The sequence below is a fragment of the Miscanthus floridulus genome, chromosome 8 (assembly GCF_019320115.1).
Source record: "Miscanthus floridulus cultivar M001 chromosome 8, ASM1932011v1, whole genome shotgun sequence".
Classification (NCBI taxonomy): domain Eukaryota; kingdom Viridiplantae; phylum Streptophyta; class Magnoliopsida; order Poales; family Poaceae; genus Miscanthus; species Miscanthus floridulus.
In genome coordinates this window covers 152712078-152784166 of record NC_089587.1, presented here as the reverse complement: position 1 = coordinate 152784166, position 72089 = coordinate 152712078, and the positions used below count along the sequence as shown (strand labels likewise).

The following is a 72089-nucleotide window of genomic DNA, read 5'->3' as shown; positions in this document are numbered from 1 at the left end:
TCTACTTACTGTATTTATGAGACTCGGGTCTTGTTTAGATCACCTCCAAATTCCAAGTTTTTTCACTCTCTCTCCATCACATCAATTTTTGGACGCATGCATGAAGCATTAAATGTAGGTAAAAAATAACTAATTGCACAGTTTGATTGTAAATCACGAGACGAATCTTTTGAGCCTAGTTAGTCCATGATCGGACAAAGTTTGTCAAATACAAACGAAACGTGCTACAGTATCCAGATTGCAAAAATTTGCAATCTAAACAAGGCCTCGATCTGATATTCTGATCCGTGCTTGTCGGCACGACCGCACGAAGGCACGAACCGTCCATTATGAAGCAGGACCGAGTTGCAATCGCTTTCGTAGCCCACAGTAAATTGGTTGCAAAAGAGCAAACACCATATTCGTTTGGCTTATAAGTCATACATTTTTAGTCAACGAACAATATTTTTCTTTCACAATAAATCAGTCAACAGTACTTTTAGTCATGGCTTATCAGCTAATCGAACAGACCAAAAACTTTTCGCGCTACCGCTACGCCAGGGGAACCCAGTGACCAGTGTCCTAATTTCTGAATATGCCATACCAGAGTTGCCTATCAGCTAATCCGAAGGACCTCTAGTATCATCTACGTATGCTGCACTAGTACGTACCATTTGTGTACTAATGGGGTGTTAATTAAGATATTTGAAGTGCAAGGTAATGCTTCAACTCTCACCACGGTTTGGCTTGCCTGTCGTTTCTGAAGCAGGATAGGGGCCCGTTCGCTTGCTCCGGAATGGTCCGCCGGAAGAATTCCCGGCAGAAATTATTAGTTAATTTACATTAGTTTTCATTAGCCAGAATGTTTCCTGGTATGATACTGCGTTAAACGAACGGGTCCTAGGTGTAGTGTTGCTTTCTACGAGTAGTACTAGTACATCATTTTGATGGTTCTGGGACGATGCCAGCCACCAGCCAAGGTTTCTGTTTTGATCTCAACTGATGCTCGCGTTGCAGGCTTGCAGGGCGTTCTGGCTTGGTCGGTAAAGCTAAAGCCCAATCAGTACTTGTTCGTGGATCTTCGATAATTTTTGCCTTCTTGGGAAACGCAGTACTACTATGAAAAAAAAAACTTTGGCTGCAGGGATAGACACCACCGAGCTATTTTAGTTTAAGGCAGAGGATTTTTCACTTAGCCCGAGAAAATTCCTGAACCTCATGTCCCGCCCGCACACGAGGACAGAGGACCCCTTACCCAGTGAGAGGGCTTATCCAGTAAGAGAACCGATCCATTTTACCTATACATTAGAAACGCGGGATAGACGAGAGATTTTTTCCACACCGTTGACCACCCGAAGGCTTTGACCAAGGCAGTACTACTATGAAGCACGAGTTCTACTGACATCATTTCTTTAGAACCGAATGTAATTGCTGAAACACAACTAAAAATTGTGGATCTCCAACAATAACAACAACAACAAAGCATTTAAGTTCCAAATAAGTTGTGGTAGGCTAGAGTTGAAACCCAGCAGAAGCAATCAAGGTTCAGGCACGTGAATAGCTGTCTTCCAAGCCCTCCTATTTAAGGCTAAGTCTTTAGGTATATTTCATCCTTTCAAGTCTCCTTTTATTATCTCTACCCAAGTTAACTTCGGTCTTCCTTTGTCTCTCTTCACGTTACTATCCTGGCTTAGGATTCCACTACGCACTGGTGCCTCTGAAGGTCTCCATTGGACATGTCCAAACTATCTCAATCGATGTTGGACAAGCTTTTCTTCAATTGATGCTACCTCTAATCTATCACGTATATCATCATTCCGAACTCGATCCCTTCTTATATGACCGCAAATTCAACGCAACATACGCATTTTCGCGACACTTATCTGTTGAACATGTCGTCTTTTCATAGGCCAACATTCTGCACCATACAACATAGCAGGTCTAATCGCCGTCCTATAAAACTTGCCTTTTAGCTTCTGTAATACCCTTTTGTCACATAGGACACCAGATGTTTGGCGTCACTTTATCCACCCTGCTTTGATTTTATGGCTAACATCTTTATCAATATCCCCGTCTCTCTGTAGCACTGATCCTAAATATCGAAAGGTATCCTTTCTAGGCACTACTTGACCTTTCAAACTAATATCTTTCTCCTCCCGAGTAGTAGTGCCGAAGTTACATCTCATATACTCAGTTTTAGTTCTATTGAGTTTAAAACCTTTGGACTCCAAAGTCTCCCGCCATAACTCCAGTTTCTGATTCACTCCTGTCCGGCTTTCATCAACTAGCACTACATCGTTCGCGAAAAACATACACCAAGGGATGTCCCCTTGTATGCCCCTTATAACCTCATCCATCACTAAGGCAAATAAATAAGGGCTTAAAGCTAATTCTTGATGTAGTCCTATCCTAATTGTGAAGTCATCTGTGTCTCTATCACTTGTTCGAACTCTAGTCACAACATTGTTGTACATGTCCTTAATGAGCCTGACGTACTTTGTTGGGACTTTATGTTTGTCCAAAGCCCACCACATAACATTCCTTGGTATTCTATCATAAGCCTTCTCCAAGTCAATAAAAACCATGTGTAGGTCCTTCTTCTTCTCCCTATATCGCTCCATCACTTATCTTATTAAGAAAATGGCTTCCATGGTTGACCTTCCGGGTATGAAACCAAATTGGTTCATAGAGACCCGCGTTATTGGTCTCAAGCGATGCTCGATAACTCTCTCCCATAGCTTTATAGTATGACTCATCAACTTAATTTTCCGGTAATTAGTACAACTTTGAATATCCCCTTTATTCTTGTAGATCGGTACCAATATACTTCTCCACTCATCAGGCATCTTGTTCGATCGAAAAATATGGTTGAACAGTTTGGTTAGCCATACTATAGCTATGTTCCTGAGGCATCTCCACACCTCGATTGGGATACCATCCGGTCCCATCACTTTACCTTCTTTCATCCTTTTCAACGCCTCTCTGACCTCAGATTCTTGGATTCTCCGCACAAAGCGTCTATTGGTATTATCAAAAGAGTCATCCAACTGAAAGGTTGTGTCCGTATTCTCATCATTGAATAATTTGTCAAAATACTCTTGCCATCGATGTCGGATCTCATCATTCTTCACCAAGAGATGCTCTCTTTCATCCTTAATGCACTTAACTTGGTTGAAGTCCCTTGTCTTTCTCTCACGAACCCTAGCCATCCTATAAATATCCTTCTCTCCTTCTTTCGTACTCAAATATTGGTAAAGATCCTCGTACGCTCTACCATTTGCCACACTTACAGCTCGCTTTGTAGTTTTCTTTGCCACCTTGTACTTCTCTATGTTGTCCACACTCCTGTCATGGTATAAGCATCTATATCATTCTTTCTTCTCCTTAATAGCCCTTTATACTTCCTCGTTCCACCACCAAGTATTTTTAGCCTCGCCTCTATTTCCTTTGGTTACTCCACACACCTCTGAGACCACCTTCCGAATGTTGGTTGTCATCTTCTCCCACATGTTATTTATGCCCTCTTCTTCCTTCTAAGAGCCCTCTTTGATAACCTTTTTCCTGAATACCTCTGATGTCTCTCCTTTCAGTTTTCACCACTTTGTTCTTTCAATCTTAGCTTGTTTATCCCTACGAGCACGCACCTGAAAACGAAAGTCTACCACTAAAAGCTTATGTTGGAAAACAACACACTCCCCTGGTATCACCTTATAACCCAAGCATGCTCGTTTGTCCTTTCTTCTTGTGAGGACAAAGTCAATCTGGCTAGAGTGTTGTCCGCTATTGAAGGTCACTAGATGAGATTCTCTCTTTCTAAAGAAAGTGTTGACTATCATCAGGTCAAAAGCTACTGCAAAGTCCAGAACTTCTTCTCCCTCCTAATTCCTACTACCATACCCAAAATCTTCATGAACTGTCTCGAAACCTGCACTTGTAGTACCTACATGCCCATTAAGATCTCCTCCTATAAAAAGCTTCTTACTACTAGGTATAGCTCTAATCAGGCAATCTAAGTCTTTTCAGAACTGTCTCTTAGCACTCTCGTCGAAGCCAACTTGGGGGGGCATACGCACTAATTACGTTCAAGACCATATCACAAATGACAAGCTTGACTAAGATAATTCTATCTCCTTGCCTTCTCACTCCCACCACACTATTCTTGAGGCTATATTCAATCAAAACTCTTACTCTATTTCTATTTGCAACTGTCCCTGTGTACCAAAGCTTGAAACCTGTATTGTCCACCTCCTTCGCCTTCTGACCCTTACATTTAGTCTCTTGAACGCATAATATATTTACACGCCTCCTAGTCGCGGTATCAACTAATTCTCTTAACTTACCTGTAAGCGACCCTACATTTCAACTACCTAAATAGATCCTAGTTGGTTCGACTAGCTTCCTTACCCTTCGCACCCGTCGACTTAGATGTGAAGACCTTTGCTTATTTTTTAGTACACCCGGACGTCGATGTAGCGCGCTACTAAGGATGCGACGACCCGATCCTTGCTCACTTGACACCGTGCCCAGATCGCAACACGGCGCGTCACGGGAGTGACGACCCGACCCTTGCTCATTTAACACCATATCCGAGTTCCGATATGACGCGTCCCTAAGAGGGTTACGCCCCAAAGATTTTCTTTTGGGTTTCATCTCTATTAGATTAGCTAGATTTAACGTTGACTCGCCACGCCTATCACAACCCTCCTCCTTTATCAGAGCTTGGGACCTGCTATGTTGACAACATAGGCGGAGTTAAAAATTGTGGATCTCCAATTAAAAAAAAAAGCGGATCTCAATTTATGAAACTAACCGTAGGTTTACATTAGGATGTTTCATTTCATTCATTCTTCGGATAACATCACCTGATCAGCAAGGGCTGCAGGACTCGAGTACAGTCAAGAATTGCAAGAGTACATACGGGCCTAAAAAAGTACGAAGAGACATCGCAAGAACATGGCAGAAACACAGTGCATGCCGACATGCCGTGTAAGTTAACGTGGCCGACTACCCACGAACGGCCATTTCTTTTCTTTTTGTATAACCACTTCTTTTTTCTTCTTATAATAATAGCCAAAGATCCGATCACTCTTGTGATGGGGCGCACATGACAGCGATACGGTCTAACGTCTCACTGGCTTGCGGGGCCAGTGGATCAACCGGACCCAACGGCCAGACAGAGCAGGCGTCGCTGAGGTCCAGGCTCATGGGCCGTCTCCGGGCACGAGATCACGTGGTCACGCTTGGTTCTCCCGTTCCACAGATAAACGCAGATCTCGGAAAGTAAACTAGCGGACAAACCCTCCGAATTTTTTATTTTTTAGCTACTTTTTAAAAAAAAATCACATATATCTGTAGAGGTATGATTTCAAAATCTAGACCCTTAGTTTGGCGACATCATTGCTGGTCAGCTTACACGTTTCGACGCCATCATTGCTGGCGCCGAGCTCTTGGGCTCGACGCTGACGTAGCGGTGACTTGACAGTCAGCTCGGCGCCATAGATCTTGGGGTAGAGCTCGGCGCCATGGTTACTGACGCCCAGCCTGTCTTACGTATAGGCTCCAATCATTTCTCTCTTCCTCTCCCTCTCTCGCACCGTCAGCGCCCGCCCGAGCAGCGCACCGCCGCCGCCGCCGCCGTCGCCGCCCGCGTCTTCTCTCGCACTCGGTCGCCCGTGCGCGCATGCCCACGGCAGCCACCGCGCCCACGCCGGACCCCATGCACGCGCCCTCGTCCGCGCCGGTCCCCACGCCCATGCCGCGCCCTCGCCGCACCCACGCCCGCCCATCGTGCATGCATGGTGAGGACTGCCTAGTGCAGATGTTCATGGAGAGAATAGATGGAGGTCGTCGTTTCTTCAAATACCCACGAGCATGAGTAATTGCTATTACTATTTGTTTCTTCAATACGTTCCTCTTCTATACAACTTACATGATATACTTATTGCAGTCTTCCTTGGTCGAAAAAAACAATGGGTTTACTAGGTGGGTCGATCATCGACCTATTTATCCGCATGCAGAGTACATTTACTACCTACAGGACCGTATCTTCAATCTAGAAATAAAAGTTAGCAGCGGTTACAAGAACGAAGGATAGGACGACAACAACAATGGTATCGATTCACAAGAGACACTCTGTAATGATCCATATTGCACCTGCCCTAATCACAAGAACAAGGGGCCTCCGCCGTCACCTTCGTCACCACCATCAACAACAATAGAAGGATATTGTGGAGAAGGTGCAACATAATTTGCTATGTGGTCATACTACTAGGACAACCCTATCCTTATTCACATGGCATATCCATGTGTTTGTTGTTTGGTTTAATTACCTAAGACATGTTAGGTTTAGTCGAATGAACTCTATACCCTAGTTCGGTACATGTTCTCACATGCCATTTCATGTGTTTTGTGTGTTGAATTATATAATGCCCTACTTCATTAGGTTGTGTTTGTAGCACGTGATCATATTTCACTACGTCCGCAACATTATACTGAATATTATGACCACAAATAATGAAAACAATGACATAATTAAAAGTCCAAATACTATGCGACATTAAACAACACAATAATACTAGAAATACGTGCCGACAGTAGAGAACAATGTTCGTGAATAAACTATAGAACTAGCAAGTCATAGAGACTACTGAGTGCAACGAGATCACTTTTCCTTCTTCAGGGCATCGGGATTCTCCTTCATCGTAGCTTTCGCTCAGCATGCACGCTCAAGCTTCTTCTCCCCCTCCTCCCTGTACGCAGCAACACGCCTCCTCTTCCTTGTGCTTCTTTTTTGCAGCCTCCTCTCCTCGTCTCTTCTCCATCATCTCCTTGTCCTCTGCCTCCTACCGCAATAGTTCTGCATCAATTCCTTATCCTCGGGCTTGATCTCAGTGTCGATCCACTGTTCAAAATCACAGAGCGGTCGAGGGGTCTGCAAAAAATATAATTGTTACAAAACAAAAAAATCATACAAGATGTCATATGACACAAACATCAATTCATCACCATCTTATTAATGTGGTGTTGACGAAGTGTAGCCTCAAACGTAAAATTGAAACACATCCAATATATCTGCCTATATGTGTTCTCTTCATCGGATTTAGCTACCTTGCAAGGATCGCCGTAAAAACACATGGGCACTGGAACACCACTAGACAGAGGCAATGGGTCGAAGATATTTTCAATCATCCGGCCATAACTACAATACAACCAATTTCGTTCTAAAAACCGAAAGCAATTAACATTAAACCCTAAACCTAGGATTTTTCATTTGATGCACAACAATGAACCCATAACATAATAACATACGCTGCGGTTACTTTGGTTTGCTAGCTTTTTCACGTTTTGGCATCCTTTGGTTGTATAATACAAATATTAAAAATTGCATGAAACCTTAAATAATGACGATTCTTAGGTTAAAAAATCCAACTAATATATATCGAATCCATGCGAAAAAAAACTAGGAGGGGAGCGAGGATGCCTTGCTCTCGAAGATCTACGGATCAAATCAAAGTTTTCAAGGTCCAATATGTCGATTTGTGAGGTAGGGCGAAGTGGGGAGAGAGAAAACCCGATAGGGAGGAGAAAGAAGAGGAAGAAGGCTCGGGCAGAAAGATTAGGGGCGGAGTTAAAATACCACATCGGCGCCATAGATCCTGGCGCCAAGCTCGACGCCAAGATCTACGACACCAAGCTTGATGCTAGGATCTATGGCGCCGAGCTGTCTGCCAAGTCACCGCCACGTTTGTGTCGAGCTCAAGACCTCGGTGCCAGCAATGATGGCGCCGAGCTATGAATTCAGATTTTAAAATCTTATCCAGGGACATATTTGTGATTTTTTTTAAAAAAAAGCTAAAAATAAAAAATTCGGACAAACCCCACCGCGTCCTCACCAATTCCGCTCGATAATCAAAGTACTATTACTCCTAGTATCGCAATCGCAAGCTGTCTGTAGTAATTAGTGTAATGATAATTGAGCAATCGATGTCTCCTTATAAATGAAAATTTTAACCACTTGGCTAATGCAAAGTTCGTAAAAGTGGTTTTTGTTCTCTGTCTCTCACTACTACAGAAGTTAACTGTAGGGGCGGCTCTAGAGCCTCTGTAGGGGCGGCTGCGCCAGCCGCCCTTCCTAGGGTGTTCCTACAGAGGATGCCTCTATAGGGACGGTTTCCTGACCGCCCCTGCAATGCCCTCTGTAGGGGCGGCTAGTGTTTTCAGCCGCCCCTATAGTGCCCTCTATAGGGGTGGTTGGTAATATCAGCCGCCCCTGTAGTGGACTTCTGTAAGGGCAGCTGTATCACCAGCCGCCCCTGCTGTGTGTATTTGTAAGGGCGGTTCAATCAAGAACCGCCCCTACAGTGGATTTTCCAGCAAAAAAAATAATTCAAATTCAAATCTGACCACATATATATATATATATAATTCAAATTTGAATCTAACCGCCATAAATATACATATATACATCCACAAACACAAGATCATTATTTAGAACATCATCACAAATTGATAGTCAACTATCTTTAGGGAATGAGAAACAAGGTTCATATTCTTAAACAGAGATGACAATATGTAGGATAAGATAGCATGCTCCATAACACATCCTAACCAAGTACAAAATTTAGTCTCGGAAAATTGCAACCCAAACGATAATAGCAACATGGCAGGCAGATGTAGCACTTCTGGATCATCTCCAGGCATTTTCGCTACTTTGTCACTCACTACTGCTCCTCGATCACACCCTTGTCGCTAACATAGATACCATCCAAGAACTTTCTGATATCCTTCTTCTTGACATGGCATTTCTGTAGAGAAATGGAGAAAACTTGTTCAGCAACATAGATCATAGCACATCAATCCAAATCCACCAGTAGTAATGAGAATTATATAACAGCAATCAACAAAACTAGTAAATTCATGATGCGCTTCAAAGAGGAAAACAAAGATCAAAATAGAAGTAGGAACAATAGTTGACATAAGCATTGCACTAGAAAGTGACATACCATGTGTAAAATATCACAATGTCAGCAATAGGTACAAAAATGAAACAAGACAACAATAGTTTCTCACTGAATTCATCACATAGTTAATCTACTACATGCGCATTTCCACAGTTAGGACTAAGATCAATCATAACATTTTCCATGCATTAGGTGCTCGCTGTTACTAAATATAGAGCCTTAAAATACTAAATACATGAATGATGGATATTTATACATCTCGAGATGCAGGACTATAGTTCTAGTTTGTATTTGATAGCACTAGTGTCATATGAACTGAAAATGTGATCTACCTGGACATTTCAAGCAGAAACCACCTGGTTCCTACCATCTAGGCACAGCCAATGTGATAAAACCCTATCATTTGATATTGGATTACTAAAATTTATCTACACCAGCAATAATTGCTTCATAACAGAGCAATAATGAGGAATAAATGCAAGGATCATGATCTACCACACCAAAGCACATCTGACACTGAATACAGTAGCCACCTCATATATGTACCAGTAAGAGATGATAAGTGATGATAGATGGGATGTAATCAATAGGTAGGTATTCACCTGGTTGATGAGGGTGGCAGAGCGAGAGACGAGCTCGATGTCATTGCCGTCGAGGGTGAGCTCATCCTTGACCTTCTCGGACCGAAGGATGGTCACGCCCTCAAGCATGTCCACCTTCTTGACCTGGCCATCCTAGGATCATCATGAACACCAACCAGTCAGTCAAAAGTCATAACGCATCACCACAATCCTAGATCTGATCTGCTGCGCCGCACGCGCGAAAGAAAGATGGGTACCTTCTTCTCGCCAAGGAAGTTCCTAATCTCGATGGCGGTGTTGTTGTTGGTGATGGAGGCATTGATGGGGAAGTGAGCATAGACGAACCTCATCTTGTAGCGGTACCCCTTGGTGACGCCCTTGATGAGGTTCTAGACATGGGAGATGGCGGTGCGGATGGCGGCCATGGTGCGGCGGGTGCCAAACCAGGCGTCCACCTTGAGCTTGCGCCCGCCCTCCTACAGCTGGAAGTTGTGGTTGAGGTGCTTGAAGTTGCAGGTGAGCTTCCCATGGGGGCCCTCCACCATCACCAGCTTGGTGGCCACCATCACCATCATGCCCTTCGGGATGTCCATCATCTCCGACGCCAGGATCGTCTTCATCTTGCCCGGTGCTGCTACTCCTTCGCTTTCTCTTCCTCCTCCTCGAGCGGGCGGGTGGCGGGCTATGGAGGGGAGGAGGGTTTGCTTGTGTGCGCTAAGGAACGGCGGCACGCTGAGGGTGAGCCTTTTATATAAGGGGACAGTGATGGGTAGGGTTTTGTGGTTTGATCAGAAGATCCCCACCGTTGGATCGATGGCTTAGGGTTTGTATGCGAGCCAAGAGGTCAGGTGGGCCACTACTACTACTGGGCCATTCGTCTGGGCTTTCAGGCCGCATGGGCTGCAGAGTGGATGCCTCAGAGAAGAAGCCTACAAATGGGCACTGCAGGGGCGGCTGGTGATTGAGCCGCCCCTACAGATCAGCCCTAACTATAGGGGCGGCTTAGGTTACCAACCGCCCCTACAGTGCTATCTGTAGGGACGGCTGGGCTGCTGGGGCCTAAGGACGCCCACTGTTGGGGTGCCCCCAACCCCAACCGCCCCTATAGTAAAAATGCCCCCGTTCCTAGTGTGAGAATCTGGCGTAGTGTCTCTCTTTTTTTGAAAATTTTGCTCTCTGTCAAACTTCTGGCTCAGCTATCGCGCAACAACAATTTAATCTGCACCCTATCGGTGGATGCAGCCATTACACTCCAGGTCATGGTGTGTGCGAAACATGGGCCCCGTTCGTTTGGGCTTGTTTGGCTGATAAGCCATGGCTGAAAGTACTGTTGGCTGATTTGGTGTGAGAGAAAAATATTGTTCATTGGCTGATAAGCCATGGCTTATAAGCTAAACACGACCAAGCGAACATGCTGATGATCGGCCAGAGTGAGCCATGATTTTTTTAGCATTTTTTGTAAACTAATTTTAAATCTAACACTATTTTATTTTTTTTCCAGAACTAACACTTTTGCCCGCATCTATTTCTCTGGCACGGTGAAACGTCTGTGTCACGCCATGCATGGTGGTGCGGTGAGAGGGATGATGTGGCGATGACCGGTACGCTGACCGATGAAGTGGCAGGGTATGCCGCGCCACCGATCTTGGCACAACATTGACGCTCCCTGATCGGTGGCGCGGTAGAGCCAGGTAAATATTGCCCGCAAGCCGCCCTCCCTCTATCAGCCTTAACACGGTGGACGACTTCCGCGCTGCGCCCTCCCACCACTCTCAAGTGCTGTCAGCGTCTGGCCCTTCATTGTTGCCTCCCTCCCTCCCTTCCCTTCCATTCCCTGGTCGTCTCCCTCCCTCCTCGGCCTCGTTCAAGATAATGACACACGTTTTATTTTTGTTTGAATGGTGGATTAAAATATTATGAATGTGAGTTAAGGTTAGGAGGAAAATTATGTTTGGGAACTATGGTCTATGGTTTGGAAGAAGATATTAGTTTGATTTTATCAATGTAAAGGTTAATTATTTAGTTAAAAGTATGTTTACCATGTATATTTTTGTTGCTATAAGTCTTGGTTATATTATTTGAGTTGCAATGCAAATGATTATATTTTACATTAATTTGTGTTGTTTTGATTGATGTTTAATTTGAACCATTTTATTAGATGGAAGACATGTTTCGGGAGCAGTTGTGGCAAAAACGGGGTCGTCCTAGAGAACTGTACCCCGACGAGTCTAGCAAAGATGCCCTCGTCCCTCCTGACCTCTCTGTCCCTAACTATGATTGTGGTCGTCCGGCCGACGTGTTTTAATCGAGACATCCAGACACAGCGGCTTGTTTCTTCTACACATGCAGTCGTTTTAATATAAGTACTTGTTTTTGTATGTTTTAACTTCTATACAAGGTAAACTATAACAACTAATTATACTAAATACAATGTATAACTAGACTCACTAACTGTACTAACTAAACTAACTAACTTTACTATCTATACTAACTTACTATATTGCCTATACTAATTAAACTAACTATACTAGTTATACTTTACTAATTATACTAACTTTATTTATTTTACTAACTTACTATACTAACAATGTCAATTCAATCAACAAACACGCTAGGGAAGTATCTCGCGGTGGCGGCGCTCGTCCTCGCGGCGGCGGCTCGCTAGACCAGGCTAGGAGGCATGGGCGCTGGCCTCAGCGACGGCAGTGGGTGCACACAGGATAGAGAGAAGGGCGTACCGCAGTTGAGAGCGTTGTAGTAAGGGCAGCGGCGCGGCAGTGAGGGCAGTGGCGGGCGTGGCGGGCGTCCGTGGCGCAGCCGCCATGCGTGGCCAGAGGGCGTGGTAAGCGGTCGGAGGGGGTGGCGCGCCGACGTGCAGGCGGCGGCCGTGGTGTGCCGACATTCGTGGCACGGCTGGCTGAAAGTGCATTTGCCCCTATGTGGGTTTTGGTGTATTGATGACATCCAAATTAGGGACTAATGTGATCTTAATAAGATATGTCGCAGCTATTAGTCCCATAAAAGAATCAAAGAGTTGATAAAGATGAAATAGTATCCCTCAATTTTTGAAGTTGTAAAGGTGAACAAACTCAAAGCACTCTCCAAAGATTTTATTTTTGCTTTTGAGTTTAGGATCCGCCAGACTGTAAAGAGAGATGCAAACTTAGTTGGTCTAAGAAAGATAGAGAGCTCAAGCATAAAAATAAAATCAATACAGAGACACTCTAGCACTCCACGAGCACATAGATTATTTTTCTGTGACTGTCAGTGTCGGAAGTCCCAACCCAAGTCGGGAGTCCCGACACCAGTGGTTCTTCTGGATGGCTGTCTGCACCCGTCGGAAGTCCCAGACCATGTCGGGAGTCCCGACACCTAGAGCTTTACTGGTTGACTGATTGCGCACGTTAGAAGTCCTGACGTACGTCGGGAGTCCCGACATTTGTCGGGAGTTCCGACACTGACCTGCTCGCGTAGACTTCTGACCCTTCATGAACAATGTTTTCTGTTAACGTCGGAAGTCCCGAGATCTACGTCGGAACTTCCAACGTAGATCTAAACGGTTAGATTTCTACTAAGAGTATAAATACTCCTCTCTTCACTTCTAAATGTTACGAACTCATTGACAGCTGACCCACTTTGTGTTCAATAGCTCCTAAGCAACTAAAGCACCCCTCTCCTCCCCCTTTGCTCCAATCTTTGATTCCCTTAGGGTTTTGAGTGAAAGGAGAGTGGATTAAGTGAGAGCATCACTTTAGAAAGCTTGAGCACTTGATTTCTTCATCAAGCTGATTGGTTTTGTGTCTATTACTCTTAGGGCTTTGCCCCTAGCCGGCTAGGCATTGCCCAAGAGCTTTCATCTTGTGTAAGAGCCTTGGGAAGTTTGTATTACCCTTGATTTCTTAGTGGAAAGCTCAAGTGACCTTTCTGGTCACTTTAAGAGAGGCAAAGAGGTGGAAGAGACTCCAACCTTGGTGGTCACCTCAACAACGAGGACATAGGAGCTCCTTTGTGGGGTTGCCGAACCTTGAGATAAATCCTTGTGTCCCGTGTGCTTGTTGTTGTGATTGCTAAAGATTACTTGTATTTGTTTGTCTCTTTCTCTCCCAAACTTTTATTTTAGGGTTTGGACTCGATCTACGGTTTGGAGGCTTTATGGCATCAAGGGAGTGACCCAACATCTTCACCAAACCACTAGGAAGTGGGGTTGTAAGATTATTTATCCGTAAAGTTAAATTTGGCACTACTTTTGTAGTTCACGTAGGCGTCAGGACTGTTGACGTTTGCGCCAGAACTTCTGACAATGTCAGGAGTTTCAACCCAAATGTCGGGACTTCCGACATTAACTGATAAATTTGAACTTAGCATTTGCAGTTAATTTTTAGATACACCTATTCACCCCCCTCTAGGCATTGTTAGATCTTTTCAATTGGTATCAGAGCGATGTCTTCTCTTTGCGCTTCACCACGTGAGAAGAAATAATGTTAGAGTCCAACAAGATGCAAGCCATTGTCACCGAGATGGCCAAGAAAATAGCTGAAGAGTTGATGGCTACTCAAGTCAAGCTCTTTCAAGATGAAATGAAAAAGATGCAAGATGAGATGAGCAAGATAAAGGAAGAATTGAGCAAGAAGGTTGATGATGCAATAAGTGGCAAGAATGATACAAGTGAGAAGAATGAAGCAAACAAAGATGTCGCTAGTGATATTGGAGCCGGTGAGCATGCTCACGGAAAGGGAATATATTCAAACATGAGCTTTGACTATGGACAACTCATAAAAGGTTCAACACTATATACTCTGTCCGTCAATATTGGCAAGCCACCTCACTTTGATGGAACAAGATACACCGATTAGTCTTACAAAATGAAGATGCATCTCATTACCGCAAGACTTTGGAAAGTTGTGAATGTTGGTGTGATGATTCCTACCGATGAAGATAGAGATTACTCCAGAAGAAGTGCACAACCTCCATCAAAATGCACAAGCCATAGCATTGCTTATGTCAAGCCTAGCTCCGGATGAGTTTAGAAAAGTGAATGGAATGGAAAGTGCAAAACAAATTTGGGATATTTTGAAAGTGTCATTTGGAGATAAAAGTGTGAGAAAAGATAATATTGAGTTACTTCATGGTGAATTAAAAAGATTTGTATTCTTGCAAAATGAAACAACACAATCCATGTTTGATAGGCTCATGGCATTGGTCAACCGCATAAGAGCTCTTGGAAGCACCGAATGGGATGACAACAAGGTTGCTAGAAAGATGTTGAGAACCTATAGAGCCAAGAACAACATGCTAGCATCCATGATCATGGAAAGGCTCAGTTATGATGAGATGACACCTCAAAAAGTTCTTTCAAAACTCAAGCATCATGAGTGTCTAGATGAAGATGCAATCAATGCTCATAATCAAAGTCCTAATGCAATGGGATTCAACAAGAGTGCAGCCCTTAAAGCAACTCAACAACATGAAGGTCAAGGTTTAAGTCAAGAAAAGAAGAAGAAAGTGAAGGATGATTCCTCAAGTAGAGAAGAAGATTCCGATGCGGAGATTGCATTTGTGATTAGAAATCTTAGAAAGTTTATGAAGAAGAAAAGCAACTGCAAGGCATATGGTGTTGGAAAGAGAAGGTTCAAAAAGAGATTTTGCTATAGATGTGGTCAAACCAATCACTTCATAACTGATTGTTCTAATGAGAAAAAGAAGCACAAGCACGATAAGGATGAAGACAAGAAGAACAAAGGCAAGAAGAAAGGTGAAGCTCATCTTGGGGAAGAATGGGAGTCAAGTGATAGTGACTCAAGTGATGATAAGAAGAAGAAGAAAAAGAAGAAGGGAGCCACAAACATCGCCATCCACCACTCTTCTTCACCAACCATGATCTTCCCTGACTCAACTTCACCACCAAAACTCTTCCCCAACCTATCTTCACTCTTCTCCAACCTCATCGACAATGACTACTATACCCCAACTTGTCTTATGGCAAAATGGGAGAAGGTACATACTACACCTGTTTCCTCTAGTGATGAGTATAATAGTTGTGATGATAACATAGAAGAAATTGAAGCAACCATGATAAAGAAATTTGGTAAAAAGGCCTTCACTAAAATAAAAAGCACTAATGAAGAAATTAGAGAAGATGGATAGATGCTTAGAGATGCAAGGAGATATAATCACTCAAGAGAGGGAGAAACCTTGCTCTTGAAGCATCTATCACCGAGGAAAAGATGAAGGTTGAGAAGTTAACCATAGAATTATCTTTAGTCAATAACTCAATTGGGAAATTGACTAAGAAACATTCCTCAGTTGATGATCAAGTAGCTAGCCTTAAGAATGAGAAGAGTATAGCTCAAGAAAGCCTCACAAGCTTGGAAGAAAAATACCAAAATCTTGAGCTAAACTATAGTACTCTTTGGGCTAGCACTTCAACTTCTCCTAAGGCAACCGAAGACTCTAATGTCTCTACTAGTAATGGTTATAAAAAGATGCTATAAAATTAATGTGAATACATATACAACTAACCTTGTTGAGTTAGAGAACAAAGACAAAGAGATTCATAGGTTGAAGATGATATTGAAGAATAAGTGCAAGTGTTAAGAGCAATCTAACAAGACTATATACAAGTTATCAAGGCACCCATTAATCAAGGAAGGCATTGGCTACAATAGGTATGATGGAAAGGCCAATGAAAAGAACATGATCAATGGTGTGCCTTGTGTGAAGTTCAACAAGGGCGTTGCTCTTGATGAGCTAATATGCAAGGCCAAACAACAAGGTCTACATTCTAAAGATCCAACCTACAAGTAACAAGACAATCAAGACGAAGCAATCCGATGTCCCCAAGCCACAAGCACCACTTTCACGGTGCTATGCTAGTGACTATATGTGTTGTTGGGGCAAGGATGACAAGATTGTGGTTAAGTATGTTGGTGCCCAAAAGAGAGAAAATTATAAGGAGTGTTTGGGTGCCCAAGTTTTATGTGACTAATCCCCTAGGACCCAAATCTTTTTGGGTACCTAAAACAAAAGCTTAATTTTTCTTTGTAGGAATATTCCTCTAGTTGAACAAGTTGGGTGTTGGATAGTGGATGCACAAATCATATGATCGGAGAGAAGGATATGTTCATGTCATTCCAACCAAATCATGATCATAGTAGAAATATTGTGTTTGGTGACAATGGAAAAGGAGAAGTCCTTGGTTTGGGTAAAATTGCTATATCAAATGATAATTTCATTTCAAATGTTTTACTTGTGAATTTGTTGAGATACAATTTGTTGTCCATCTCACAACTTTATGAGATGGGTTACAATTGTCTTTTTATGGATAAGGGTGTGAAAGTCTATAGAAGGGAGGATTCCTCTATTGCATTTATGGGTCCTTTAAAAGGGAAACTCTATCTAGTTGATTTCACATCAAATATAGTAAATCCTAAGACTTGTTTAATGGCAAAATCTAGCATGGGTTGGTTATGGCATCGCCGACTTGGCCATGTTGGGATGAGGAACTTGGCCAAACTTCAAAAAGGCGAACACATCCTTGGACTAACAAATATTTCTTTTGAGAAAGATAGGATTTGTAGCGCATGCCAAGTGGGAAAACAAGTTGGAGCTAAACATTCCACCAAGAATGTTGTGACAACCGAAAGGCCATTGGAGTTGCTTCATATGGACATATCTGGACCCGTCACTTATATAAGCATTGGTGGTAATAAATATGGTTTTGTAATTGTTGATGATTATTCTCGTTTCACTTGGGTATTCTTTTTGCGTGAAAAGAGTGAAGTCCAAGGTATCTTCAAGAAGTTTATAAGAAGAGCCTAAAATGAGTTTGATGTCAAAATCAAGAGAGTTAGAAGTGACAATGGGACGGAGTTCAAGAACACCAATATTGAAGAGTTTCTTGATAAAGAAGGAATCAAGTAGAGTTTTTGGTTCCATACACTCCACAACAAAATGGTGTTATGGAGAGGAAGAACCGAACGCTCATAGAAGCCATAAGAGCAATGTTGGATGAGTACAAGACTCCAACCAACTATTGGGTGAAAGCGGTCAACATGGCATGTCATGCCATCAACCGCTTATATCTTCACAAGAAAAGAGAAAAGACCACCTATGAACTTCTAACCGGTAAAAAGACTAAGGTGCACTACTTTAGAGTTTTTGGATCCAAGTGCTTCATACTTAACAAGAAATCCAAAAGCTCTAAGTTTGCACCAAAGGTTGATGAAGGTTTCATGCTTGGTTATGGTACTAATGAACATGGATATCGTGTTTTCAATAAAACCACCGGTTTGATTGAAATCACGGTAGACATGACTTTTGATGAAACTGATGGCTCTCAAAAGGAGCAAGTCAATGTTGAGATTGTAGGTAATGAAGAAGCTACATACGAAGCAATCAAGAAGCTTGCTATTGGTGAAGTAAAGCCCATCGAAGATGAAGATGAAGACCTTGTTGTGCATGATGATCTTGATCCAAACATTCATCATGTTTCATCCAATGAACATGGTGAAGCTTCCACAACAAAAAATAATCAAGATGGGAGATCAAATGAAGCACAAGGCCATTCTCATGAAGATGGTGTCAACAATGAGCAAGTTCAATCTCAACTCAACAATGAAGAAAGAAGTGAAGTCAACCCTCCACAAGCTCATGATTGTGATCCTCCAATTGATCATGACCATGATGATGACGATGATGGCCCCTCCAAAGATCAACTCAAGTGCCATATCTTAGAGTACATCAATCCATTCAACAAGATCATCCCGTTGATATCATATTAGGGAGCATTCAACGAGGGGTAACTATATGTTCCCATTTAGCAAGTTTTTGTGAATATTACTCGTTTGTTTCTCCTTTGGAACCTCATAGGGTGGAAGAGGCACTTGATGATCCGGATTGGATGATAGCCATGCAATAGGAGTTGAACAACTTCACTCAGAATGAAGTCTGGTCCTTGGTGAAAAGACCCAAGCAAAATGTGATTGGAACCAAGTGGGTCTTCCGCAACAAGCAAAATGAGCATGGTGTGGTAACAAGGAACAAGGCAAGGTTGGTGGCTCAAGGATTCACTCAAATTGAAGGCTTGGATTTTGGGGTGACCTATGCACTAGTGGCTAGGCTAGAATCAATTCGTATTCTACTTGCCTATGCCGCTCATCATGATTTCAAGTTATATCAAATGGACATGAAGAGTGCATTTCTCAACACCCCCCTATCCGAGTTGGTGTATGTAGAGCAACCATCGGGCTTTGAAGACCCCAAGTATCCAGACCACGTCTACAAGCTCGACAAGGGGCTCTATGGGCTCAAACAAGCCCCTAGAGCTTGGTACGATTGTTTGAAGGATTTTCTATTCAAACAAGGTTTTGAGATAGGAAAGGCCGATGCTACTTTGTTTACTCGCAAAGTCAATAATGATATCTTTGTTTGCCAAATATATGTCGATGACATAATATTTGGTAGTACTAACGTAGCTTTTTGTCAGGAATTTAGTAGGATTATGACAAATAGGTTCGAGATGTCCATGATGGGAGAGTTGAAGTTTTTCCTTAGATTTCAAATCAAGCAACTCAAGGATAACACGTTCATAAGTCAAACCAAGTACACCAATGACATGTTGAACAAGTTTAACTTGGACAAGGCCAAGCCCATCAAAACACCCATGCCAACTAATGGACATCTTGATCTTGATCAAGGAGGAAAGAACGTCGATCAAAAGGTATATCACTCCATGATTGGATCACTTCTTTACCTTTGCGCATCTAGGCCCGATATTATGCTTAGCGTGTGCATGTGTGCAAGATTTCAAGCTAATCCGAAAGAATGTCATTTAATGGCTGTTAAGAGAATTTTTTGATATTTAGTGCACACTCCTAATCTTGGCTTGTGGTATCCTAAGAGCTCCACTTTTGAGTTACTTGGCTATTCTGATTCGGATTATGCCAGTTGTAAAGTAACCCAAAAGAGTACTACCGGGACTTGCAATTTATTGGTCGATCCTTGGTGTCTTGGAGCTCTAAGAAGTAAAATTCTGTTGCTTTGTCCACCGCTGAGGCCGAGTATGTGGTGGGCGACGCTTGCTGTGCCCAACTACTTTGGATGAAGCAAACACTAAAGGACTTTGGATGTGAGTTAACCAAGATTCCACTTTTATGTGAACGAGAGTGCCATTAAGTTGGCAAACAACCCTATAAACCACTCACGAACAAAGCACGTAGACATCCAACATCATTTTTTGAGAGACCACGAAGCCAAAGGAGATATCGTCATTCATCATGTGAGCACCGAAAAGCAATTAGCTGATATCTTCACAAAGCCCCTAGATGAGTCAAGATTTTGTGCTTTGAGGAGTGAACTAAATATCATTGATTCTCGTAACTTGGCTTGATCCCTTGTACACACATTTTGTTTGATCTAGTTAGGAGAAAAGAATTAAGAAAATATTGTGTGACACTTTCAAAATCTATTTTATAATTTTAATGAGTGACTATTGCTTTGTGTTGGTTGAATGAAATCTAGTCACTTGTGAAAATGTTAGTGTCCATCATATTTTTGCCCCACATGGTAGAGTGAGTGTGAGTTGAGGTGTTTTTCTATTTCCCTGCGTCGGAAGTCCCAACGTACACTAGAAGTCCCCACGACTGGAAGTCATGGCTCGCGCCAGGAGTCCCAACCGCCGGAAGTCCCGATGTAAGCCGGGAGTTTCGACGCAGATCTGCATTTTTGACCACCGCGTTGTCCGTTTTGACCGCGCCGCACCATTTCACCTTCTCATTTACTCAGCCCGGTCCCTTCTACTGTGGTTATTCTCTCCCTCCCCTCCCTCCTGTAGCCCTGCTTGCCTCTCCATGCACCGCCCTTGCATCTCCTCATGCCACCCTCGGTCCTCATGCCGTCTCATGCCCTGCTCGTGGCTCCAGTGTGCTCTGGGTCGCTGGGAGCTCCGACGCCTTCTACTTTCTAGTTGTGCCATTGGAGGTTCTGTCTTCTCTGCCCCTGTTCCACTGCCCATGCCTTGGTGTTCTTCCTCAGATCGGTGGTGGAGATTCCGTTGGTGGTGTTGCTCACGCTCGTGGATTAGTTCGTGGCCTGTGATTTTGTTTCTCTTTGTCTCTTCTTTCCTCGATTCAAGGTACTACTGTGGCACCCTAACCCTTTTGTCAATGTACCTTGCGCTTTGCCTCTATTCTTTCTCCCTATCTACTCCTCTATCTTCCTTGTATGAATGTGTGTCACGATTTGAAGCCCCATGAATGGGATGGTCACCTTGGGCGTTGGAGGCCCCGGAGACCGTCGATGGTTCTAACCGTTGGAACTCTCGACGCCAGGCCGGAACTCTCGGCTGTCGGAAGTCCCGACTATGGCCGGAACTCCTGACCCTAGGGTGACCACTCCATTCATGTTTCTTCAATTCTCGATGTTCATTCTCTTCTTCTTGTCTTGGTTCTTAGTTCCCCTTCCTGTTTTCTGTAGTCATGGACAGTGGCAATCCCTCGCGTCACAAGGAGAAGAGCTCCAAGAAGAACCAAGATCATGTCGTTGTTCCCAAGCCATCTGGCCACACCAAGGTGGCATACCAGCATGGTGGCGCTGGTGGTTCCTATGATGCCCGTCGCCGTGTCGATCAAGGGTCATCGGCTGCCGCTCCTCCTCCTGCTCCTGCCTATGTTGGGGATGTGTCGATTGTTGATGAAGAAGAGGAAGCTCTTGAGCTTGCTGGTCGCACCATTACTGCTCCACCGGCACACACCCTGACTCATGGTCTGAGGTTTGTCTCTCAGCTTGTTCCGTTCACGGATGTTTTGCCGATCATGCGGGAGCCCGCCATGGCTCTAAATCCTGCTAGTGGTTGGACTCCTCCTCTACCAGTGGACTATCATCACTAGGTTACATCAGGTCCAATAGGGGAAGGAACCTTTATGCTGAGGATGAGAAGGATCTGCGACTTGAGTATCGTTTCTGGTACCCATTCCATTATGACTTTTATGATTCCATTCTCTATCGGAAGTTCTTGAAGAAAAGGGAGCCACCGGTCCTTCAGATGAAGTGCATTGATGCATACTCTCCTGGTAAGTACAAGGAACCCGAGCTAGAGCAGATGGTTCGGGATATACACTCAATGGGGCTGTCCTACCTGCTAGAGTTTAGGAAGCATTGGAACAACGAGCTAATCTGTCAGTTTTATGCTTCCTATCATCATGAGAGAGACCCTACCGGTGTGGTTGATGTTATTCATTGGGCCACTGAAGGCAAGCATTATAAGGTGGACTTTATCACTTTTCTCTTGCCTTCTTGGTTTGAGTTATAGCAACCGCACTGCAACTGAGTTGACTGAGTATGAGGATGTCACTTTGGAGGAGTATCAACATATGTATCTTGATGGGCACACAGCTGATGGACAGACAGTGTTTCTGAAGCCCTACAATTATGTTCTGAACAACATCCTGCAACAGATCTTGTATCCAAAGGTAGGTGACTCCACCTTCCTTCGTGATGATTCACAGAAGGTGCTTCAACGATTTGGAGATGAGTTTCAGAAATTTTCCATCAGCAGATACATTTGGAACAAGATACATGATGCTACTGAGGATTTGGTGAAGCATCTTCCCTATACACTATACATTATGCATGTCATTAAGCAAGTATCCGACATCTGATTTCCCTCTGACACTCAGCATAAGCTTCTCAAGATATCTAATAAGACCTCCATCATTGCTGCAAGAGAACTGAGGGAGAAAGGTGATACAGCCAAAGCAAAAAAGAAAAGGTGTTTCGAGTTCTCGCTCTTGCCATGGTGCTTCACCACCTGCTGCTGCTGCTCGCTCTTCTAGTGCCGAGCCCCTCTCTTTGTCCTCCTCTAGAAAGAAGCCCAGCAAGTTCAAGTTCCTAATGACATATATGTTTGGACAATGTTGTGCTAGTGCTCAACGTGAGCATGGCATCCAAGAGAGGCTATATCGTTTGGAACAGCACACAGGTATTATGTCCTCTCCTTCGCCGCCGTTTGTGCCTCCTCGTGATCCGTTGGCATTATATGATGACGCATGTACGGCGTATGAGGATGATGCCGCTTCTTGCCCTCATGGCAAGGGCAAGGCCACCGACGATGATGAGGACTACATGCAAGAGGATGATGATGATGATGATGACGGTGGTGACAATGATGGTGATCAAGATGACGATGATGACTACGAGGATGAGTAGTTGGATATTCATGCGGCCTACCCCTTTTGGTACTTGTTGATAAAGGGGGAGTGTTAGGCTTTGATTTCTCTTGTAATAAGTTAGTTGGTCTTTTTGTTTCGAAACTTTAAAACCTTTAGCGTGTATGAACTATGTCGTGTGGTGGCAAGCTTGTGATGGACAACTATCTATATGTGTTTGTGATGAATGATTGTAGGACAAGTTATGGTTATCTCTTTATCTTATTAGCTTATACTTATCTCTACTTATGATGGTGAATGTTTTTCTTTGGATAACCATGTGTTGCTTCAAATTCTATTTTTAAAATGTTGGCCATCGTATTCTCTTTTACTTGTTGAGTGAAATAACATGTCATATTGCATTTTTTCTCACAGATATATATTTGTTCACACACACTTGTTGCACCCCACAGATTGCAAAATTTAGGGGGAGCTTTTGTCTTGAGGTATGCAAATCATGTATAGATGATTCTAATTGATATTCAAATTCATGCATACATCAAGGGAGAGCTCTTCATAAATTTTGAGGTTCAAAAGCTTTAAATTCTTTTATTCTTATAAAAGTCTAAGTTGGTTGTCATCAATTACTAAAAAGGGGGAGATTGAAAGCGTATTTGCCCCCTATGTGAGTTTTGGTGTATTGATGACATCCAAATTAGGGACTAATGTGATTTTAATGAGATATGTCGCAGCTATTAGTCTCATGAAAGAATCAAAGAGTTGATAAATATGAAATGATATCCCTCAATTTTTGAAGTTGTAAAGGTGGATGAACTCAAAGCGCTCTCCAAAGGTTTTATTTTTATTTTTGAGTTTAGAATCCGCCGCACTATAAAGAGGGATGCAAACTTAGTTGGTCTAAGGAAGATAGAGTGCTCAAGCATAAAAATAAAATCAATAGAGAGGCACTCTAGCATTCCACGAGCACGTAGATTATTTTTCTATGACTGTCGGTGTCGGAAGTCCCGACCCAAGCCGAAAGTCCCGACACCGGTGGTTCTGCTGGCTAGCTGTCTGCACCCGTCGAAAGTCCCAACATACGTCGGAACTTCCAATCGTCAGAAGTCCTGGGCCATGCCGGGAGTCCCGACACCTAGAGCTTTACTGGTTGACTGACTACGCATGTCGGAAGTCCCGACGTATGTCGGGAGTCCCGACGTTTGTTAGGAGTTTCGACACTGACCTACACATGCGGACTTCTGACCCTTCATGAACAGTGTTTTCTGTTAACGTCAGAAGTCCCGAGATCTGCGTTGGAACTTCCGACGTAGATCTGAACGGTTAGATTTCTACTAAGAGTATAAATACCCCTCTCTTCACTTCTAATCGTTACGGACTCATTGACAGCTGGCCCACTTCGTGCTCAACAACTCCCAAGCAACTAAAGCACCCCACTTCTTCTCTTTTGCTCCAATCTTTGATTTCCTTAGGGTTTTGAGTGAAAGGAGAGTGGATTAAGTGAGAGCATCACTTTAAAAAGCTTGATCACTTAATTTCTTCGTCAAGCCAGTTGATTTTGCATCTATTACTCTTGGGGCTTTGCCCCTAGTCGGATAGGCGTTGTCCAAGAGCTTTCATCTTGTGGAAGAGCCTTGAGAAGTTCGTATTACCTTTGATTTCTTAGTGGAAAGCTCAAGTGACTTTTGTGGCCGCTTTGAGAGAGGCAAGGAGATGGAAGAGACTCCGACCTTGGTGGTCACCTCAACAACGAGGACGTAGGAGCTCCTTTATGGGGTTGTCGAACCTCGGGATAAATCCTTGTGTCCCGTGTGCTTGTTGTTGTGATTGCTAGAGATTACTTGTATTTATTTGTCTCTTTCTCTTCCATACTTTCATTTTAGGGTTTGGACTCGATCTACGGTTTGGAGGCTTTACGACGTCAAGGGAGTGACCCAACATCTTCACCAAACCACTAGGAAGTGTGGTTGTAAGATTATTTATCCGCAAAGTTAAATTTGACACTGCTTTTATAGTTCACGTAGGCGTCGGGACTGCTGACGTTTGTGCCGGAACTTCTGACAATGTCGAGAGTTCCGACCTAAACGTCGGGACTTCCGACATTGACTAATAAATTTGAACTTAGCATTTATAGTTAATTTTTAGATACGCCTATTCACCCCCTCTAGGTATTGTTAGATCCTTTCACCGGCGCGGCGGGCGCGGCGGGTGCGGCGTGAGTGGCGCGCCGACGTGCATGGTGAGGCCGGCGGCAGGCGCGGCGGACAGGCGACCAGGCGCAGCAGCCGGCAGGCGTGGGCGGGCGTGGCGGCAGCGTGCGGGCAGGCGGGTGTGCTCGGGCGTGCGTGGCGTGGCTGGACTGGGCCGCGGGCCTTTAGGCAGCTCTACCGCGCCACCGATCAGGACGCGTCACTATCGCGCCAAGATCGGTGGCGCGGCAGACCCTGCCACGTCACCGGTCGTCGCCACGTCATCCCTCTCGTCAGGCCAGCATGCAGGACGCGGCACAGGCGTTTCACCACGTTAGGGAAATAGGCACGGGCAAAAGTGTTAATTTTGAAAAAAAAAATTAAAACAATATTAGATTTAAAATTAGTTTAAAAAAGTGTTAAACAAAATCTGAGCCGCCGTCGGATCGCGCACGGTTGCGGTGGACCAGGCTGTGTTGCGGCGTCACCGTCGGCGTTCGCGTGTCCCAGTCCCAGCGCAATCGCTCCAGAGTCCAGACAGACCAGGGACTCTCTGACAGTATCAGCTCACCTCGGCAATAAAAGAGCATCCGCGTCTCCTCTGATCCTCTCCCCACCAGGTCAGCCCCGCCTCGCCAGTCGCCACCACCACTCTGCCACTCCCCGCCCTCCATCCCGGATCTCGGCATGGGCGCCGCCACCACCAACGGCTCGGCGGAGCCGGCGCCCGTACCGGCGCTCAAGTTCCTCATCTACGGCCGCACGGGCTGGATCGGGGGCCTGCTGGGCGACCTCTGCGCCGCGCGCGGGATCCCCTTCGCCTACGGCGCGGGCAGGCTCGAGAGCCGCGCCTCGCTCGAGGCCGACATCGACGCCACCACGCCCACGCACGTGTTCAACGCCGCGGGCGTCACTGGGCGGCCCAACGTCGACTGGTGCGAGACGCACCGCGCCGAGACCATCCGCGCCAACGTCGTGGGCACGCTCACGCTCGCCGACGTCTGCCGGGGCCGCGGGCTCGTGCTCATCAACTACGCCACGGGATGCATCTTCGAGTACGACGAGGGGCACCCGCTCGGCTCCGGGGTCGGCTTCAAGGAGGAGGACACGCCCAACTTCGTCGGATCATTCTACTCCAAAACCAAGGCCATGGTACCAACTATAACTCTCTCTCCTCTTCCAGCATTATGCTATACATAGCTTTTATGATCAAGGTTCTCTGCAAATGGCAAGTCGCAAGAAATCGTTCCCGTTTTGCTCAAATTGAAGTGGCACTGTCTGTCTGATCGCGCGTCGAGGGTATGACCCGGGGTGATTAGTTCGATGAGCATGGTACAAAACTGTGCCTCTCACTTGTCGATTTCTCACTAGTGGTTGGAGTTCGATTCAGGCGACAGGCACACTTCATCCTGAAGGGTGCTGTCACTTGGATCTGGCGTAGTACGTACAAGATCCGTACGTAGCTGATAGTGTGTGCATCTTGGTCAGCCGTCAGCATAATGGTTGATTGCGTTGCCATTCAGCTCTGGTTGACTTAAGCAAAATGATGACTTAGCCCTTGTTTAGTTCCCACCCTAAAACTTTACGCCATGTCATATCGAATATTTGGACACATGCATGGAGTATTAAATATAGACTAAAAAAATAACTAATTGCACAGTTTGCGCCTAATTTACGAGACGAATCTTTTAAGCCTAATTAGTCTATAATTTGACAATAAAGTGCTACAGTACACATGTGCTATTGACGGATTAATTAGACTTAATAAATTCGTCTCGCGGTTTACTGGCGAATTCTGTAATTTGTTTTTTTTATTAGTATCCGAACACCCCATGCGACACCCTCATGTAACATCCGATGTGACATTCCAATACTTTACATGCCGGATCTAAACAAGCCCTTACTAGTATTTCTGAATGAAGCCTTTAGAAATTTCTGTAGCGCTTTGAGTTCCCAGAGCAGTCTGATCCGGTCTTCCCCATCCATCCACACTAGCTAGTTCTGATCCTGCCATGGTGCTCTGTTTTTGTGCCAGTACACTATTATGTGTATGGTTTGGCGAAAGATAAATTTTGTTTCATTTGGAGCAAATATTTTTATAGAGGTCCTTCATTTAAATGCAGATGCTCACCTCAACATATACTACCATGTTACACTAATTCAAATATATGTGAGGCTAATTCAGTTTTACTCGGAGGAAAACCATGTATTTTGAATAGAGACAGCAATTTGGAAACTAAAATAGAGACTTGTATAAGCTGAACAAGTAATTGACGATTTTTTTGTTCGAAACATCAGTAATTGACGATATCAGTTGCTACATTTCTGTTTGTATTTTACACGGTGTATGTGATTGGCTGATTGCTGCAAAACGCACCAAGTCTTATTTTAGAATGCTCGCTTTTGTTTTCTCAAACTGTAGTTTCTTGCCAAACAATGACTTGTTGAATGGTATGGCTCCTGCATCTTGTGGCTAAACATCCACGCTTTGAGTCCCACTAAGAAGAGACTAGCTGGATTTAGAGTGGAATTGACAAGATATGGTCCCATGATCAGTTCCTGCTCGGTGCTCGGTCTTAAGGACATCTTGACGACTGTTGATTTGAATAAACTAGCTTCCTCAAGTATGTTTTTGAGTGCAGACACCCAAAGCTAATGCAATAAGATATTAATAATCTTTCTGGATAATGGTATATTATGTCACCCCAATCAGGTAGTAAAAAAGTTTGAACTACTCTAGATTGGAAACTAGCAATTTGAAATTAACGCTGTGACAAAATTTCTTAAATTGTATTGAGAGTTGTGCTGATGTGAGAGTGTGGAACTGATGATTATTGTGCGTAACCTTATCATTTGACATTTACTAAAATCTTGCTCAGGCTTTAGATAGTTGAATAAGTACTGAAATGTGCTTAATATTACAAGGTGGTGGTGTATGTTGTTGGCCAGTACATCTCTTTGGTTTCTTCTGAACAGTCTAATACCATGAGCTTGAATCTTGGAAAATAGTTGCTTATTGCAATGCAAAAGGTGTTTATTTTAGCAGGGCCCTTGTGTACTTTGTTTCTTTATACTTCAATGTAGCACTCAAAAGCACAAGCACAAGTAGTGGGACATGGAATTGCAAGTGTTTTTCACTTGATGATAGAGCATTTCGATAGATTTAGTTTTCTTTGCCTCATGCAACTGAGTGGCATAGTGCTCCTAAGAGTTATCACTGTATCCGCAGTTCCACACACTTCACCCATTTGATGTTTTCAGAGAGAAACTAAGCCATTCTGGACAAATATTTTTGCAGTATTGCTGGCATGTTACTTTTTTTTTACCTCAATGTATTTCATGTTAGTTGCTGTATCCGATTGGATGGTGTAACATTTATTCCTTTCATGTGAACCTAACATTTATTTTTATAGGTTGAGGAACTGCTCAAGAACTACGAGAATGTATGCACCCTTCGTGTAAGGATGCCTATTTCATCGGATCTCTCCAATCCTCGCAATTTCATTACCAAAATCACCCGATATGATAAGGTTGTCAACATCCCAAATTCAATGACAATATTGGATGAACTTCTTCCCATCTCAATCGAAATGGCAAAGAGAAACCTCACTGGAATATGGAATTTCACAAATCCTGGTGTGGTGAGCCACAATGAAATACTAGAGATGTACAGAGATTACATTGATCCAAGCTTCACTTGGAAAAACTTCAACTTGGAGGAGCAAGCAAAGGTCATAGTTGCACCGAGGAGCAACAATGAGCTTGATCAAACCAAATTGAAGAGAGAGTTCCCAGAGCTTTTGTCAATCAAGGAATCACTGATCAAATATGTTTTCGAACCAAATTGTAAGACGTCCAAGGCTTGAGAAATGGTGCTGCACACAACTGTATGTTGATGCTATTTGTTCCATCTGAATTGACATTTCTTTCCGGGGATCTCAATAAGCACACCCCGTGTGCAATGTATTTGAAACAGATAGGCTTATCGTAGGAGATGTCATGCCATACTCCTTTATACTTTCAGATTATCAAACAGAGGAAGGCAAGGTGTAATTTAGCTCAACTTTCGTATTGACTCCTAGCCTCCTAGGGTATCATCAATACCATGGAATGAACTGAGGAGCTTCCTGCCTGCTTCTGTTGTGCCATATAACTGTAGTTCGCGATGTTTCATTTGTGAACTTTTATCTGAAGATGACTTTGGATTTGGATTCTGAGCAAATATAGGACCTCTGTTTCATAAAAGATGCAATCCTAGAATAGTGTTCAATCAAATTCTCTTGAGTTTAACTAAATTTATATAAAAAGTTATCAATATGTTTATACATTCCATGACAAGTTTCCCCTGTGGCTGTAAGATTTATATCTTGAATGCAGTCATAAGTTTTTAGATCGGGTCTAACCTATAGTTGCACGGAGGGAGTATGGACTAGGACTATGGAGCAGCAGTATGGTCTGTCGACCTGTGTGCGTGAGAACTCCTATCTGACTGACGAATTCGCTTCTGTGGCATTGGCCCATTGGGTGGTCAGAGATTCAGAGGTTTGCTTTCACTTGCTGTTGTTGGAGTGAAGTTTTTTTCTAGGGTAGCGTGTCAGTTGGAACTGCTGAAGCTCACAGTCACAGCTTTTTACACTGCCGCGCCTCGTGCCTGCAACTGCAAGCCTCCCGAGTGGACTCCGACGAGGCGACGACAACGGCCTCGCACTCGGCATGCGTTTGTTTGAAAACCAGCTGTATTCCGGTTTCCGTCACCGCCGAGCTCGACGTCGTCACCGGCAACTGGCAGACCGTCCGAACGCGGCCGCCAAGCTGGGTACAGCTCCACGCCGTACGCGGCTGCCCCCGTGATCAGCCTCGTAGTCCCGCCCCGCGACCGCGAGGGGCCGGATCGGGGTTACGGCCCAATCATGGGGTGATAACAGCCAAAATCCGTGGACCGCCGCGGCTGCCGCCGTGGGGAACGACACGCCATGTCCTTGCCAGCATCCGTAGCACGCGCGCGCCCGCCCCGGCTGGCACGAGCCTGCTGGCGCCTGGCCGCTGCACGCGCCCGCCGCAGCGCGGACAGCGCCACAACGGTAGGGTCCGGGTGGAGCAGAGGAAGCAGATCGCTCATCCCGCTCTGGCGCTCTCCGTCGGCGTCTCCCTCCCGTAGACTGTAGGTCATGTCCGGACGTTCGACCACAGTTTTTTGTTTTTTTTTTTCCCCCTCGCCGCGGCCCGGTCTCCGTCACGGTCAGGTCCGGTCTCCCGAGTCAGCGACTACCTCTCGCCGCTCGCCTGGCCACTGGCCAGCCTCGCCGCTTCAGCGCAGAGCGCCAGGGGAGGCGCGACCTGCGACCAAAATTTTTGGTGCCCTTTTTTTTTAAAAAAAAAGAGGCTAAGCTGCCGTTTGGATTGGACAAAGATTAGATTCTTTTTCTTACTCTTTCGTGTTATATAAAATAACCGCGTATGTCGCTTTTTGAGGAGTCCAAATTTTCCAAATTTTAAAAAGATTTATATAAAATATCATCAACTTTTAGTTCTTTACATATATTTATTATGAACAATATTTTATTAATAATTTAACTGTATTTATTATGCTTCATAAATATTGATATTTTTTATGTATTTAATCATATTTAAAAAAGTTTGACTTCTTGTAATGCTAGATGTGTTGATATTCTAGGACTGGAGTTGATCACATCTAATTGACCTAACCGAAAAAACCAGACCTAACTCATTAGTGTTGTAGTTATTTTCCACCCATGATCTAAACCAGCCGAAAAAATCCGATCTAAAGTAGGAAACCATGAAAACACCCGATAAATAGCACGACCCAATCTGACTAGGTACTGCATTGGGTCAGGTTTGAGCCAAAGATTTGTCGACGCCGCGCGATGCGGCGGCGCCGGGGAATCAGAGATGGGTAGGATGAGAGCCCGCCGGATAGGCTGTCGGCTTCGGTAGAGTGATTAGGTTATGTCTTTACAGAGTAGTTGGTTGATCTCTCTCTTCCTTCCCTTCCCTCTACTTCTACTCCTCACTGCTGGGCTTGGGTTCGCAAATGTTACAGACCCATTCTGGGCCAGACACTTTCTTATTCTTGGGCCTGCTGTGAGTACTCCTCTTGGGCTCAGTGTTGACTAGGTGCGGCGTCGTGACACCCCCCTCCCCCTTGCGACCCCGCATGTCCCCAGGCCGGAGCAAACGGAAAGCGCTGCTGAATTGCCTCTGCATCTTCCCAGGTGGTGAGTTCCACATCCAGGCCGGACCATTTGATCAGGATTTGAACAACCGCACCTGTGCGACGGGATGGAGACGGCGCTACAGCACTGCCTCAGGGACTTGCAAGCCTTCTGGCGACTCTAGTGGATCCACCGAGATAGTATACTTGGTCGACGGGGCAGCCTTGAGTAGAGAGACGTGGAATACCGGATGAACAAATGACGACTCCGACAGGTCCAGCTTGTAGGCGACATCTCCAATCTTCTACAGCACCTTGTATGGCCCAAAGTAACGGAAGGAGAGCTTCTGATGGGCACGAGGAGCAAGCGACGACTGGACGTAGGGTTGGAGCTTGATGAACACCATGTTGCCGACGTTGAAGGATCTCTCTAATCGGTGCTTGTCAGCATACATCTTCATGCGATGTTGGACTCGGAGGAGATGTTGGCGAACCAAATCAAGCATAGTGGAACGCTCGGTAAGCATAGTTTCAACATTAGGTACAGATGATGCTTCAGGTGGTGAAAGGCCGAAGTGGCAACGAGGGTGTTCGTACAGTACCTCGAATGGCGACCTGTTGAACGAAGAGTGGAGACTGGTGTTATACCAATACTCCGCTAAGCTGAGCCATTGCAACCACTGCTTGGGCAGGAGTGGACGAAGCACCATAGAAACGCTTCGAGGCATTGGTTCACCCACTCCATCTGGCCATCGGATTAAGGATGGTAGACAGAGATCATGCATAGCTTGGTACCTGTCAAACAGAATAGCTCCTTCTAGAAATGGCTGGTGAAGATGCGGTCATGGTTGGAGATGATGTGGGTTGGCATGCCATGTAAGCGGTAGATATGGTCAAGGAAGACCTGAGCCACTTGTTGAGAGGTGAATGGGTGAAGTAGAGGCACGAAGTGGGCAAATTTGTTGAATTTGTCGACGATGACCATGACGCAATTAGCTGTACCAGAACGGGGGAGCCCCTCGATGAAATCCATCGAGATGACTTGCCACGACTCCGTGGGTACAGGCAACGACGAAAGGAGTTCTGAGTACTTGGCATGATCGGGCTTGGCCTACAACCAGATGGTACAAGAAGCAACAAGTTGTTTGATGTCAGATTTCATACCCTTCCAAGCGAACAACTTCTTGATTCGGGCGTAGGTAACAGGGAACTCGAAGTGGCCACCGATAGCACTGGAATGTAATGCTTCAAAAATTCTTAGTTGGAGGGTCTTGTTGTCACCCACCCAAATGCGATCTCCAACGTGAATAACACCATTGACCAGAGTATAAGGCGGGTGATTATCAGAGTTAAGTGCCAGTTCTTGCAATAACTTGCGAGCTGTTGGATCATTATCATAACCCATAACCACATCTGATAACCATGTCGGTGATGAAGAAGAGATGGCATTGAGCTGTTCTAGAGGCAAAGGGTGCCATGAGAGAGCATTAGCTACCCAATTGGAAGCCCCTAGTTTATAGATAACCTTAAACTGCAACCCAACGAGCTTAGTGTAAAGCTTCATCTACCATGGAGTCTACAGGCGCTGCTCAGTAATATGCATCAGGCTCCTTTGGTTAGTGAAAATAGTGAACTCGTCTTGTTATAAGTAGGATCTTCAATGCTCCACCGCCACAAGAATAGCCAAGTATTCTTTCTCATAAATAGATAAGCCACACGAACGAGGGCCAAGCGACTTACTAATAAAGGCCAATGGGTGACCATCTTGAAGGAGGACTGCCCTGATGTCGACGTCACTTGCGTCAGTCTATAACTAGAAAGGTTTGGAGAAATCGGGCAGGGCCAAAACTGGGGCTTCAGTGAGAGCCTGCTTCAGTGTTTCAAAGGCTACAATATGGTTGGCAGTCCAAATAAAGAGCTCACCCTTCTTGAGCAGATCAGTCAAGGGCCTGGCAATCACAGCGTAGTGCTTCATGAACTTCTGGTAATAACCTATGAATCCGAGGAAACTATGGAGCTGCTTGACATCACTTGGTTGCGGCCAAGCTTGCATAGCGACAACCTTTGATGGATCCATGGATACTCCTTGCGCACTGATGACATGACCCAAGTAGTTGATAGATTGTTGGGCGAAGCGGCATTTGGAGAACTTAACCAGCCACTGGTCTTTAGAAAGCAAATAAAAAACTTGTGCCAAGTGCTTAACATGGTCTTCATAAGAGGCGCTATACACAAGGATGTTGTCGAAAAACACCAAGGCACACTTGCAAAAGGAGTGGATGTAATGTATTGTTCATAGCACCTTGAAATGAATTGGGGCGTCTGTTAACTCGAAGGACATGACGGTATACTCCAACTAGCCTCAGTGTGTTTGGAAGGTAGTCTTGTGTTCTTCCCTAGGAGCAAGGCAAATCTGGTTGAAACATGCCCATAGATCCAAACGAGAGAACCAACTGGCCCCAAAGAGTTCATCCAAAAGTTCATCGATGATTGGAATGGGAAACTTGCTCTTCACAGTGAGTGCATTGAGTTGGCGGTAATCGACGCAAAAGCGTCAGCTATTGTCTTTCTTCCTAACCAAGATAACTAGAGAAGAGAAGGCGCTGGTACTAGGGCAAATGAAACCAGACTGTAGCATCTCTATCACCTAAGCCTCAATCTCGGTCTTCAAAGCCGACGAGTAGTGATAAGGACGGGTAGAAATAGGCTGAGCACCTGGAATGAAGGGAATAGAGTGATCATAGACCCGACACGAAGGTAGCTTGGTCGGCAACCTGAATAAGTGTTGATACTGAGACAACAGCGCCTGAATTTCTGGTAGATCACTGTGCACTAATGAAGTCAATTCATCTCCTTCTAACACCACATTGTTGGGCCCATAAGGAATTTGAACCCAATGTTGAAGCCAATGAACTTTCATGGGTGAGAATGCCTGTAACCAATCCATCCCTAGAATCATGTCATATGTGCCAATGGGAATGAGCTTGAGAGTAGAATGGAAAACAAATCCTTGAATAGACCACTCTACATACGGTATTTGAGCAGTACAAGACACTAAGCCACCATCGGCAACCTTGATAGAAGTTGGAACTGATAATTGTTGGACCCCATTCAGAGAAACTGCCTATTTGGTATCCAAAAGTGAGTTGGTGCTCCCAGAATCTGACAAGATGTTGATACGCTTGCCTTGAAGCATGCCTTGAAACTATAGAGTTCTTGGGTGGAATGACGGAGAAACAGCAGCAGCAAACATGAGCTTGAAGGACTGATCTGCAGTAACAGGAGTATCTAGCGCTAAACTTTCTGTCTCGGTGAACAACTCTTCACAAAGATCCCACACCTCCTGTAATGCATGTAATTGGAGGGCCGGAGAGCACTTGTGGCCCTGGTGCCATTTCTCCCCGCAACGCATACAGAGGCCATGGGCTTTCCTATAAGAGCGGAGGGACTGCAACTTGTGGTCTACTGACACACGGTGAAAGTTAGGATGACCTTTAGGATGGTGCTTCGGTTCTAGTGGCATGGGCAGAGCTAGAAGAGCTAGTCGCTGGGGAGGAATAGGAAGCGGCAATGGCCCCTGAGGCATAGCTAGCTTCAGGAATGCGGGAGCATCAGTACGCTGGAACTCCCTTCGGCATGTTGGCTCGACGGCCTCCTCCTGCAAAAGGGCAAGCGAACAAGCAGCATCAAGATCGATAGGACACTGAACAAGAACAATAGAGCAGATATCACTGTGGAGGCCATCGATGAAGCATGTGGTGTAGGAGAGAGTATGTAGGTTAGGTGTGTATGCCGAGAGCTGTTCAATAAGGTCAACAAATTGATCAACGTATTCTTGAACCAAAGCGGTTTGCTTGATGTGGAATAGTTGGTGGATGAGAAGCTCGTGTTGATCATGGCATAATCGCTCACGCACCATTGGATAGAAGTCCTGCCAACCAATGTGTTGAAGGCTGTGTGCAATGGATTGAATCCAGCGCTTGGCTGCACCGGTAAATTGCATTGTAGCAACTCGAACCCATATGAATTGATCAACAAAGTACATATCAAAGTAGGACTGGGCCTGAGTGATCCACAGTTGGGGGTGGTACCATCGAATTGGGGGAAATGCATTTTGGGTAATTCACCAAGGTGGGAGGATTGGGATTGGATTTGGGTAGGATCTGGTGGTGGGGTGGAAGGTGGTTATCCGTGACGTTGAATATAGGGTTGGGAGGAAGAGGACAGGGATGTGGAGTGGGTTGAGGGGGAGGATAGGGGAATCGACGCGTACCATTGGCTAGGGTCAGAGCTATGGTTGTGACCAACCCATAGCCCATCTCCCGTGTAGTCGATTCGACATGGTGCTCGATGGGCTAGTCGGTTGGTGTCTCGGTAGATGAGCGCGCGGTGACCAACTCCAGCTGCCATAGGGTGCCTGATGTGGGCAGCTCCACCGCAGCAAGACCTCCACTCGACCAGAGATTCTTTACCTCCAAGTGAAGATCATCGATCAGGCCATCCACCTTCAGGCGCCAATTAACGAGCTCCTCCACGGCGGTCTCAATGGTGGCCACCCTATCGTCACACTCATCATTGATCTTGTGGATGTGAATCAGCTCGAGATCCACCATCTGTTGCTTGAGGTCAGAGACTCACTCATCGAAGTGGCCCCCCAGTTATCGGCGATGGCGGCGGCGGTGTACTGTGAAGAGGCGTACTCCTCCAGCGAATTGATGCATCGATCCACCTACTCATGCCACTCCTGGAGCTCAAAAGTTGCCTCCTCGAAGCGGCGCTCCCACCACTCCCATCATCCACTGGAATCGGTGCGAAGGTCGTTGATCCGCTTAAGTACTTCATCAAAGAGAGAGCGCACGTTGGGATCCATGACTCCCTTGGCGCACTAAAGATAGGTGAAGTGGGAGTGTGGCTCCGATGGATCTAGCTCTAGGAGGCGTAGGATCGATGGCTCTGGTACCAGTGTCAACGCCGCACAATGCGGCAGCGCTGGGGAATCGGAGATGGGTAGGACGAGAGCCCACCAGACAGGTTGTTGGCTTCGGTAGAGTGATTAGGTTATGTCTTTACAGAGTAGTTGGCTGATCTCTCTCTCTTCCTTCCCTTCCCTCTACTTATACTTCTCACTAGTGGGCTTGGGTTCGTAAATGTTATAGACCCATTCTAGGGCGAACACTATCTTGTTCTTTGGCCTGCTACAAGTACTCCTCTTGGGCTCAATGTTGACTGGGTGCGGCGTTGTGATAAGATTCTAAACAATCTGATGTTTAATCAGGTCTACAATAGATTTTATTAACTTCCCACGCCTCCACGGTCGCTGGCTCGCTCCTCCCGATCGCAACCTGTGCCGCTATGGCCCCTTGCGTTGTGTTGGCCTCATCTACACCATGTCAAATCAAACATGGCAAAGCCCGCTTAACACATGCTACCAAGAAAGGAGCCTAGAGAAGCAACTCATTTGACTCCTTCTCCCTTTCCTCGATCCTCTTAGTGCGATTCTCGAAGCTTCTTCAACCAAGCGAAGTGGTGGGAGGAGAGCATTTGGTTGGCGCTCATGAGGAGCGACTCATAGAGTGTTACCATGCACACCATAAGTTTCATTGAATATTGATATTATAATAACCTATGTATTACAAAGGCTCTAAAAATGGCCTATTATGAGTTTTCTTTAGATAAACTGTCTATGTGAAAAGTGACCAATAAGTAAATATTTATTGTTTTGTCGTACATTGTGATTGCATGTGGCCTAGCACTCAATGACACATGGTTTATACTGGTTTAGGAAACGTACCCTACGTCTAGTTTGAGTCGGTCGGTGACTTTATTCCTGAGCCTAGGTGCTCAAAGTTTGTTGTGGGGTTACAAACGAATGGGAGTAAGATGGGGGTGCTAGAAGTCGAGTCGAACTATGGACCGAAGGGCCGAGAGCGACGGGAGCTCCTACGTGCGCTATGTATTGGAACGTATGCTCTATGTAGCTTTAGGATGTCTAAAGCTAGCAAAGAGTGAGCCGAAATGATCCGTCTATCGTTCGTCTTGTGTTGTTGTCTGTTGGAAGAGGGTGCATCCCCTTTTATAGATGAAGGGGACAGCCTTACAAGTAAGAGATAGAGAGAGTGTGCGTGCTATCTAGTCTTGTTGCCCATGCCATTGGGTACAAAGATGGTTTGTCGGTGCCCACAATACTATTGACGTCTAGATGCATGTGATTGGCTCCATCGTGTTCTTCTAGTATGGTAAATCTCGGCGCCTACCATACTATAGGACAAATGTCGGTGCCAACAACACTGTTCATGTGCTGACATGTCTAGAAAGTTGCAAAGTATCCTTCTAACATGGCCTGACAGTACTATTATGCAGGTGTACAGGGTATGGTCCTTGGTATTGCTGTTGACTTATGCGCCTCACCTTATCTGCTCCACCTGATTTCTCAGGTCCTCACTGAGCGGACGTCCCTATTTGGTCGTTCCTAGTTGACTCTGACTGCGTCGGTCAGAAAAGAGCCATAAGCAGAGGTTCGGTGTATTCCCAGTCAGAGATGCGGGTCAGAGTCGGAAGTGAGCATCGTTCCTTTCTTAGCTAGGTTCTCGGTTAAAGATGCAGGCCAGAGTCGAAAGCGAGCATTGTCCCCTCCTTGGTGAGGTTCTTGGTCAGAGACACAGGTCGGAGTCAGAAGCGAGCGTCATCCCCTCTTTGGCCAGGCCTTCCGGTCAGATACTAGATTGCTCTTCTGGCCTGTCGTTTGGGTATCTGGGCCAGCCTAGGAGTTGCGCGTCGTTCACAACATCATCTGCTGGACTGAGCTTTTGCTAGGGAGCAGGCCCATTAGGAACCCTAGGTTTATGAATCCAATAGGAGCCCCCGAGCCCCCGGATGATTCGGGTAGAATCATCTAGGGGATTTTTCGATTTGACAGCGGGTGCGCACGAGCGCATCCGGTGAGTGTAGCCTCCAAACCCCCGGGTGATTTGGGTAGAATCGTCTGGGGGGGTTTCGACTTGCCAGCGGGTGCGCGTGAGTGCACCCGATGGGTGTAGCCCCCGAGCCTACGTCCGACTGGTGAGTTGGTTGGAGGAAGAGCATCTTGGTACTCTTTCCTAGGGCCATAGGCTCATGTGTTTCTACCGTTTAGGGTGTTCACCCATGTTTGTCCTACCCACGACCTGCACGGTCAGTTGATTTCATGAGTCAGCGTCGGGTGACCTGAGCCCCGTTGGGTTCGGTAGGGGTCGGTCTACTTCCGTGTGTTACCCCATCCACGGTTTCTGCAACCGGAGGGGCTGAGCTAACGTCGCTTGCCTCGATGGCTTAAGGGATACGCTCAGTGAGCTCACTAACAAGCGTGTTCGAGCAGAATCCGGGTCCATCATTCATGATGAGGTCAGCATAGCCCTCATGTGGCATTCCACTGCTCCTTAACCTACCTCCGGTAGATGCCTAGGTCATTCTAGAGATTGACTCAGGTGGCCCACTGGCTTCCCCTCGATGAAGAATCTATGGGCTTGGCTTGAGGTTAGGATCGAACGAGAAGGTTGAGATGACCCTGTTTGCTTCTGAGCATACTAGGCGAGGGCCGCTGAGGCTCATCTATGTTTTCTTCCCTATCTTTGTTTGACATGAGGCAGCCTCAAGGCTTTCGTGGGCCAGCCTTTGAACCCCGGTCGGTCGTTGCTCATGTCGAATGAGGTAACTACCGCTTTGTGACGCAACACAAAGCGTTGTGATGCATTAATTGGTGAATGATGTCGAGGAAGAACTTGACCACCTCTTTCTGAACGAATGTTGGTGATGGGCTTCGCCTCTATCCACTTGGTGAATTTGTCGACCGCTATGAGTAGGTGAGTAAAGCCGCCTAGGCCTTTTTTGAGGGGTCCTACCATGTCGAGGCCCTAGACCATGAATGGCCAGGTGATGGGGATGGTCTGAAGCTCCTGTGCCGACAAATGAGTTTGCCGAGCGTAGAACTGGCATCCCTCACACCTGCAGACGACCTCCTGTGCATCTCATAGCGCGATGGGCCAGTAAAAACCTTAGCGAAAGGATTTTTTGACCAGCAACCTCAAGGCCACATGATGTCAGTAGATTCTGACATGGACCTCGAGGAGAAGTTGTTTCCCTTGGTTGGTAGGGATGCACTTCATGAGTATTCCTGATGGACTTTGCTTGTAAAGTTCATTACTGAATATGACGAACGTCTTGGCGCATCGAGCGATCCATCGTGCTTTAGTCCTTTTGGGTGGCAAAACCTCCTCGAGGAGGTAGGCGAGTAGCGACTCTCGGTAGTCGGCTTGATCGAGTGCTACCATGGCAACATCGGTGGGCGACGTTGTCACAGAGGTACCAAGGTCGGAGCCCCTGAGCGCCAAGTTGGCGTCGAGGTGTGTCTAGATCAGACCTTCCAGGATGCGAGCGAATGGCTCATGAAGGTCATTGATGAAGACCCCATCTAGAGACAGAACCTGCTTGGCAGCCAATTTTGCGAGAAAATCGATGGCATCATTGTCCTTTCGAGGGACATGTTGTAGTTCGATCCCTAGGAATTTGTCCTCAAGCTTACGCACCTCCTGATAGTATGCTACCATGAGGGGGGCTTTTGTAAGAGGATTCCTTCATGACTTGGTCGACGACCAACTTTGAGTTGCCACAAACATAGAGCCACGTAGCGCCAAGCTCGATGGCGATGCACAGTCCGTTGATGCAGGCCTCATATTCTATGGCGTTGTTTGAGGCTAAAAAGTGGAGGCGAATTGTGAAGCGGAGCCTGCTCCCATCCTGGGAGATCAGAACCACTATAGCCCCCAAGCCGGGCGCCATTACAGACCCGTCGAAGTACATCGTCCAGTACTCGTGGGTGATATTTAGGGTCAGTAGCTAGACCTCTGTCCATTCGATGACAAAATCCGTGAGAGCCTGAGAATTAATAGCGGTGCTAGGAATATACCTGATGTCATGGCCCATTAGTTCGAGTGCCCACTTGGAGATCCGTCCTCTGGCATCATGGTTGCGGACGATGTCTCCTAGCGGGTATGAAGTGATGACCAAGACTTCATGGGTGGTGAAGTAGTGTAGGAGCTTCTGGGTCACCATCAGCATGGCGTATAGAAGTTTCTGCACCTAGGGTACCAAACCTTGGTGTCGGTGAGTACCTTCCTGATGAAGTATATGGGTTGTTGGACCTTAAGGTGGTGTCCTGGCTCCTCCCTCTCGATGACTATGGCGGCACTTACCACGTGGTTGCTTGTCATGACATAGAGGAGGAGGGGTTCTCCTCGTTCATTAGCGATGAGGATTGGGGCTAACGTCAATGATGCTTTGAGGCACTCCAAAGCCTATTGTGCTTCCTCAGTCTAGGCAAATGTGTCCATCTTTTTGAGAAGCTTGTAGAGAGGTATCCCCCGCTCGCCTAGCCAAGAGATGAATCAGCGCAGGGCGACCAAATAGCCGGTGAGCCTTTGTACACCCTTGACATTGCATATAGGGCCCATGTTGGAGATGGCCATGATTTTTTGGGGGTTGGCCTCAATACCGTGCTCGAACATAATGTATCCAAGCAGCTTCCCCTTTGGAACCCTAAAACACATTTTTTTGGATTCAATTTGATGTTGAACCTTTGGAGGTTCATGAACGTTGCAGCCAAGTTCGTGAGTAGGTCACAATCTTGAGCCGTTTTGAGCACTATGTCATCAACATAGACGAAGATTGTTGGTTTTGGCTGCTCAACTTGGTCAGTCTGGTCGAGCAGGTCGATTTGGTCGGCGAAGCATTGCTGCATGCACTGTTGATAGGTGGCGCCAGCATTCTTCAGACCAAAAGGCATGCTTATGTAACAGTACAAACCATACAGGGTGATGAATAAGGTTGTGAGCTGGTCAAACTCTTTCATAATGATCTAGTGATAGCCTGAGTAGGCATCCAGAAAGGAGAGGATTTTGCATCCTAAGGTGGAGTCGACTATCTGATCTATGTGTGGCAAAAGAAAAATGGTCCTTTGGACATGCTTTGTTGAGGCCAGTATAATCAACGCACATTCTCCATTTCCTAGTCTTCTTTTTAACAAGAATAGGATTGGTAAGCTAGTTAGAGTGGTGTGCCTCCTTGGTGAATTCAGCTGCCAGGAGTTTGGCAACCTCCTCGCCTATGGCCCTGTGTCTCTTGTTGTCAAAGAGACGCAGGCGTTGCTTGGTAGGCTTTGAGCCCGAGATGAGGCATAGTGCATGCTCGGTGACCTCCCGCAGAATGTCTGGCATGTTAGAAGGTTTCTATGCGAAGACATCATGATTGGCGCATAGAAAGTCGGCGAGCTCGCATTCCTATTTGGCCAGGAGCTAGGTCCCGATCCGCACCATCTTGGTTGGGTTAGTGGGGTTGATCCCCACCACCTTAGTCTCCTTGAGTGGGCAGAAGGTAGTCCAAGAGGTTGGCTTTTTGTAGTCCGGGACTACTGGGGTCGATGATTCTCTAAGCCGAGGGAGCTCGGCTGAGTTGATGATGGCGGTAGCAAGCTCGTAATGCTCGTGGTCGCACATGTAGGCGTGTGAAAAGGTGCTACCCACAGTGATGACATTGTTTGGTCCTAGCATCTTCAACTTGAGGTAGGTGTAGTTAGGGATCACCATGAACTTGATGTAGCATGGCTGCCCCAAGATGGTGTGGTAGGATCCTAGAAAGTCCACCACCTCAAAGGTGGGGACCTCTGAGCAAAAGTTGGCTCGGTCGCCAAACATGAAGGGCAGGTTGATCTACCCGAGCAGGTATGCCAGCATCCCTAGGATCACGCCGTGGAAGGGAGAGCTCACTGGGTGGAGCTCCGACCGAGGGATACGCATGGCATCGAGGGTGTCGACATAGAGGATGTTGAGGCTACTACCTCCGCCGATCAACACCTTGGTGAGGCACTTCTTGCGGACAATGGGGTCGATGATGAGCGGGTAGCGACCCAGTCTGGCAATGTGGAAAGGATGGTCCCTCTGATCAAAAGTGATCAGAGATTCTGACCAGCTAAGGAAGGAGAGGATGGCCGTTTCGGCAACGCATGCCTCTCTGTAGCACACTTTATGCTGGCGCTTGGAGTAGATGGCATCGGACCTCCCGAAGATCATGAGGCATTCCTCAGGGTTGGGAAAGCCCTCCCCATCCTTGCTCGCTATGCCTCCTTTCTTGGCCGCTAACTCCTTGCCCTTTCCTTCTTTTGGTCTGCCGGCCTGCCATAGAAAGCGCTTGAGGAGTTCGTGGTCCTTATAGAGGTTGTTGATGGGGTAGGCATGGTTGGTGCATGGACACTCCATGAGCTTGTCAAAGTGGTTAGGCAGGCCCTATTAGGGCTACTTGCCCACGTGATCGACCATGGCGACCAACATGGAGTTGGCCCATCGGTGTAAGTGCAGTCAAACCCTATTGTGGGTTTTGGCATTGATGACCACCAAATTAGAGGACTAATAAGATTTATTGAGATGATAAAAAGGGAATCAAAGAATGAGGATGATATACAGGTTGTAGGTGTCGTAATTACAAAAGGTGGCCAAATCGAGCTCAAAGGAGGTTTAAATTCTTTTATGTTCTTAATTTGAGTTTAGGAAAAGCCGTACTATTAAGAGGGACTTTAGGACAGTTGGTTAACTGTTAAATCAAATGCTCAAATTTACAGATTTACATCCTCCCACCTAGTCAAAACAGTCAGCCAAATTTCATATCATACTACCTATTTTGGCTAGGGCGGCAGTGCCGCCCTAGTAAGAGCGGTAGTGCCGCCCTTAACTGACCATTGGGCTTGGGGGTATTTATACCCTTCAGGCTCGGCCCACAATGGTCATCTTCTTCACTGAGTCACTCTGCTCAAAAATAGACAGAACTAAAGCTCATCCCTCTCCTCCATTGTTGCTCCTCCATCCCTCAAGCTAACCCTTGATTCCAACCATCAAAACTTGAGAGAAAAGATAGCAAAACTCGATTAGAGAGGAGATTCACTGATTCCCAAAGTCTAAGAGCATTTGGTTCATATTTGGCCAGCGTTTCTAGGGTTTGTTATTCTTGGAGCTTGCTCCTAGCTGGCTAGGCATCGCCCTTGTGTGTGCCAACTCATGTGGCAGCCTTAGGAGGTTTGTAACCTCAATTGAAAGCTAAGAAATCACCCCTCACTTCAAGAGTTCACTCTCTTGATTTGAGAACGAGGGTAAAGCAAGCCTTTGTGGCAAGCTTAAGCCTTTTGTGGCTTCCTCAACAATGTGGACGTAGGCAAACCTTAGTGGTGAGCTGAACCACGGGATAAATCTTGTGTCTTGCGTGCTTCTTCTTCACTGTACTTGCTGTTTACTTTATTACAGTTGTTGTTAGGGTTTAGTTGCTCGATTCACCTTTGTGTGAAGTTTCTATGGTATCTAGTCTTCAAACTGGATCTTGACTCTATATTATAGGATTAAGCAGTTAGTGGGGTTAGGTTCATCTCTATTAAATCTCAACTGTGTAAGAGTATTTTTCGTAGAGCGGCAGTGCCGCCCTCTGTTCTAATAGAATTTCAAGTTGAATTTTTATAGGCCTATTCACCCCCCTCTAGGCCTTCTTTATCTTCCAGTAGATCCTACAAGTGGTATCAGAGAGAGGTTGCTTCGTATACGCTTTACCACGTGAAGTATGGAAGAAGGAGAAGGTTTGAAGAACATTCACGTTGTGGACACAAGTGATGTGCACGTTGAGGATGTTGGCAGCAGCAGTGAGCTGTCCATGTCCACAGCAAGCGATGCCACCATCAAAGAACCAAAGACCACCGATGCCGAAAGAAGAAAGGCAAGAAAAGAAAGAAAAGCCACCAAGATCGCAACAAGAGAAGCTAAAGAAAAAAAGAAGGAAGAGCAGCGGCTCAAAGACAAGAAGAAGAGAAAAGAAGCTAGAAGAATCGCAAGAGAGGCAAGAGCTAAGAGAAGGGCAGCAAGAGCTAAAGAGCAAGAGAAGAATGAGTATGATGCATCATCTAGTGAGCTCTCTAGTAGCTCAGACGATGGAGATGATGATGTGTCATACCATGCTTCAAAAGATAGCAAGGAGGTGAAGAGCAAGGACAAAAAGAAGGATAACAAGGACAAGGGTAGCAACAACAATAAGAACAAATATGCCGCCGTATCCTTTAACTATTCTTATTTGTCTAACCATAACAAGAGATCTTTTGTCAATGTGCCTGCGGGCAAGTTGCCTCATTTTGATGGGACAAACTTTGCCAAATGGAAGCACTTGATGTGTGCTTATCTTGTAGGTCTTTACTCCGATCTTTGGGAGATTGTGGTGAATGGATTGCCGCCACCGGAAGATCCTGAAGCACCAACAAATGAAGAGCTAGCTGTTGTCCATCTCAATGGCCAAGCCACAAGTATTCTTCTTAGTGCCTTGGATGGAAATGAGTACAACCAAGTGATGAATGTTAATGTTGCAAAATAGATTTGGGACACTTTGCATCTAGCACATGAAGGTGTTGATAAAGTAAGGAAGGCAAAGATTGATTTGTTGATGGCCAAGCTCAATAGGTTTGTGATTGTTGATGGAGAGGGGCCACAAGAGATGTTTGATAGATTGATGACATTGGTGGGCAAGATTTGAGGCTATGGATGTGATGAGCTTGATGATCACAAAGTGGTGAAGGTCATGTTGGAAGCTTACTCACCCAGAAATGAGACCATAGTCACCTTGATTAGAGATAAGAAGAAGTTTGAAAACTTCACACCAAATGATGTGCTTGGAAGATTGTTGACATTTGACATGCAAAGAGAAGAAGCAAATGAGAGAAGACTTGGTGAGTTGCAAGCCAAGTTAGAAGGCATGAAAATCAAGGAAGTGGCTCTTAAGGCAAATAAATCAAGCAATCAAGGCACCTCCAACAAGGCAAAGGGCAGCAAGCAAGCATCAACAAGTAAACCCAAGGAAATCAAGTCAACTCCATAAAATGATGATCCAAGTTCATCCTCAGGTGAAGATGAAGATGATAGGGCTGATTATATAAAGATTGATGACATGGCTTTGTTCATGAAAAGCTATCACAAGGGGTTGAAAAAGAATGGATATAAGATAGTGCAAAGAAGGTTTCCCAACAAGAAGAAGAGGACTTGCTACAATTATGGTAGCACGGAGCACTTTGTTGCTAAGTGTCCTAATGACAAGAAAGAAAACAAATACAAGAGGGACAACAATGAGGACAAGCATGAACACAAAAAGAGATACAAGCAAATAGGAGAGGCACACATTGGGCATGAGTGGGACTCAACTAAGGAGTCAAGTGAAGAGGATGTAAAGATTGCAACTGTGGCTATTCAAAAGTCATCCTCTACACCAAGGCTCTTCAACAACATGTCTAATGATGATGACCACCGGTCCACTCACGTTTGTCTTATGGCAAAGGGTGAGAAGGTAAAATGAAGAGCCAAATCTCCTCCACCTCCTAGTGACATCTCTAGTAGTGAACTTAGTGATTCTAGTGATGATTATACTAGTGATGTTGAGAAATATGCTAAATTGACTAAGAAGTTGGATTCTAAAACTAAGCTCTTTATTATGAATCTAATGGAGGAATTAGAAAGTGTCAAAGCTGAGCTAACCAATAGAGATGATTATCTTGAGGAAATCGAAAAGATGTATATTGGTTGCAAGGAAGCTCTTGAGTTAGAGAGAAGTGAGTTGGACTCCTTGAGCAAGGCCTTGGCCGAAGAACAAAGAGAACATGCTCTCACAAAGAAGGCAAATATTGCACTCAATGACAAGTATTGTGTCTTAATTGAAAAGCACAACAAACTTGAGAAGCAATATAACCTTCTATGCGAGAGCACCTCACATCCCTCCAACACAAATGACACTCCTATTCCCTCCACTAGCCAAGGATGTAGAAAATGCTATAATCTTGACTTCAATGTTTATTCCACTAACCTTGCAAACTTGGAGGTTATGAAAAAGGAGATTGCTAGGCATAATGCTATGTTAGGAAAAAGGTGCATGGAAGGAACGAAGCCTGCTGGTGGCAAAGGTGAAAAACCAAAGAGGCCATAATACAAAGATGGAAGAAATTCACGCATCAAAGATGGGCTTGGGCACACTCATGGAGGTAAAACCAATGGGAGAAAGGTGATTAATGGATATGAGTGTGTTCAGTTCATGAGCAAAGGGTAGGAAGGTATAGATAGGTCTGCACAGATGGTGGCACAAGGCCAGCCCAGAGTAGTACCACGACCTATGGGCGGCAGTGCCGCTGTGAAGGGCGGCAGTGCCCCCCCCCCACAAAAAGGGAAGATCACCTCCTCCTCCTCTACTCATGTCAAGCCCAAGAAAAAGGTGTCTCATCCAGAACAGGTTGTCCAGAAACCAAAGAAATCTATCTGGGTCACTCCAAATAGATATACTTATCAACCAAAGGCAAAAATACCTCCTCAATGTTTGGATTCTAACTTTGTGTTGCAGCATAACAGTAAAGGGGAGGTGTTTGCCAAGTTTGTTGGCAATGGTCGAAATGTTTATCATAATGCTTCCATTTGGGTTCCTAAAGTTCTTGTGACTAACATGCAAGGCCCCAAGAATATTTGGGGACCTAAAACTAGGAACTAAACTTGTTTTGCAAGCGTACTCCTCCGGTGGGTCAAGTTGGGTGCTTGACAGTGGCTGTATAAATCATATGACCGGAGAAAGGAGTATGTTCTCATCATATTCCCCAACTACAAATTTAGATGAGAATATTATATTTGGTGATAATTCAAAAGGGGGTGTGATTGGACTCGGTAAAGTAGCCATTACACTTGATCATTCAATTACAAATATCTTACATGTTGATTCCTTGAAATATAATCTGTTGTTCGTTTCTCAATTATGTGAGATGGGCTATAATTGTCTTTTCATAGATAAGGGTGTGGAAGTCTCTAAGAGGAAGGATTCCTCTATTGTCTTTATGGATCACCTCAAGAACAAGCTTTACCTAGTTGATTTCAACAAAGGAAAAGCTAAGCTTGAGACCTGTTTAGTGGCAAAATCTAGCATGGGTTGGCTATGGCATCACCGACTAGCTTATGTTGGAATGAGGAACTTGGCCAAACTCCTAAAAGACAACCACATTCTTAGACTAACCAATATTCAATTTGAGAAAGACAAGATTTGTAGTGCTTGCCAAGTCAGAAAGCAAGTAGGTGTACCTCACCCACCAAAGAGCATCATGACCACCACACAACCGTTGGAGTTGATTCACATGGATCTCTTTGGACCGGTCGCCTACATAAGCATCGGGGGTAACAAATATGGTTTAGTTATTGTTGATGATTATTCTTGGTTCACTTGGGTGTTCTTTATTTATGATAAGTCCCAGGTGCAAGAGAAAGTCAAGATATTTGTGAGAAGGGCACAAAGGGAGTTCGGTCTTCCTATCAAGAAGATAAAAAGTGATAATGGGACCAAATTCAAGAACACTCTAGTTGAAGAGTTTCTTGATGATGAGGGCATCAAGCATGAGTTTTCAACTCCTTACACCCCTCAACAAAACAGTGTGGTAGAGAGGAAGAACCGTACACTTCTTGATATGGCAAGGACAATGCTAGATGAATACAAGACGTCGGACCTCTTTTGGAGTGATGCTGTCAATACCGCTTGCCATGCCATCAACTGTCTCTACTTATACAAGAAACTTAAGAAGACTTCATATGAGCTTCTAACCGGTAACAAGCCAAAGGTGTCATACTTTAGAGTGTTTAGGTGTAAACGTTTTATACTTAATAAAAGACCCAAAACCTCTAAATTTGCACCTAAAGTTGATGAAGGCATTCTTCTTGGTTATGGATCAAATGAGCATGCCTATTGCATCTTCAACAAAACCATGGATAAAGTTGAAGTCACGGTAGATGTCACATTTGATGAATCTAATGGCTCTCAAGTGGAGCAAGTTGATTCAAGTGTTGTAGGAAAGAAGGATCCACCATGTGAGGCAATCAAGCAAATGGCTATAGGCGATATTAGGCCACAAGAAGATCAAGCCACTGATGATGAGGATCCCTAGGCTGCTGCTGCACAAATTTCTGCTGACGTACTCCATCGACAAGGGCAACACTCACCTGCTGAACATTAGTAGGGCGACAGTGCCGCTCATAAGGGCAGTAGTGTCGCCCCATCTACCTTAGCAACAGTTCCCTCAAGTCCTACTCCACCACCTCAAGGACTCAACCTAGAGTCTATCTTTGAACAAGAAGAGGCTAGAAGTTCAGAAGAGGAACAGAGAGGTGTTGAGCACCCAAGGCTACATCAAACTATACAACAAGATCACCCCATTGACAACATCCTTGGAAGTATTCAAAAGGGGGTAACAACTCGTTCACATTTAGCAAATTTTTGTCACTATTACTCATTTGTTTTCTCTTTGGAACCTCTCAAGGTAGAACAAGCACTTGGAGATCTAGATTGGGTCATGGCCATACAAAAAAGAGCTCAACAACTTTAAAAGAAATCAAGTGTGGAAATTAGTGGAAAGGCCCAATACCAATGTCATTGGTACCAAATGGGTCTTCTGCAACAAGCAAGATGAAAATGGCGTGGTAACAAGGAATAAGGCAAGATTGGTGGCCCAAGGCTTCACTTAAGTAGAGGGCTTGGACTTTGAAGAAATGTATGCACCAGTGACAAGACTTGAGGCAATCTGAATGCTTCTAGCCTTTGCTGCCCATCATGACTTCAAATTGTACCAAATGGATATCAAGAGTGCATTCCTCAATGGCCCAATACAAGAGTTGGTGTATGTGGAGCAGCCACCAGGGTTTGAAGATCCCAAATTTCCTCACCATGTCTATAAACTCCAAAAGGCGCTCTATATGCTCAAGCAAGCACCAAGAGCATGGTATGAATGCCTTAAGGAATTCTTGCTCAAACAAGGCTTTGAAATAGGCAAAGCCGACCCTACACTCTTTACTCACAAAGTTAGAAATGATATATTTGTGTGCCAAATATATGTCGATGACATAATATTTGGTAGTACTAATCATGTGTATTGTGATGAGTTTAGTAGGACTATGACTAAGAGATTTGAGATGTCCATGATAGGTGAGCTAAAATTCTTCCTTGGATTTCAAATTAAGCAAATGAAGGAAGAGACATTCATTAGCCAAACCAAGTACACCCATGATATGCTCAACAAGTTCGACATGGTGAATGCCAAGCCTATCAAAACTCCCATGCCAACTAATGGACATCTTGATCTAAATGAAGAAGAGAAAGCCATCGATATCAAGGTATATCGTTCCATGATCGGCTCTTTACTTTACTTATGTGCATCTAGGCCGGACATAATGCTTAGCGTGTGCATGTGTGCTAGATTTCAAGCTAACCTGAAAGAGTGCCATTTAATAGCTGTTAAAAGAATCTTGAGATATTTAGTACACACTCCTAACCTTAGCTTATGGTATCCCAAGGGCTCCAAGTTCAATCTACTTGGTTATTCGGATTCCGATTATGCCGATTGCAAGGTAGATAGAAAAAGCACTTCGGGGACATGTCAATTCCTTGGACGGTCTCTAGTGTCTTGGAGTTCTAAGAAGCAAAATTGTGTAGCCCTTTCCACTGCCGAGGCCGAGTATGTTGCAGCCGGTGCATGTTGTGCTCAACTACTTTGGATGAGGCAAACCCTTCGTGATTATGGATGTCAATTCACCAAAATCCCACTCTTGTGTGACAATGAAAGTGCCATAAAGCTTGCAAATAATCCCGTAAGCCAGTCAAGAACCAAACATATAGACATCCGACATCATTTCTTGAGAGACCACGAAACCAAAGGAGATATCGAAATTCGTCATGTGAGCACCAAAAAACAACTAACCGATATCTTCACTAAGCCTCTCGATGAGTCAAGGTTTTGTGCTTTGTGTAGTGAGCTAAATATACTTGATTTTCGTAACTTGGTTTGAAATATAGCACATCTCTATTTGACTACCTAGTGAAGTAGGAAAATGGTTTAAAAAGATATTATATTGTGTTCCAAAATCATTTTAAAAGGCCAACTAAGTGTCATGACCATTGTCTGTATTGTTGATTGCTTGCTGGTCATGATATTTAGAGAATATATATCCATATCTGAGGTGAAGGAGGTCATAAAGTTTAAGCGTAATCCCTGCAAAATTGGCAGGGCGGCAGTGCCGCCCATCCTGGCCAGCAGTGCCGCTCTCTAGAAACTGATCTGTTTTCAGCCAATTTTGGCTAGGTTGCGGGGCCCGTTTTCTTCTACTTATTCTTTCTCTGGCCCCCAACGCAACTCTCTCCTTCTCTCCAAGCCGACGTCGACGCCCGTGCTTCTCTCTTCCTCTCTCTCAAGCATGTGCTGCCGCCGTTCTTCGTGACCTACCACCCCGACAGTGCCGCTCCTGTAGCTGGCCTAGTCCATTCTTCGCTGGTCACTGCCAGAGGCTCTTGGCCGAGCCGTTTCTTCTCTTCTCCCTCCACTCCAATGGTTTGGAAGCAAGGTGAAGCCCTAACCCCTTTCCAATCTATGCAATGTGAAGCTTTTAGTTATAGATTTCAGTTTCTAGGGGGAGTATGAAGGGTTTAGAAAGGTTTTTGATGGTTGAATCGAGTTGATTTTAGATTTCACCGGTTGGATGATTTTGGGGAGAGCGGCAATGCCGCCCATGGGACCATTAATGGCATCCCTAGCAAATTCTAACTGCTGTACTCAATCTCACAAATCCGATGAAGTTCAGAATGGATTGGATTCATTTATCAAAAATTGTTACTAAAATTTTCATTCTTAATCTTTCAAATTCATGGCTAGGGTTTCATGTATTCTTTGCTTCGACTATGATTCTGAAATTGTGATGATGAATAGATAATGTTGGAAATAGAATTTAGCCAGAACGAGAAAATTGAAGATGAAATAGTGAAGTAACTAAGGGCAGCAGTGCCACCCTACCATGTTGATTCCAAATCCAGCAAAGCTTCCTGATTCATCTTCAAAATTCTTTTTCTTGTTAAAACCTGCTTGCAGCTATGTCTAATTCATTATCTTATACAATTTCTTATCAAGTCTCATTTAATTGTATAGATGGACCAAGGAAAGAGGAAAGTACTGACAACCAAGCAAAAGGTCAAGAGAGGCAGGGGACAGGCAAGCTATACTCACAGAGATAGAAATCTTGATGAAGACTTTGCTAAAGAGGAAAATATTTAGAGGATGGGAAGAACCATTCGTGTGTGGCCTGATTCTCCTTTACATCTTTCAGAGTTTGATAGTAGCTACATGAGAGATAACACTGATCGGTTTGACCTTATACCTCCATAAAACAGTGATGGTCATAGAGTTGTTGATTATTCCATGAGTTGGAAGAAGACAGGTGAAGCTAGAGAGATTGATCCATACTCCTCTGACAAATCCGATGGCATTGATTATAGATTTTGGAATGCTTTCCAATCTGATTTTTATACTACAACCATTCTATCCAAGTCAAAGGGCAAGATTAGCAGGATGTAGTACATTGACTTTGGTGACTTGAAGAGCAGGAATGATCATCAGTTTCATACAACAATCAAGACCTGTGACCGCTTTGAGATGACAGACATCATGAGTTTCAGGTATGATTGGAACAAGGAGATTCTTGCTCAGTTTTATGCCACTTACTTTTGGAACAGGGAAATGGATGAGCTTCATAGGATGACTGATGGGCGACATTATCACATTGATTTTGTCACCTTCTGTCGTATTGTTGGCTTTGGTCACATCCACAGGGGATATGAGAGGATACATAATGAGCGTCATTTTGAGCCAATGGAAGTAAGCTTCATGTGGGAGGATCAAAATCTTGTAGTTTCTGATTGGTCAAGGACAAAGCTCAAGAGCTTTTATTACATCATGAACAATCTCTTCAGGATCACTCTCAAACCCTAAAGATAATGCAACAGATTTGAATGGCTATATTACTAATGTGTTGTCTAGGTTTCCCAGTAGTGAAAAGTTTAATGTTCCAATATTCATTTGGGTTGAGCTAGCATATGCTATGGATGATGGGAGGAGATCTTTGCCCTATGCTCCTTACCTCATGTTTATGATTGAGAGAGTAACTGGCATGTGGTTCCCTAAGGATTATGAGCATACTATTTACAAGATCAAGAAGACCCATGGTGGCTTAGGGGGACTTAGTTTAGCTACTCAGCACACTAGTTCTGGAGGACTTGGAGGTAGTGGGGCAGTAGGTCTTCGCCCTTCTGGGGCTGCAGCCGTCCAGGGCTAGGGAACAAAAGAAGAAATCAAAGTGGGGAAAGATGAGTGCATGGATGAAGGCAATCTTTGCTCATTATGCATATACTTCACATACTATTTATGAGGATAGAATGGAAAATAGGGAAGCTATGAGGCATGCTAGGGAGATGGCAGGGTTGCCACCACTTCCACCAGTGTAGTCGCCACCTCGGTTTCTTGCCTTGCCTCGCCTTTCTTCTTCTGATGAGGAGTAGGATCAGTCACATGAGCACCATGATGAGCAGCAGGATGATCAGCAGCATGAGCACTCATATGAGCCATTTAGTTAGTACTATGGATACCCATAGGGGCAGCATTTTGAGGAGCCTCCATTGCAGCAGGATCTTAGTGCAGAGATTCACCCTGTAGAGGCTGATCCACAGGTACAGGTAGCTTTGCTTCGCACATACTCTAGGAGATCGCGTCCTTTGACAGATCAGGCAGGGCCTTCTACTTTGGTTGGGGCTACACCACCGCGACATTCAGCATGCTTCACTTCACACACCCATGTTGCCGGACGTGCCCGCGTCGACTCCGACAGTGATGAGTGACTTCTCTTCTTTTTTTTCTCTTTTTGGTATTTGATGCCAAAGGAGGAGAAAATTAGAGGGGTCAATAGGTTTTTGACGCTATATGTTCTTTGCTGCTACGCTTGATGTTCAGATCCATTGAGAGTAATTAGGTTGTGAGTTTGAGAGTCACTCAAAACTCTATTTTATGAAATTATGCTACTTTGTGACTTAATTTGCTTCGGATATGGACATGTATTCATGGTTATTGTTTTAGCTTGTCATACTCTCAGTTTAAACTATTTTATATTCATGTTATCTGCTATAGAAATCTGATTGCTATCTGACTGACATGGTTAGGATGGTAGTGCTGCCCTATGGGGCCGACAATGCTGCCCTATGTTGTATCAGCCAGAATCTTAGGTGCCTGAACTGATATAAACTATCATATGCATCATGTTTATTCCTATGACACTTTGTTCAGCACCTCACAGCAGGCATGGATGTAGGAGGAGGTTCCCCATCACACCTAAAATGTGAATCATGGCCTCTTATGTCAGATTGAGAATTCAAATCTCCATTCACATATTTAGGGGGAGGCTCCTACACCCATGATTCGAAAAATCTCAGTTTAGATTTCATATCATTTGTAAGCTCTAATTGAGTTGTCATTAATTATCAAAAAGGGAGAGATTGTAAGTGCAGTCAAACCATATTGTGGGTTTTGACATTGATGACCACCAAATTAGAGGACTAATGAGATTTATCGAGATGACAAGCAGGGAATCAAAGAATGAGAATGATATACAGGTTGCAGGTGTCGTAATTACAAAAAGGTGGCCAGACTGAGCTCAAAGGAGGTTTAAATTCTTTTATGTTTTGAATTTGAGTTTAGGAAAAGCCGTACTATCAAGAGGGACTTTAGGACAGTTGGTCAACTGTTGAATCAAATGCTCAAATTCATAGATTTATATCCTCCCACCTAGTCAAAATAGCCAGCCAAATTTAATATCATACTACCTATTTTGGCTTGGGCGGCAGTGCCGCCCTTAACTAACCGTTGGGCTCGGGGGTATTTATACCCTTTAGGCCCGACCCACAATGGTCATCTTCTTCACTAAGTCACTCTGCTCGAAAATAGATAGAACCAAAGCTCATCCCTCTCCTCCATTGTTGCTCCTCCATCCCTCAAGCTAACCCTTGATTTCAACCATCAAAACTTGAGAGAAAAGGTAGCAAAACTCAATTGGAGAGGAGATCCACTGATTCCGAAAGTCTAAGGGCATTTGTTTCACGTTTGGCCGGTGGTTCTAGGGTTTGTTACTCTTGGAGCTTGCTCCTAGCCGGCTAGGCGTCGCCCTTGTGCGTGCCAACTCGTGTGGCAGCCTTGGAAGGTTTGTAACCTCACTTGAAAGCTAAGAAATCACCTCTCACTTCAAGAGTTCGCTCTCTTGATTTGAAAACAAGGGTAAAGCAAGCCTTTGTGGCAAGCTCAAGCCTTTTGTGGCTTCCTCAACAACATGGACTTAGGCAAACTTTAGTGGTGAGCTGAACCACGGGATAAATCTTATGTCTTGCGTGCTTCTTCTTCACTGTACTTGCTGTTTACTTTATTGCTAGCTGTTGTTAGGGTTTAGTTGCTTGATTCACCTTTGTGTGAAATTTCTATGGTATCTAGTCTTCGAACTGGATCTTGACTCTATATTGCAAGATTAAGCAGCTAGTGGGGTCAGGTTCATCTTTGTTAAATCTCAACTGTGTAAGAGTATTTTTCGTAGAGCGGTAGTGCTGCCCTGTAAGGCCGGCAGTGCCGCTCTCTGTTCTAACAGAATTTTAAGTTGAATTTTTACAGGCCTATTCACCCCCCTAGGCCTTCTTTATCTTCTAGTAGATCCTATAGTCGGTGCCGATTTTTCTTGTTCTTTTTGCCCCTCTACATGGAGAGGCCCTCATCTTAGTCTTCGCGCTTGGCCTTGCCCTTGTCCCGGCCTCCACTGAAGACCGCTTCGACCGCCTCCTCGCCGGAGGTGTGGTTCATGGCGACGTTGAGCAGGTCCCGGGTGATACGAGGCTTTAGACAGCCGAGTTTGTGGATCAAGGACTCACAGGTTGTCCCGGAGAGGAATGCACTGATGATGTTTACGTCAACGACGTCAGGAAGGAAGTTGCATCGTTTTGAGAACCTATAGATGTATTCTCGTAGGGGCTCGTTGGGCTCCTGTTGGTAGCTCTTGAGGTCCCAGGAATTCCTAGGACGAACATAGGTTCCCTAGAAATTCCCGATGAAGATTCTCTTGAGATCTGCCTAGTCGTGGATGCTGTCATGCGGGAGGAATTCAAGCCATGCTCAAACATGTTCCCTCACACAGATGAGGAGGTACTAAATGTTGAAGTGGTCATCATCCTCTCCCCTGGCTCAGCATGTGAGCAGGAAGTCTTAAATCCATATACCGAGATTTGTTTCTCCGGTGTATTTGGCGATATTGGTGGGCGATCGGAAGTGCTGTGGGAATGGCGCTCTCTAGATGTGACGGCCAAAGGCTCATGGTCCCGGGCCGTCTGGGCTAGGACTCCGATCGTCTGGTCGACGACCGTGCCTGGGGTGTGTTTCCCCGCTCCCCTCGATGGTCCGGCGGGGGCTCGTGTCGCCTGCTCTCACCGCCCCTCGATGGACATCATCATCATGCGGGGCCTGACGCCGGTTGTTGATGACGCTGCGAGCATCTCGGTTTAGCCTGAGGCGTTTGCGCATAGGTGGTCGGTGTGGAGCGGGCGCTGGTTTAGGCCGTGGTGCAGCTATGTCCTCCTGTTCCATGCCCGATGACTATAGTGGTGAGCGGATGGAGTGAATCAACTGGTGCGCCCCCATTCCTCCGGTGGGGAGAGAGGCCACGAGTCGGTGTCATGATATGGAGCTCTCCGCCTATTGAACGGCGATGGTTTCCACCAACACCCAGAGGTTCTAGTGAACCGCCTGCTCCTTGGGGTCGATAGGCTCTACAAGGCCGCGTAGAAACATTGCCGTAGTGGCGATGTTTTGGCCAGCCCGAGCGAACTATGGGGGTCATTCCCCCCGTCCATGATGTTGCGCTGGACCTGGTAGGTGCAACCCCGGGCGTCGCTCACCGGGTTACACGCGCGGGGCGCAGCGAGCTGCGCCGTGCGTGCCGGCGCAAGTGGCGGCTGGCTCTGCCGCCTTTGTCGTAGCTCCTTGCCGTGCTCCTGCGTAAGCGCGAGGGCCTCCGCCACCACCGGCGGTTGTCCCGAAGCGTCTGCCATAGCGCACTCCTAGGACAGAGGGTAGCTAGGCGCCATGACGTCGCCAATGCTAGAGCCGTCGCTTTCGACCTCGTCATCCATGAGATTCTAGAAAGAGGCGGGAGCGTAGCTCGCCTTCCCACGAATTCAGTTGTGAGAGGGAGCAGCGTCAGCATCTTTTGGAGCCTCCATGCGTATGCGTCCGCGGGGGGCGCGAGGCCGTAGGAGAACCGGATGCATGACGGTCACGGTGGGGACAATGGAGTCCCTCTAGAGAGTTGGCGGAAGATATCAAAAAGTGAGTGGGCTCGGAGTGGAGGGCAGGTGCCTCATCATCGAGGTCACCGGGTGGCCCGGAGCCGACGGAGGGCGCTCCTCCTCCGATGGGCGCAAGGAAAAGTGCCTTCTCGTGAAGGCAAAGCACGTCGAGCTGATCGGCGAAGAAGTCCAGGCTTCCGAAGAGTAAGGTCTGGGACGGCTCAAAGACGGAAGGAACCCACATCCCAATAGGTGGAAGTATGGGAAACTCCAGCGAGCCAAAGCAAATCGTATCGTTCGAGCCCGCCATGACGGAGATGGCGGAAAGGTGGGCCATTCGATGATCAAAAGCGTGAACGTACGTCTTTCCCATGGACGGCGCCAACTGTCGGTGCGAAAAGTGACCAACAAGTAAATATTTGTCATTTTGTCGTATGTTGTTTGCGACTAATTTACGAGACGAATCTTTTAAGCCTAACTAGTCTATAATTTGACAATGAAGTACTACAGTAACACATGTGGTGATGGCTGATTAATTAGGCTTAATAAATTTGTCTCGTAGTTTACGGCCGGATTGTGTAATTTAATTTTTTATTAATATCCGAACAACATATATAATATTTAATGTAACATTCAACGTGACACCTTAAAACTTTATCGACCGGATCTAAATAAGACCTAAACTATATTCATATTTTTAGGCTAAAGAAGCAGAATCGTATGGTTATGAGATTTTTCTTTCGAATCCGGCTGCATTCATACGGGTCTTAAAAAAAGTGATGTCCTTTTATCGGACGGAAAGAAAGCCATGTTTAGAGTGAGGTTAGAAATTAGTATTCGGCACTGTAGCATTTTCTTTTGTATTTAATAATTATTATTCAATCATTGTCTAACTAGACTCAAAAGATTCGTCTCGTAATTTACAATCAAACAGTATAATTAATTATTTTTTTATTTATATTTAATACTCTATATATGTATTCAAAGATTTGATGTGACGAAGATAAAGTAAAAAAACTTACAATCTAAACCAAACCAAGTGGGTTTGGGTTTGGGTCTGGGTGTGTGTGTGTGGGGGGGGGGGGGGGGGGGGGGGGGGGGGTGGGTGGGTGGGTCTGGGTCTGGGTCTGGGTTGGGGGGGGGGGGGCAGTCTTTACTGCTCTCGAAGTGGCTCGGTCACGGCATGGCGCCATGGCGGAAATTTTAAAGAACGCGGAACGATACAAAAGGCTGACACCGTGTCAGAAGTCAGAGAGGGAGCCTGATCTTCACGTGATATGGCGAGTAGATCCACGCGGGGGGTTTCCCTTGCAGCATTTTTGTTTCACCGGTTTCTTACAAATTGTTACCATAAATGAGGAGCATTTTTTATTACTACCTCTAATCAACGTCATGTTCGTTTAAACTTAAACTATCTAATTTATCAGTTATGATATAGTATTTTTCTCACAACAAATCAGTAACTTAAACTATCTAATTTATCAGTTATGATATAGTATTTTTCTCACAACAAATCAGTATCCGCTGGCTTATCAACCACAAAATCTATCAGCCGTACATAATCCATATCAAATATTTGACGCTGCGGTACTCGTACCAAGGACTGCAGTGATAAAAGAATGGAACAAATCGGGAGAGGCATTCGTATCCTACCCAAGACATTGCGAAAGGCGAGTGCGATAAAAGGCCGACCAAACTCCGTCCTACAAAACCGCCAAAAGGCCAAAAGATATCCCATGCGTGTGTCACCTGCCGCTGCCACGGCAGGGATGGCAATGCCACCGCAACGACACAGCACTACGACGACCACGGTTCCCGTTGCTTTTTGGAGCGCACACGCCGGCCGGCCGCAGACACAAGGGGCGCGTTTGGTTACCTGTATACGCCGCGGCCAGGCTCGCGCGAGCGCAGCAAGTATGCAAACGGGACATGTCAGCGAGACAGCCGATGCTAACACGCAGTGAACAAACGAAATCTCCGAACAGCCAGGCTCTGTGAGTACGATAACCAAACACCGGCCATGTGCATGCGCTCGGCCTGGCTACGTGCAGCGTGCCTGCCCAGGTACAGCCTGGCTCTTCTGAGAAGCTAACCAAACGCGCCCAAGTTTACCGAGCGAGCGACCAGACGACGGGAGCCGTCACGCATAAATATATCCACCGCTTCACACTTCCCTCTGACACCGCTGCTGTCTCTTCTTTCCTCGTCTCGTCTCGTCTCGAGAAGCTGCCCGCGCGCTCCCTCTCGTACTCGGTACTCCTTCCCTCCATAAAGTTGGAATCCAAACCGCCACAGGAAGAAGCGCAACACCGGAGTCTCCAAAATGGACGGGGACAAGGAGACCGACTCGCCGCAGCCGCCGGCCAAGCTGCCCCGTCTCTCTTGCGCCGACACGAGCGCCGGTAAGGACACGCGGGCAGTACTCCGTTCTAGCCCGGTTGGTTAAAGCACCTGGGTAGCTGATCGCTCGCTCGGTTTGGCGTTTCTGCTTTGTTTGCACAGGAGAGGTGACCATGGCGGCCTCATCGCCGCTGGTTCTTGGACTGGGCCTGGGCCTCGGCGGGGGCGGGTGCGGGGGCGGGAGCGGCGAGCGAGACGCGGATGCGTCCCCCGCGACGGCGACGCCCAAGAGGCCGTCGGCGCTGACGTTCATGCAGCAGCAGGAGCTGGAGCACCAGGTGCTCATCTACCGTTACTTCGCCGCGGGCGCGCCGGTGCCGGTGCACCTGGTGCTCCCCATCTGGAAGAGCGTCGCCGCCTCCACCTTCGGCCCCCAGCGCTTCCCCTCGCGTAAGCACCGCAAAAGCTTCAGCCGCCTATTTTCTCTTTTTTTTCGCCGTTCCTACTGTTCGGCACGTACCACCGGCGTCGTGGCTGTTTCGAGTTCCGAGCGATGATAAAGTTTTCCGTGTGGAATGAATGTGTTGCAGTGATGGGCCTGGGGAGCCTGTGCTTCGACTACCGCAGCAGCATGGAGCCGGAGCCCGGGCGGTGCCGGCGCACGGACGGCAAGAAGTGGCGGTGCTCCCGCGACGTGGTGCCGGGCCACAAGTACTGCGAGCGCCACGTCCACCGCGGCCGCGGCCGTTCAAGAAAGCCTGTGGAAGCCGCCGCCGCCGCTCCCGCAGCCGCCCCGGCGCCGAGCGCGGCGGCCGCCAGCAGCCTCGGCGGCGGCCCCGTCCACCGGGGCGCCGTGCCCCCGCACCCGCACGGGCTCGGCCTTTCGTCCCCCACCAGCGTCCTCCTCGCCCACAGCGCCGCGCGTGCCACGTGAGTTTGCGCGCCGCGGGCCGACCGGGGTGTCTTGGGCTCGCTCTTGGGCCTCGGAATCACGAGGGGAAACGGAATCCGCAGGGATTACCCTGTCGTGCGTGCTGTAATTTTTTTCTCCTTTGTTTTTTCTTTTTCCTCCAACGTAAAAGTCGCAGCTTTTTAAAAAACCGGTTGTTTTGGACGTCCGATGGCATGCGTCGCTGGCTCGCTGCGTTGCTTCTCTTGTTACGTGTGCTGTTGTTGGTGCCGGCGTGGTGTGCCTGGTGCCTGTGGCTTTGCGTGGCCTGTGACACCTGTACCAGGGCAGGGGATCATTTTCTTTTGTTGTGTTGTGGGGAGCGCGCCTCGGTGGTGTTGCCGTGTTGGGGCGGTGTGCGCCTGGGCGCGGGGGGGCCCCGGCTTGTGGTTCCTCCTGGGGACGCGAGGAGGGACAGGGGTGTGCTCTGTGTGCAGCACTGCGCGCTCTGACCTTGTCAGAGGCTCGGGCAGCGTGACGAGGCGTTGGATGCTGCACTCCTGTCTGCGCATGGCGCAGGCGCACCGGCCTGCGGCCTGCGGCGGTGTGGACCTGTTGGGCTGTTGCATCGCCGGTGCACACTATCGTCCGAGAACTGAGTCACGTCAAGCTGCCTTGTTGCGCGAGAACGGAGATGGGCTGATGGTTGAGTCCTTAGGCCCCGTTTACATGAGAAAATTTTTAAGCTTTCGGCTACTGTAGTACTTTTATTTGTATTTGACAAAAATTGTTTAATTATAAACTATTTAGGCTTAAAAGATTCGTCTTGTCAATTACGGGTAAACTGTGCAATTAGTTATTCTTTTTACCTACATTGAATGCTCCATACATGTACTGTAAGATTTGATGTGATGGAGAATCTTGAATAATTTTAGATTTTGGGTGAGATCTAAACGGGGCTTTAGCTTTTTTATTTTAACCCATAGGAGTACAATCTAAATGAAAAAAACTATTTTTAGATCTTATTATAACCCATTTAAGCACCAAACGCGTGCCGCAACCAATGTCGAAAGCCAGCCAAAACTCATTGCACAGATACTTTTCTACTCATAACAATTATTTGTTAGAATTTAATCGAAAAAACTCAACTTATCTCATAACAATTATTTACTACGATTCGATCGAACAAAACTCAATTTATGCGTTGTATATGGTGCAAAACAACCTATTGTAGTGACTTGCAGTCTTGCACAAGGCCGAATGTCATAGGTTTTGAAATGTCAAAATATGTCATCTTTTATTGTCGGATACAGTTTCTAAGTGCATGCATACGACGTGTTGTTTAATTTAAGTAGAACTAAATAGAAAGAAAAATTACAACGCTGCTCTCGTATGTTGGATACATACATAAGCACATGTGTCGTGAATCTACAGAAGAACCCAACAGTTACTCCATGGGGTTTGTCTCCACTGAAGATTCCCACAATTAATCCATAGAGTTTGTCTCCACTGATCAGGTCAAAGCAGTGGGAAGGTGTTGATGACCCTACTTCTCTTCTCATACATGCCATCGCAACAACTTTTTCAGCTTGCAGCTGTGGGTCGTGGCTGCAACAAAAAAGAGCTACTGTCAACTATAGCTTTAGTTCTCGTTACGTTGGATGTTTCACACTAATTAAGAATATTAAATATAGACTAATTTTTGCATAAGTCGTGACTAATTAACGAGACGAATCTATTAAGCATAATTAGTTCATGATTAACGAATGTAAGGCTACGGTAAACATATGCTAATCATAGATTAAATAGACTTGATAAATTAGTCTCACAAATTAGTCACGGTTTAGTTCTTCTAATTGATATCCAATTAGTTTTATAATTACCTCATATTTAGTTCTTCTAATTAACATCTAAATATTCGATATCATAGGAACGAACCTTTAGTCTCTGGATTCAAGCACCCCCACGGCGGTGCCGTCGCAGCCAAATAAGCAGTATCGAGTAGGCAGCTTCTTCAGCCTGTTTGGCTGAGGCTGAAACGATCGTAGATTATTACTGCTGGCTGGCTTGGTGTGAGAGAAAAATATTATTTTGGTTAAAAATTTATTATCGTTTACGACCATGCGAGCATGCCGCTTCTTAGCAATGGCACCCAATGCTAGCGTGTGCATCTTCTGGCGCAAGCTATCGCCTCCCGACGCCATGGACCCGCGCGTGGTGCATTGCCGGTTCAGGCTCGACGTCGTCAGCCATGCCGATGCCGGCGCCTCCATTGCTCGGCCCGCACAAACTTTGTCGGCACCTCATCAGCCCTGCTCGCACGAGCCCAACTAGCGCCTCCTCCGCTCCACCACCTCCGACCTGTGTCTGTCTCGGCCTCGCTCACCCCCACATCGTCTCCCTCTGCACTCCTTCCATCTCGCACTCCTGCCCTGCATGCATAGCATCGAAGCCAGAACTGCGAAACCTCACGCCGGCACCGCAGCTGCACCTCCCTGGCATTCCTGGGCAAGAGATCCATCGCCTCCTCCAAATCGCCGCTATAGAGCTCCGTCGCCGATAGATCGACATCTTCGTAGCTATAGAGCTTCGTTGCCTCTGTGCCTCCTCCAGCCGAACAGGCGTTACATCGTCGAGCATCTCCACGGAAAATTGGAGTTTTCAGAGCATTTTTTTATGTGTTCTTGGAAAACTTTTTTGTGGAGCGGAGCTGAGTAGTCTCAGACAGCAAAAGAAAAAAAACAGAGAGCAGCCATACGGCGACGGTACTAGGGGCTTGTTTAGATTCCTAACTTTTTTTCACTCTCTCTTTATCACATCAAATCTTTAAACACATGCATAGAGTATTAAATATAGATAAAAAAATAATTAATTACACAGTTTGATTGTAAATTACGAGACGAATCTTTTAAGCCTAGTTAGGTTATGATTGGATAATAATTGTCAAATACAAACAAAAATACTATAATACCAAATACTGATTTCTAACCACGATCTAGCTAATGTGACGCAGAGCGGGCAATGTTGTTCCTGTCAGGAAGGACTGGCGTGCATGAATATGTGCCGGTGCATGCCACAGCTACCCATGTCAGCATGTTCGTCATCGTGGCAACAAATGGCTGGAACAGTACAATCATGGAACTTGGAGAGTCAGCTGCTGTTGTGCAGCTGAACGCCATTCGTCACTGCACCTTTGTGCGGGAAGATCCAGGCCTTGTTTAGATAAGTTTTTTCACTCTTTTTCCATCACATCAAATCTTTGAACACATACATGTAGTATCAAATATAGATAAAAAAATAACTAATTACACAATTTAATCGTAAATTACGAGACGAATTTTTTAAGCCTAGTTAGATCATAATTAAATAATAATTATCAAATATAAACGAAAATGCTATAGTGTCAAATACTAATTTCTAACCGCGATTTAAACGAGGCCCCCGCTAGCCAATAAATTCTCGAATATGACTGTTGCCTGAACACCGCTTTACACCTTTGACCTCTCCACTCGCGCTGCCGAGCTGGAACCCAGACTCCCAGAGCCCACTGCTGCAGCGCCCATTTGACCTGACCGTCTGACACCCGACTATTATGCTATTATGCCAGGGCCCAGGGCTGCCAATCGCCACACCACGCCATGCTGCAAGGCACAGGTGCAAACTGACACCGAAGCTCAAATCAGACGGCTCAAGATGCGTGATTGCATAGGCCTTGTTCAGTTACAGCCTTAAAATTTTAGGGTGTTATATTAGGCCGAGGCGTCGTACGGAATTTTTGATACCGATAAAAAAAATAAATTATAGAATTCGTTAGTAAATTTTGAGACGAATTAATTAAGTCTAATTAATCTATCATTCGTATGTAGCACTTTATTGTCAAATCTTGGCTAATTAGACTTAAAAGATTCATCTCGTAAAGTAATCATAATCTGTGCAATTAGTTATTTTTAGTCTATATTTAGTACTATATGCATGTGTCCAACAGGACGTAAACTTTTAGGAACAAACTAAACAAGACCTACGGTACATTAATGACGCGATCAATTGATTGTGCACGTTTTCTTCCTACTCCTACCACGGTACTATGCAAACTGCGCTCGTGGATTAGATGCACGTTAAGCACCTTTCGATTTCTAATCAAAACACTACTGTTTCCTATGGACCAAGGTGCCTTGACCTGCCAGCCGTAGGCCGTAGCCCTGTAAGCAATAATATGCCGGCACCACGACAGGTCTACTGTTTGATTAATCGTCTACGTGGCTTATAAGTCGGCTGATGCTGTTTTGTTGGGAGAGAAAAACAATGTATGACTATAACTATAAGGGCGCGTTTACTTGGCAAAAAAATTTTGGTTTTGGCTACTGTAGCACTTTCGTTTATATTTGGCAATTAATGTCTAATTATGGACTAATTATGTTCGAAAGTTTCGTCTCGTGATTTCTCACCCAACTATACAATTAGTTTTGTTTTTCGTTTACATTTAGTACTCTATGCATGTGCCGCAAGATTCGATGTGACACTTTGAGGTGAAAATTTTTAGAATCTAAGGCCCTGTTTAGATGCAAAAAATTTTAGCTTTTGGCTACTGTAGCACTTTCGTTTGTATTTGGAAAAAAATTGTCCAATTATAGACTATTTAGGCTTAAAAGATTCGTCTCGCTAATTTACGGGCAAACTGTGCAATTAGTTATTCTTTTTACCTACATTTAATGCTCCATACATGTGCCGCAAGATTTGATGTGATGGAGAATCTTGAAAAATTTTGGATTTTGAGTGGGATCTAAACCGGGCCTAAACAGGACCTAAGCATGACTTGTGAATAGCAGCAGCATACGGCAGTCGGCACAGGACACGGCATCACCTCTGCTCTGTGCCTGTCTGGTTTCTACTGGCTAGGGCGTGTTTAGTTTCCATTTTTTTTTTGGATTTGGCTACTGTTAGCTACTGTAGTACTTTCGTTTGTATTTGGTAATTAGTATCTAATTATAGACTAATTAGGTTCAAAAGTTTCGTCTCGCGATTTCTCACCTAACTGTGTAATTAGTTTTGTTTTTCGTATATATTTAGTACTCCATGCATGTGCCGCAAGATTCGATATGACATTTTGAGTTGAAAATTTTTGGAATCTAAATAGGGCGTAGGCTTTCACCCGACGCCACCGCATCGACTTCTTTACGCTCAACTACTTTCAAAATCTTTGCTCTCAAAAAGTTCAGGGCGTGTTTAGTTGGTGGAAAGTTGAAAATTTGGCTACTGTAGCACTTTCGTTTTTATTTGGTAATTAGTGTTTAATTATGGACTAATTAGGCTCAAAACGTTCGTCTCGCAATTTCCAACCAAACTGCGCAATTAGTTTTTTTTCGTCTACATTTAATGCTCCATGCACGTACCGCAAGATTTGATGTGACGGGTACTATAGCATTTTTTGGGAAAACTTTTCGCGAGGCTCAGTCAACAAAGGAACATGTCCATTCCCCACTGAAAACATAGGAGTGAATAGTTATCTTTAATGGATAGCATAAATAGTTTCTACCCGTTATAAATGGTTTCTACAAAGTTTTACGGAGTACTCATGTGTTTGGTTCCGAATGCATAGAAGCAAATGAAAGTCCAGTGGCGATGTAGCGCAAAATGCAACTGTAAAATGTGCACCTTCCAACCAGTGAAGAACCGCCCAACTGTAAAACGCAATGTTGTGCCAAATACACTATGCAGTATGCACCTGGTCCATAACAATTGAATGCCGTGGCATATATATCTTGGGCCATGTTTAGATTGCAAAAAATTTCAACCCGATGAATAGTAGCACTTTCGTCTTATTTGGTAAATATTGTCCAATCGTGGACCAACTAAGCTCAAAAGATTCATCTCGTGATTTCGAACTAAACTGTGCAATTAATTTTTTTTTACCTACATTTAATACTCCATACAAACGGCTAAAAATTAATGTGATAGAGAGAAAGTGAAAAAACTTAGAATTTGGAGATGATCTAAACAAGGCCTTGTTCTGGCACTTGCATACTGTTGGGATTAGTTGTAGGGTACTGAATATCTCATGCTACATGCTAGTGAATCACCGTAGGCATAACCCCTAATTCCTACAAAATCAAATGGCTGATTTGGGGATTTATGATGTGTTATCAACTGTAGTGCACATCAGGCTACCATTGCGCAAGACCTACTGTAGACAGCAAGACTGCAAACTAGCATAAGCCAAAGTCAAAGAGAAGCGGGCTGTTTGGTTTTTGCAGCGCCTCCTAAAATTTATGTCACATCAAATGTTTTGACATATGTATGGAATATTAAATATAGACTAATTACGAAACTAATTACACAACTTACGATTAATTTGTGAGATGAATCTTTTAAGCCTAATTAGTCCGTGTTTTAACAACGTGGTGGTACAGTAATATGTGCTAATAATGGATTAATTAGGCTTAAAAATTTCGTCTCGCAATTTAGTCTCTATCTATTTAATTGGTTTTATAATTAATCTATATTTAATGCTCCTTATTAGTATCTAAACATTCGATGTGACATGAATTTTATGAGCGACCCAACAGCCAAACACTCCGTCAAGTATGGGGAAAACATCAAAAGAAGTGCAGGTATAGTAAAGCATAAGCCAAAGCGCGTGTTTAGTTGGTGAAATTTGGAAATTTGGCTACGGTAGCACTTTCGTTTTTATTTGGCAAATAGTGTTCAATTATGAACTAATTAGGCTCAAAACGTTCGTCTTGTAATTTTCAACCTAACTGTGCAATTAGTTTTTTTCGTCTACATTTAATGCTCCATGCATGTATCGTAAGATTCGATGTAATGGCTACTGTAGCACTTTTTTGGAATTTGGGTGGGAACTAAACACGCGCAAAGTCAAAGAGAACTAGGGCCACGTTTAGTTGGCCGAATTCGGCGCCGACAAATGCACTGCAACGCACGGTAGCGCAATGTAGCATTTTATTTGTATTTAGTAATAATTGTCCAACTATTGACTAATTAGGCTCAAAATGTTCGTCTCGCAAAGTAGAATCAAACTGTGCAATTAGTTTTTGATTCGTCTACATTTAGTACTTCATGCATGTACCGCAAGTTTGATGTGACGGAGAATCTTCTTCTTACATAGTGCCAAATTCAGGAGTTTAGAGAATTAAAGATACCTAGGAGTATGGGGAAAACATCAAAAGAAGTGCAGGTACGGTATCATTAATATAGAACCTGCCTTATTGATGTTCGTAGCCGGCCCACGCTATTCATCCGAATGCTTGGCAGTCCATCTGCTACATGCATATATATATATATCCATCACCATAAATCTGCAGAAAAAAAAACAAGTGTAAAAATTGAAACATACAAATTACAGTAATCCCATCACCCACAAAAGGCACTGCTTCACACATATCCAGTAATAACTTTTACTAAAAGAAAATCAACACACCCTGAACTCGCTGCCTAAAACAAACATATTATGTACCTATTTTCTGCAAGTGTTAAAAGATAGATATCATTCCTTGCAGTAAAAGATGATGGAAAGAATTTACCATGTGCTTGATATCTTAGCTGGTGTTTGGTTCGAGGGCTGGACATGGAAGTAGTGTAACTGGCATTAAAGTATGAAACGCTCTTCTATTTCCTGACAAGCTAGTAGCATCATACCATCCTAGAGTACTATAGTAAGGGGGTGTTTGGTTGTCCTTCCTCAATTTTAGTCGTTGTCTCATCGAATATTTGACATATGTATGGAGTATTAAATATAGACTAATTATAAAACTAATTGTATAGTTTACGACTAATTTGCGAGACGAATCTTTTAAGCCTGATTAGTCCATGATTTGATAATGTTTTGCTACCGTAAACATGTGCTAATGACGGATTAATTAGGCTTAAAAATTTATCTCGTGGAGTACTGACAGATTATGTAATTTGTTTTTTTATTAGTATCCGAACACCCCATACAACATCCTCCTGACACACCTCCTAAACTGTAGTAGCTGGATCAAACACCCCATGAGTCTTTCACATGAGCAGAAGATATTACACTAAACAATCTGCAGACAGCATTTTGAAAAATAGCATATCGAAAGAACCTCCAAACCGCCTCAAACAGTCGGTTGAACTATTATGATACACAAGTTTCAGAATATATACTTACAATGAACAGTGCCAGAATAATACCAGCCAAACACTCTCAATCGACCTGTTCGCTGGTTGGTTTCTGGGCTGGTTTGGGCTGGCGGGTGCCGGTTTATTGCGAGAGGAAAACACTGTTGGCTGACTGGTTTGGGCTGGCCGAAACCAACATGCGAACAGGCTGAATGATGCTTCAGCTCCAAATCAGACAGATCAGTAATCACTGGACAGTAGGAGCATAGGAGTGCCAATAGGTTCTCCTGGTGCTGCATCTTGATCTTCTGTAGACTGTACCCAGGGCGAAAGATGAAGAGAATGTCGAATGTATACATCATTGGAAAAACCCAAAGCCAATCACAATCTTATTTCTCGTCGCAATTAATCCATTCAGTACACGATTGAACATAAACCTTCTTGGCAAGTAGCCTCTATCCACCATCTCCACCACCATTCTGGCGGCCACCGCCTTGTCCGCTGCTCTCTTACGCACAAACATTGCGCTTATTATAATATTATATGTATCTTGGCTGGGCAAGCATTCCTCTCCCTTGCTCATTGTCTCGAACAAATCCAAGGCCTTCTTGATCTCCCCTTCCTCAAATGAATACCTGATAAGAACATTGTGTGTCTGAACATCAGGCGAGCCGGACGGCGAGGTCGGGGCGGCGGTGGGACACCGCAAACCGCTCGAACAGGATGGGGAACGTGCGCGGCGTGAAGGCGAGCCCGTGGCGCGGGAAGAGCGCGAGGATGGAGCTCGTGAGCTGGCGCGGGTGGCGCAGGCGCGCGGCGAGGTCTAGCGCGAGGTCCACCGTGCACGGGGAGAGGTGGCGCGAGCGCTCTGGGAGGCGGAGGAGAGCGTGGAAGAAGAGGAGCGCGCGTGGGGCGTGGTGCCACAGGAGCTTGATGACGGCGTTGGCCACGGGGGCCAGGATCGGGAGCGCGGACGCGGGGTCGGCGGCCAGGAGGGACGCCGAGAGGGAGCGCGCCGACGCGGCGGTGAGCGTGGAGGACGGATGGTTCAGGACTAGCGCGGCGATCTGGGGCGGGGATGGGATCGGCTTGTTTGGGGATGCCGGGGACATGGGTGCAGCGGAGGTTGGTGGCGGCGGCGGCGGCGGCGGCATCCGGGAATTTCGGTTACGGGAATAGAGAAGTGTCGAAGAAGGTGAGTAGCGGACTCACGGTCTCTTGGACTAAATTAGCCCAATCGGCCAATCCCCAGGAGCCGAGGAAAAAGGCCTTCTCCTTCACCAGCGAGTCCAGATGGGCGCAGCCCATGGCCTGCAGTCTGATTTTGCCCCAATTGGCAACTATGCTGGCCTCGCGCTATGACCATCCACGCACCTACGCGTCCGGACGCTCCTCTTCACCATTCGATTGTGATAACAGAAGTCGTCCAATCTCAGAAATAAAATCAAATAAAATCACACCTTTTCGGCGGACCGAGCCTAGCTCGGGTGGCAAGTGCCCAGGTGTTGGGCTCGCCGGCCGGAGTTCGATTCCCGGGGCGCATCCATTTTCGGTGCTCGGTTTTTAGAGGTGTGCGTGATGTATAGGTTATACTACAACTCATATACTATGAGTCCATATAATAGAACAAGCACATTGTCATCCTCTACCGTGCCGTCATCCCCTGGGCGCCTTGTTGCCCTCCGCGCCCATTTTCACTGTGGGGGTATGGCCTCCGCTATACGGCGCTGTTCGACGTGCACCGTAAGCTATTGTATCCTACTAAATAGGATCCTTTCCTTGTAACCCTACTCCTCCAGAGTATATAAGGAAAGACATGGTCCCCTAGCGGATAAGATACATATATTTGCAGTCACGCGATATAATACGATAGCTAATACAAACCAACAGACCATAAAAGTAGGGTATTACGTCATACTGTCGGTCTAAATCAGTCTAACTCGTGTGTCTCTGTTGCCTTCTTGTTCTTAATCTCGCGCTCCTCTGCCGATCAATCTACCTTCATGGGATACCCCTCGGATGACTGTCGATGATATTTTATCGATAGTTGACGCGTCAGGTAGAGGCTTGCGTGCTGTTTCCTTGTCGAACAAGATTGCTTTTTTCACAGGCTTTTCGTTCCTCCCGTAGCCCGGTATTATCTTCACGGCCGGATCGATCTCGTGGATCGTCAACGCCGATGGAGTCGGAGAGCTCCTCGAGACGGTGCAGATCGATTCTGCGCTGATCACCCCCGCACCTACGACTGCAGATCTGATCTCAGAACCGCCTCTGAGGTCGCCTTCATCAACAACTCACCGCCCGCTTCCTCGCCGCCCGCTTCCTCGCTACCAAAGGAGGTAGATCAACAACGACGATCTGATCGTATCCATTAATCGGGTCGGTATGAAGCTCGTCGATTGCCTCTCCATCGCCAAATCGGCTCCAAACACTCTAGTTCAGCGCCGACCACCCTCCGATCCAGATCTATCGGAGGCTGCTCGGAAAACTCCAAGGGTTACGGCCCTACCCTTCGGGTTCACCAATGCTGCCGCCACTTACCAACATGCCCTGAGGGGCAGATTCGTCGACCAGGTTGAAGACGTCTATCCTCTCACCGACTAGATAGTGCCATACGCCGCCGACTAGCCGTTTTGTCTAAAGCTAAGTCATGCTTTAATATTTTTTTAAATATTCTCCAATCTTCGTTAATCGCTATAATATTTCTCCGAGCTGTTTTCTCCATGTTTGCTCTCTAAATGATTTTCCGAACCCCCGAATAGTCCTGTTCATGCTCGGACGTCTCCAGAGATGGCCCTGTCTTCGGTTTCTCCTTACACGTGCATGAGCGTCTGCCCTCTGTGTTATGAGTGGTCAGCAGTGGCTCCTTAGCGACGCTTGTTCCTCCTACACGTGCACGGGCTCCGCGCTTCGCGTTATGGTTAACAGGCTAGCTAGGACTGGAGACTCAGCTACACACTAACTATTCAGGCGGTTTATATTAAATATATCTTCACACCAACTAATTATTGAGCTACTTATGCTATTTCATCGCCATTGCTGATTTTTCTTCGAAGTTCATATATTTGTACATCATGTACTATCCATTGAAAGCATCTAGGTCCCTAGTTGGGTTTTAGTAATTAATGGCAATACGTGATTACTATGACTAACGTGTGTTTTATAGAGATAATTAAGTTAGGTCATGGTAATAGAGATCGATTGGGCTATCATGGTGGTCATGCCCCTACGATGAAAATCATTTTGGTTTTCAAAGGATGGACGACAAGGTTAAGGATGGACTAGTTCTAAGTATCGATTAGAGTTGAAGAGACAATTAAAGTAGTTTAGGACTTTGTTTTTCCTTTGGCCGTACTATTAAGGGGGGTATGAACGGGTAGCTTGACCTAGGTGAGTATAGTGGGTTAGGTGTGGTGCACACTTGCTAAACCTAGAACTAGGTAGCTCCTAAAAAGCCCTTAGATCTATTAGAGCAAACTTCATTCACGTATGATCAAAAGTTTGAAGTGAATGGAGGGTCAAATGTTGACTGAACGCTGGCTTTAGTTTGATCGGACGCTGGCGTAGAGTCCGGTCAGTTCATTTGATCAAGGTGAAGTCGTCTAGAAATGACCGGACGCTGGTCAACTACAGTAAGGTTTCAGAGAGGGAAAATCATGACCGTACGCGTCTGGTCAGTATTGACCGGACGCTGAGTCCCAGCGTTCGATCGACTCCAATAAGGTTCTAGAGAGGAAAAATCACGACCGGACGCGTCCGGTCACCACTTAAACACTGGAGTTCAGGGAGAACTGACCGGAGCATTCGGTCAATATGACCGGAGCGTCCGGTCACTCCGCAGAGATACATAATGGTTCGTTTTTCAGCCATACTTATAAATACTTCCTTCATTCGTATGTGGGGGTACTTTTACCCATTTCAACAGCTGAGAAACACCTTTGAGAGTGCCAAGAAGAGCAAGGTCCTAGTGAGGTGATTGAGATTTAAGAATCCCAAAGAGAGCCCTTATTAGTGAGATCAAGAGTAGCAAAGTGTGCATCCATCCTTTTCATTAGGCTTGTTGTGGTCAAGCAAGAGTTCATGCTTGTTACTCTTGGTGATCACCATTACCTAGACGGCTTGGTGGTGATTGGGAGTTTGGTGATCATTCGATAGAGCTTGTGGATAACCCAACTCAAGTTGTGAGCGGTTGTGGATGATTCACCACGATGGAGTGTCGAAGAATCAACCCATAGAGAGCACTTGATTCTTGCGTAGATCTAGGGGGAGATGCACCCTTGCACGAGTGCTCCAACGAGGACTAGTGGGGAGTGGCGACTCTCTATACCTTGGTAAAACATCGCCGTGTTCCTCCTTCTCTATTTACTTTGAGCATTTACTTTGAGCAATTCAATTCTTGTCATTTACATTTATAGAATTGTCATGCTAGAGTAGGATTAGAACATAGGTTGCTAAGCTTTTGTGTGATAGACCT

The 72089-nt window shown here is 45.5% G+C and overlaps 2 protein-coding genes and 1 pseudogene across 2 annotated transcripts; 2 read left to right on the top strand and 1 right to left on the bottom strand.

Moving 5' to 3' along the window:
• Window positions 1-8578: 8578 nt before the first annotated feature.
• Window positions 8579-10140, bottom strand: LOC136473747 (large ribosomal subunit protein uL6-like; annotated as a pseudogene).
• A 15313-nt stretch (window positions 10141-25453) lies between these two features.
• LOC136473746 (bifunctional dTDP-4-dehydrorhamnose 3,5-epimerase/dTDP-4-dehydrorhamnose reductase-like) lies at window positions 25454-29002 on the top strand. The gene is made up of 2 exons (XM_066471389.1): window positions 25454-26021; window positions 28283-29002. Exons 1-2 carry the CDS (start codon window positions 25557-25559, stop codon window positions 28733-28735), a joined length of 918 nt encoding a protein of 305 aa, XP_066327486.1. The 5' UTR covers window positions 25454-25556; the 3' UTR covers window positions 28736-29002.
• A 29574-nt stretch (window positions 29003-58576) lies between these two features.
• LOC136473745 (growth-regulating factor 10-like) lies at window positions 58577-60180 on the top strand. Its single transcript, XM_066471388.1, has 3 exons — window positions 58577-58688; window positions 58789-59076; window positions 59217-60180. The coding sequence occupies exons 1-3, from the start codon at window positions 58610-58612 to the stop codon at window positions 59558-59560; spliced, it is 711 nt and encodes a 236-aa protein (XP_066327485.1). The 5' UTR covers window positions 58577-58609; the 3' UTR covers window positions 59561-60180.
• The last annotated feature ends 11909 nt before the right edge of the window (window positions 60181-72089 follow it).

Coding starts and splice junctions, on each gene's coding strand:
- LOC136473745 (XM_066471388.1), top strand. CDS start 58,610: ATGGACGGGGACAAGGAGACCGACTCGCCGCAGCCGCCGGCCAAGCTG. Junction 58,689..58,788: donor TTGCGCCGACACGAGCGCCG/GTAAGGACACGC, acceptor TTGTTTGCACAG/GAGAGGTGACCATGGCGGCC. Junction 59,077..59,216: donor CCCCCAGCGCTTCCCCTCGC/GTAAGCACCGCA, acceptor AATGTGTTGCAG/TGATGGGCCTGGGGAGCCTG.
- LOC136473746 (XM_066471389.1), top strand. CDS start 25,557: ATGGGCGCCGCCACCACCAACGGCTCGGCGGAGCCGGCGCCCGTACCG. Junction 26,022..28,282: donor ACTCCAAAACCAAGGCCATG/GTACCAACTATA, acceptor TTATTTTTATAG/GTTGAGGAACTGCTCAAGAA.